General features: G+C 42.7%; 4 protein-coding genes across 4 annotated transcripts in view; all 4 read right to left on the bottom strand.

Annotated features, from left to right (window-relative positions):
* Positions 1-12,965: 12,965 nt before the first annotated feature.
* On the bottom strand, positions 12,966-19,918 carry LOC308570761 (vomeronasal type-2 receptor 116-like; the record flags this gene model as incomplete). Its single annotated transcript, XM_081165676.1, has 5 exons — positions 12,966-13,867; positions 14,452-14,578; positions 15,225-15,452; positions 18,896-19,187; positions 19,710-19,918. The coding sequence occupies 5 exons, from the start codon at positions 19,916-19,918 to the stop codon at positions 12,966-12,968; spliced, it is 1,758 nt and encodes a 585-aa protein (XP_081021802.1).
* Positions 19,919-25,711: 5,793 nt separating this feature from the next.
* Positions 25,712-31,566, bottom strand: LOC308570762 (vomeronasal type-2 receptor 116-like; the record flags this gene model as incomplete). The annotated part of the gene is made up of 4 exons (XM_081165677.1): positions 25,712-26,613; positions 27,307-27,325; positions 27,966-28,175; positions 31,405-31,566. 4 exons carry the CDS (start codon positions 31,564-31,566, stop codon positions 25,712-25,714), a joined length of 1,293 nt encoding a protein of 430 aa, XP_081021803.1.
* A 9,400-nt stretch (positions 31,567-40,966) lies between these two features.
* On the bottom strand, positions 40,967-45,712 carry LOC308570763 (vomeronasal type-2 receptor 26-like; the record flags this gene model as incomplete). The annotated part of the gene is made up of 4 exons (XM_081165678.1): positions 40,967-41,868; positions 43,192-43,402; positions 43,509-43,736; positions 45,341-45,712. 4 exons carry the CDS (start codon positions 45,710-45,712, stop codon positions 40,967-40,969), a joined length of 1,713 nt encoding a protein of 570 aa, XP_081021804.1.
* Positions 45,713-69,983: 24,271 nt separating this feature from the next.
* The window catches only part of LOC308570764 (vomeronasal type-2 receptor 26-like), a gene marked incomplete at its 5' end in the record, with an annotated part of 4,519 nt that continues 2,413 nt past the window's right edge, over positions 69,984-72,089 (bottom strand). The window contains 2 exons of the mRNA XM_081165679.1: positions 69,984-71,004; positions 71,692-71,710. Of these exons, the coding sequence (XP_081021805.1) occupies positions 70,103-71,004; positions 71,692-71,710 (921 nt within the window). The 3' untranslated portion in view covers positions 69,984-70,102. The remainder of the gene's footprint in view (positions 71,005-71,691; positions 71,711-72,089) is intronic.

Below are 72,089 nucleotides of genomic sequence, written 5' to 3' on the forward strand. Positions count from 1 at the left end.
GTGCTGTAATAACTTTGTTAATTTTGAAGGTGGTTTTGCTGCAACAGAGTGGAAACAGCTGCCCCTCTGGAAATGGCTGCACTGGTGTTACGTTGCTCACATCCTTACTGTTGGGGTTGATTGAAAGGATTATGTGGAGAGGTTGGGTGGTAAATTTCAGTGCTTACCATGACCTCCTCCTCCTCCCATCTCTTGTATCTTGATTAATAATTGTCACAGCAAATCCTTTCCATAATTCATAATATTCTGTCATTACATTACCTTACTCTATTTTCATCTTATCTTATAAAAAACCTTAAAACTTAAGACTTAAATCTTTTTACCAGCTTCTCATAACCATTACCTTTTTACCTAATTCTTTAAACATTTTTACAAGAGCCAAGTAATTTCATTTCAACATTTTTCCAACGTTCATAAAACATTTCTGATGATAAAAAAGAGAATAAAAACAATCCAATCTTCTTCCAGCGTCTCCCCCCCCCCCCCCCGGTCCCGGGATTGTCAGTCCTTTTTATCCCATTAGTCTGGCACATTAACCTGGTGATCTTATATCCGAGGTCTTCACATCTCTTCCATGTCCCTTCTGCAGCTCTTCTTCATATTTTCCTTTCACTCGTGGGAACTCCAGCTTGGTAGTGTATTTGACCCTTTTCAACAAATCAGCCCCTTTCTCATAGTCCAGACTAGACTCCATGTGGTATTTTAAGACATGATTCTAATTCCCTCCAAGATTGGAAGTCCCAACAGCTCCAAACCTCTGATGGCCCATTGCCAGACTCGGAAAGTCCAAACATCCCTGCATAGGGGGGTCAGTCCAACCCCCCATTTCCAAATCAATCCAAACTTTGTCTTTCCAAATCTGGTTTTTTCCAAGTTCATTTGTCAAATCCAAAGGCTCATTTTCCTGCTGGGCCAAAAGTCTCTCCATCTCTGGTGCCCAAGATTCTGCAACATCCTCTTCTATCATCTGCTCTGTCAGGACACACTCCTGTTTAGGTTCCTGGGTGGGCTCCATATAATTTCCCACTACCTGTTCAAATGTTCTTGCTGCATTAGTCATCAAATCCGTCTTCTGACTTAACTGATCCAATAGGGCATTTATTTTACAGAAAGCACCCAACAGTGCTTCTGATAACATTGACCTGCAAGGTCACAATTCCTTTCCCACGGTTGTAATCTGTGGCAGCTGCAAGCTCCCTAGAATTGGTTACAATTTCACAGTCGCCCTCTAGGGGGGGACTTCTGGTTGTTCTTTCTTTTAAGGACAATAGCAACAAAGTTTTTCTTTTTTTAAGATATTTTGTCAATATTAGTTCCTTTAAAATGCGAAAGGAAACAGTGGAATCACAATGTTACTCTTCTTTTAACTATCTGTCAAAAGCATTTGTATCTGGTCAATGAGCTTCAAAACGTCAATTCTGACACCCCGCTCCAGGGTCAGGATGGTGGAAAGTTACTTTACTTTAAACTCACTTCTGCAGGTTTAAACAGTCCAAAAAAGATCCCCCTTCTTCTCCTGCTACCGAAGGGGGGTTCAGTGGTTTTAAATGGTGAAAACCAATCCTTTAAAAGTATTTTTCTAAGCTCTAGTTTACGTTGTCTTTGCTTTCTTCTGACTACAAGGAAACGGAAGACTGGCTTCCTGTTTAGACCTTCCCGTTTCAGTGCCAAATTAAGGTAAATTTTTAAGTCCAATTCCTTTCTAATCGCCAGTTCTTATTTGAAGTCCAATTGTTCAATATTTGAGTACTCACGGGTGATTACTTTAGATGCCAAATTGTCCCAGGAAAAAGGCAGCGCTCTCCAGCAACGGCTGTGCTGCTTCGCTCCACGGAAATAGCAGTTGACTCACACCACCGCGCCACTTCCCCCTCTTCGCTTCGGAGCCCGTTAGTGGGTTCCTTTGCAGGTTGGAGGCGCTAAAGGTGCCCGCCGAGTCCCACGGTCACAGGCTTCATCTGCCTGTGATTTCTGAAAGGGTCCCCGCTTCGCTGCAGCGGAAAAGACCCATTTCGCGCGGAGCTGGTCCCTCCGGTTCAGAGGGAGTCCGCCATTGCCGATGGCGCCACCCCGGAAGTTCCCCTAACATTCATTAATTTTACAATATTTCTATAAATAATCTTTAAACTTTTCGCAGTCTTCTTCCACCGACTCTTCTCCCTGGTCTCGGATCTTGCCAGTCTTTTTCGCCAATTCCATCTAATCCATCAACTTCATCTGCCATTATCCAACACTTCAGTGCTTCCAAGAGACAACCATTTTCTCAGCCAGCAAAAAGCAGATGGTTCACAACAAAGTTTAGGGGTCTGGCAGGGCAGGTCCACCTCCTTCTTTAGCATCCGTCAATATCTTATGTTTTACTCGAGGCTTCCTGCCCTGCCAAACAAAACCAAAAACATCCCTCTGCCACCTCCTGAAACAATCCATCCCATCCAAAACTTGCACTATTTGGAACAAAAGCAACATCCCTGGCAACACAGCAACCCTCATCCCCACCACAACAGCTCGGCCCAACAATAGCAACTTCAGATTTGTCCATATTTCCCAACCCCCCTTCTCTTCAATCCAACGTCCTTCACAGTTACCCTTAAATAAATTCACATTTTTGGCGGTCATACTGACCCCCAAAAGCCTCTCTTTCTCAACCAATGGGGCATGTTCCACAGGGGGGGAAGCACTGGGACAACCGATCTCAGTGATCACGGGTAGGAGGAGGAGTTACGCTAAGACCAGACCATGTCATTACAGAGGAGGCAGGTTTAGTCGTTGTCTGAGGACTATCCCTGCCTCCGGGTCTGGTCCTGACCGGATGGATACTAGAATCAGCAAGGGATACCCACATGACCTGAAGGTGCTGCTGTGCAATGCCAGGTCAATGATTCATAAGACCACTGCCATCCATGACTTGATCATGGATGGAGGATTTGACCTGGCATGTGTAACAGAGACTTGGTTGGATGAAGCAGATGGGCCTGTCCTTGCCGCTGCTTGTCCACCAGGTTTCTCTTACGCACAGCAACCCAGGTCACGTGGGCGGGGAGGGGGGGTTGCAGTGATTTTTAGGAAGTCATTAGTTTGCACCAGGCGTCCTATTGGGAAGACCCAGTTTTCTGAGTGCATGTTCTGGAAGTTGGGCAATAGGGGCAGTACAGGATTCCTTTTGGTGTACTGACCTCCCCGCTGCACCAAGGATTCCCTGCCCGAGCTGCTTCAGGTCGTGGCGGATGTTCTCCTGGAGACACCTAGCTTGGTCGTCCTAGGGGATTTTAACATCCATGCCGACACGACCTTACAAGGGGCCGCTCGGGACTTCGTGGAAAGCATGGCCTCCATGGGGCTGTCCCTGAATAAGTCTGGCCCAACCCATAGCTGTGGACATGCCTTGGACCTGGTGTTTACCTCTATGGATGTTGGTGATCTGACACTAAGTAAAAGCAAAACGAAAGAAGTGCCATGGTCAGATCACTTCCTGGTGCAACTGGACTTCTCTGCGACCCATCCCCTCTGCAGGGAGGTGGGGCCAATTCGGATGGTCCGCCCCCGCCACTTAATGGATCCAAATGGTTTCCAGAGAGTGGTAGGTGATGCTTTATCCCATGTTGATGGCCTTTCAGCTGATTCCCTGGTGGCCCGCTGGAATGTGGAGTTAACCAGGGCTATTGACTGTTTGGCTCCGAAGCGCCCTCTCCGATTGCACGGAGCCCGGACAGCCCCGTGGTTTTCCACGGATCTGAGGGCAATGAAACAATCGTTGAGACGGCTAGAGCGCCGGTGGCGGATAACTCATTCCGAATCTGACCGGACACAGGTTAGAGCTCAACGTCGAGCCTACCAAGTGGCGATAGCGACGGCGAAGAAGAATTTCTTCACCGCCTCTATTGCATCTGCAGAAAACAGCAGCAGGAGACTTTTTCAGCTGGTTCACAATTTAGCGGAACCACCTGCAACATCGGGGCCCAGTACGGGCCACATGTTCTCCTGCAATGATTTTGCAAAGTTTTTTGCAGATAAAATCGCTCAGATTCGGGAAGAAGTAGACTCCACCGTGGGAGCAGGACCGGGGCGGGAGAGTGCTAGAGTTCTGTCTAGTCAAGTTGTGTGGGATCAATTCCAATCTGTTACCTACGAGGATGTGGACAGGCTGCTTGGACGAGTGAAACCAACCACCTGTCTCCAGGATCCTTGCCCATCCTGGCTTATAAAAGCTAGCCGGGAAGGACTGGGCGATGGGCTTCGTGGGGTGGTGAATGCTTCCCTCCATGAGGGAGCCTTCCCAGACCCGCTGAAAGAGGCGGTTATTAAACCGCTTCTTAAAAAAACATCTTTAGATGAGGCCACGATGGCCAACTATCGCCCAGTCTCAAATCTTCCATTCTTGGGCAAGGTGATTGAGCGAGTGGTTGCTGAACAACTCCAAGCACGCCTGGAGGAAACGGACCATTTGGATCCCTTCCAATCGGGATTCAGGCCTCATCATGGGACTGAAACTGCCTTGGTCGCACTGGTTGATGATGTCCAGCGGGCTAGGGACAAAGGTGAGAGCTGTTTCCTAGTTCTGCTGGATCTCTCAGCGGCGTTCGATACCATCGACCATAGCATCCTTCTGGACCGTCTTGAGGGGCTGGGAGGTGGGGGCACTGTTATACAGTGGTTCCGCTCCTTCCTCCTGGGCCGTGTTCAGAAAGTGGTGGTGGGGGATGAGTGTTCAGACCCCTGGGCTCTCACTTGTGGGGTGCCCCAGGGTTCTGTCCTCTCCCCCATGCTTTTCAACATCTACATGCGGCCGCTGGGAGAGATCATCAGGAGGTTTGGGCTGGGTGTTCATCAGTATGCGGATGATACCCAGCTCTACCTCTCTTTTAAATCAGAACCAGTGAAGGCGGTGAAGGTCCTGTGTGAGTGTCTGGAGGCGGTTGGAGGATGGATGGCGGCTAACAGATTGAGGTTGAATCCTGACAAGACAGAAGTACTGTTTTTGGGGGACAGGAGGTGGGCAGGTGTGGAGGATTCCCTGGTCCTGAATGGGGTAACTGTGCCCCTGAAGGACCAGGTGCGCAGCCTGGGAGTCATTTTGGACTCACAGCTGTCCATGGAGGCACAGGTCAAATCTGTGTCCAGGGCAGCTGTTTACCAGCTCCATCTGGTACGTAGGCTGAGACCCTATCTGCCTGCGGACTGTCTCGCCGGAGTGGTGCATGCTCTGGTTATCTCCCGCTTGGACTACTGCAATGCACTCTACGTGGGGCTACCTTTGAAGGTGACTCAGAAACTACAACTAATCCAGAATGCAGCAGCTAGACTGGTGACTGGGAGCGGCCGCCAAGACCATATAACACCGGTCTTGAAAGACCTGCATTGGCTCCCAGTACGTTTCCGAGCACAATTCAAAGTGTTGGTGCTGACCTTTAAAGCCCTAAACGGCCTCGGTCCAGTATACCTGAAGGAGCGTCTCCACCCCCATCATTCTGCCCGGACGCTGAGGTCCAGCGCCGAGGGCCTTCTGGCGGTTCCCTCATTGCGAGAAGCAAAGCTACAGGGAACCAGGCAGAGGGCCTTTTCGGTAGTGGCGCCTGCCCTGTGGAACGCCCTTCCAGCAGATGTCAAAGCGATAAACAACTACCTGACATTCAGGAGACATCTTAAGGCAGCCCTGTTCAGGGAAGTTTTTAACGTGTGATATTTTATTGTATTTTTGGTTTTTATGGAAGCCGCCCAGAGTGGCTGGGGAGGCCCAGCCAGATGGGCGGGGTATAAATAATAAATTATTATTATTATTATTATTATTATTATTATTATTATTAGTCCTGTCTCCTCCTGAAGCTCTGTCAAGATTTCCTTTCCCAATTCAGGTAGGGCTCTGGTCCTCAAATTCATCTGTTTTTCTTTAAGTTCAATCATAACAGATGTCGCATCGAGTTGCCTTTGAATGGATGGGGCTCTTTCACACTCCAGTTGTATTGTTTTACATTCAGCAGCAAGGGTTTTCTCCCTGACTTCATCCACAGTTTGCCGTGTCAAGGTAAATTCCTGTATCAATCTCTGAATGGTTTTTGTGTTGGTGTTCACCTTTTGTCCCAGATTGTCTGTTTTCCTGTGAAGCTGTTCCAGCGAATCGTTTATTTTCACTAATGCGACCACTAAGGCCTCTTCTGTCGACATTTCATCTGTTTTTTTCCTTTCCATTTACCATAACACTTGGGAGATTCAAGGTCAATCTCAGAGTCTCACAGTTTTTATCTTGCAGCTGGAAGTCCCCCTAGCCCAGCTTTTATAAAGTAACCAATTTCAGAGACTTCCACTAGGGGGAAACAGTTTCTGTTTATAATAATCAACAATGTCCCCTTTAAACGCAACTCATCCAATCCAAAGTTAATTTCAGTTACTTTTTACTCCTTTTTAGAAGCAGCCGGAGACAATAGAAACAATGTATTTCTCTTCCTTTGCTAGCTGTCAAGGAATGTTCTAAGTGCTGTCAATGAACATTCCAAAACGTCAGTCCTACTGGCAGCCCGTTTCCAGGGTCAGAGCGGCAGTATTTTAACTCCCTTCACTCTCTCCTGCAGGGATACTCAGTCCACAACTTTCCCCCTCTTCTCCTGCCTCCAAGGGGGGTTTTATGCTCTTTACCGATGGAAATTTAGGCTTTTACAAAAGGCTTTCCAAGACTTCAGCCTACAGCCTCCTTGCCTCAGTCTGTTTACAAGTAGGGAAGGTGGACTTCCTGTTTTGAACCTCCCTGTTTCGATGCCAAATTAAACGTTTAAAATCTGATTCTCCCGTCTCAGCTCTACTCACGGGTAATTACTTTGGAGTCAAATTGTCCACAGGAAAAAGTCAATGCTCTCCGGCAACAGCTATGCGGCTTTGCTCCGTGGAAGAAGCAGACGATTCGAAGCACCGCGCCGCTCACCCCACGTCGCTCCAGATCCCTGAAACCGGGTTTCCCCGCGAGTAGGGGAGGTGCAAAAGGTGCCCGCCGAATCCCACGTTCACAGGTTTCTCCCGCCTGTGATTTATACGGGTCTCCACCTTCGTCGTGGCGGCCAGACCCAAATTTCCACGGAGCGGATTCCTCCCGATCAGAGGAAATCCGCCATTGCCGGAGGCACCAACCCGGAAGTCCCCTTTTTGTTGCTTTTAACCTCTCTAGCAAGCCTGAGTATATTCTGTGCTTTAGCTTTTCTGACTTTGTGTATACATGTGCTGGCTATTTGTTTGAATTCCTCTTTGGTGGTTTCCCCCCTTTTCCATTTTTTGTACACATCCTTTTTTAATCTTAATTCAGTTAAAAGTTCTTTTGATAGCCACCCTGGCTTCTTTAGGCACCTTCCATGTTTCCGTCTCATTGGTATTGCCTGAAGTTGTGCTTTTACTATCTCCGTCTTAACAAACACCCAGCCATCATGAACTCCCTTTCCTTTTAGTATTACTGTCCATGGGATCTCACCCAGCACTTCCCTAAGTTTTATGAAGTTGGCTTTCTTAAAGTCAAGAAATTGAGTCCTAGTATGCTTGGCTGCTCCTTTCCGCTGTATAGTAAACTTCAGAAGAGCATGATCACTCGCGCCTAATGATCCTTCCACTTCTACCCCACTAACCAGGTCATCAACATTGGCTAGGACCAGATCTAAAATGGCTGTTCCTCTTATTGCTTCTCCCACTTTCTGGACAATGAAGTTGTCTGCAAGGCCAGTGAGGAATCTGTTTGACCTTATGCTCTTGGCTGAGTTTGACATCCAACAAATATCCGGGTAATTGAAGTCCCCCATTACTACTATCTCCCTTCCTTTTGCATGCTTGGCCATCTGTTCCAGGAAGGCATCATCTATGTCCTCCGTTTGGCTTGGGGATCTACAGTAAACTCCCACAATGAGGTCTCTGTTATTCTTCTCTCCATTAATTTTGACCTAAATGCTCTCACTTTGGCTTTGAGGTTCTAAATCTTGGATCTCTTCACAGGTATACACATCCCTGACATATAACGCCACTCCTCCTCCTTTCTTGTCTGGTCTGTTTCTCTGAAATAGATTGTATCCCTCCATTATTACATTCCAATCGTGGGACTTATCCCACCAGGTTTCAGTGATGCCTGATGATGGTTTCCATGTTGCCCTGGGAGAAGCGGTTATCCCACAATTTCATGCCCTGGGAGAAGCGGTTATCCCACAATTTCCAAAAATTACTGCATCGCTTTGTCCTGTGATTTGGCTTCCCATAAAAAAGCAGTGTTCACCATTTTTTCCAGCCTAGGAGGTACGGTCTGAATCCAGACTGCAGATAGTGAATCCAAAAGCATCTATTGCCGCAGCTGGTAGACAAGAAGCTGGATTTGTCAATGTAATAAAATTTGTAACATCACAAAATCATAGGCAAGGAATGAACCTACAAGGTCAGCAGGATATCTAGAGTTGAGCTGACCCCATCCTTTCTCCGCTTCCAAATTTGTTAGTACTGGGGCATCCTTCACTCTCCCAACTATGTAACACTGATCAGACAGGGTTTGCCATAGCATTAACTGAATGGTGGCAGCCATTCTGGATAGCATCCATGCCTTATCAAGACATGGGGAGACTGGATTATAGGATCAATAGACTAATGGGATATCAGATGCACACAAGGCATGATGGAGAACAGCAACAACATGGAAAAGATGGATGCTCCAAGATTGGCGGCTCAGTTACTGCTCACGCCCATGTGCCTGCTCTCACTTTAATATTTTGCTCCCACTATCCTAGAATATCCTGGGGCGGTTCTTTGTGATGGGAATAACCAAGAAGTTGAAGCAGGTGTTCTTTACATAAACAATAAAGATTTATTTTTAAAACAAGGTAGTATAATATAAGTGGAGAAACTTAGGTTACTTCAATAATAATATGCTAGTTCCCTTTAATTCACTTTCAGAGGTTTGGGCTTTATAGTTCAGTCCCTTTCTAAGGCGGTACTTTCCTTCAGTTACCCACCCCTTTAACAAATCCAGATCCTGATGTACTTTCAGTAATAGTCTTAAGGGCTCACCCCCCCCCACCTTCCTTCACTGGGTTTTCGGCATCTCTTCTTTCCTCAGAAGAGTATCTCCCCTTCAGATTAGTTTGAGACCTAAGTAGACTCATCTCTTTCAGCTCCTCCTTCTCCTGTCTCATCCTCAGTCTCCCAGCAAGATTTGGTCCTTTTACTCCTGCAGGACAATACACTCAGTCCTTCACTGTACACTCGGAGTGGATGTTTTATTCCAGAACCAACTCTCCCTCCTCAACACTCTTTATATTTCAACCTGACTCCTATCCTATCTCCCTACCTAACTCCCAACCTCCCTCCTCAACTGCCTCAACTCAACCCCCCTCTTAACCACACTTTAACTCCATCTCCCTGCAAAGGTGACCCTTTTAAACTCTCCCTCCTGGAACCACAGCCAATCAGAGGCTGCCGTTCTTTAACCATTTTCTGGCAGGAGAAAAAAGTAAAAAGAAATACTTGGAACCAATGTTTCCATCACAACAGACACAACATTTTACAAGGACTGGAAGAAACACCAGGGTCAGAATAACTGCCACACACAGGAAGAGAAAGGATATAGTTTGAGTGTCTCATTTTTGTTTTATAAATCAATTAATGTGTCAACACAAATAGAAGTTATTAATATTGCAGTTGTTGTATAAGGGTTTATTATTTTGATCGGAATATAATAGAAATTAAGATGATTCTGGAATGCAGAAATAAAGGAAATTATCAAACCAGCACTTCTAGCATGTGGGGAGGGCACCTAAATTATATGATTTAGTATTTGAATAATTAGTATTAGTACTATAATTTGGTATTGTTATAATGAGGGTATTATTGGCTGGTAATTGTAAATTAATAAAAATTATTATAACAGAAATAGTGTTTTCCTCCAGATAATGTTGCATATCTCTGCTAATTTTCTTTGTTATTTTTTTATAAGATATTTATTAAAGTTTTAAAAATATTACAAAAAGATAAAAAAGAAAAAAGAAAAATACAAAATAAAAATAGTTAAAAACAATTCAATCTTTCAATAACTTATCTTTCATTTGCTTATTTCCCGGACCTCCTCATGTCTCCCTTTTCTGTATTCCAGTTCAGTTTGTTAGTTCAGCAAATCCCTCCCCTCTTTGTTTATCCTAATCTTCAATCTTAAAATATTATAACATTGGGTTTTTACCTATTAATAGTCCATTTTCTCATATTCCCTTATAACATTACAGCTATAAACCACTTAATTTCTATCCAACATCATTCTAACATTCATTAATTTTACAATATTTCTGTAGATAGTCTTTAAACTTTTTCCAGTCTTCTTCCATCGACTCTTCTCCCTGGTCTCGGATTCTGCCAGTCATTTCTGCCAGTTCCATATAGCCCATCACCTTCATCTGCCATTCTTCCAAGGTGGGTAGATCTTGTGTCTTCCAATACTTTGCGATAAGTATTCTTGCTGCTGTTGTGGCATACATAAAGACAGTTCTATCCTTCTTTGGCACCAATTGGCCGACTATGCCCAGGAGAAAGGCCTCTGGTTTCTTCAAGAAGGTATATTTAAATACCTTTTTCATTTCATTATATATCATCTCCCAGAAAACCTTAATCCTTGGGCACGTCCACCAAAGGTGAAAGAATGTACCTTCAGTCTCTTTACATTTCCAACATTTATTATCGGGCAAGTGATAGATTTTTGCAAGCTTGACTGGTGTCATGTACCACCTGTATATCATTTTCATAATATTCTCTCTTAGGGCATTACATGCCGTAAATTTCATACCTGTGGTCCACAACTGTTCCCAGTCAGCAAACATAATGTTATGTCCAACATCTTGTGCCCATTTAATCATAGCAGATTTCACCGTTTCATCCTGAGTATTCCATTTCAACAGCAAGTTAGACATCTTTGACAAAATCTTAGTTTTAGGTTCTAACAGTTCTGTTTCTAATTTTGATTTTTCCACCTGGAAGCCAATTTTCTTGCCCAAATTATAAGCCTCCATTATCTGATAATAATGAAGCCAGTCTCGCACTTTATCTTTTAATTTCTCAAAACTCTGCAATTTCAATTTGTCTCCTTCTTGTTCCAAAATTTCCCAATATTTTGGCCATTTGGCCTCCATATTGATCCAACTTTCAAAGATCCCCCCTTTAGCCAAAAAATGCAACCATTTCTGGTCCGGAGGGACCCTTCAGAATCAAAGTATCTCTCTTACAGAGTTATCTGTCAAAAAGTTGCAATCTTTTAACTGCGCAATTCACAATACGGCAATTCCATTGTCCCTTGACAGTCCATTCCCAGGCATTAAGTGATGGTCTTTGTTCCCTTTCTCTCTTCTTTTTCTGCAGGCAACAAATACTTCCCCTTCTCCCTCCACTTTCCCGCACCTCAGGGAGGGAGATCTCTTTTAATTGATGTTAAGATTTAAGTCTTTTTCAACCCGATTTTCAGGGTCTTAGCTTAGACAGTCTTCACTTTGATCTATTTACAGAAAAACGGAAGGCGGACTTCCTGCTTGCGCCTTCCTGCTTCAGTGCCAAATTAGTCCATTTTTTCCTTAAATTTCCCAATCTTCAAACTTAACCTACTCACGGGTAGTTGTTTGTTAGCCGAATTGTCACAGGAAAAATGTCAGCGCTCTCCGGCAACAGCTGCGCGGCTTCACTCCACGGAAGAAGCAGTTGACTCTTAGCACCGCGCCAGACTCCCCGTTTCGCTCTGGAACCCTTTACAGGGTTCCCTCGCAGATTGGGGGGCGCTAAGGGTGCCCGCCGAGTCCCATGGTCACAGGCTTCACCCGCCTGTGGTTTCAAAGAGGTCCCCGCTTCGCCTTAGCGGCAAGACCCGATTTCCGCGGAGCTACTCCCTCAGAGCTAGAGGGAATCCGCCATTGCCAATGGCGCCGCCTCCGGAAGTCTCTGCCACCACTCTTTCAAACTGGTTAGAAGTATAATTCAGAAAAAAAGGTTTGTCCTATTAGTTTTAGTAATATCCAATGTATTTTCCTCCAGATAATGTTGCATATCTCTGCTAATTTGTTAGTTTGTTAAAACTATTTAAAAATCAAGGGAAATGGCTTTTTTAAACTTCTTCTATTCATCAGCTGCTTTGTGGGTGAGAGATAAAGAATGCAGAGCCCTTAACTATTTCACAATGTTTTTTTGCTTCTGGTACCCTGTGTTGTCTTCAAGATGAATTTGCAGATTCCATGCAGTAATTGATAAGAGACTTTTTATTAACAATCATTCATACAGTAAATGTACAACACTGAACTACTGAAATGAACCATTTCTAAATGAAAAGGCTGAGAGTTTTGCTATTAAGATTCCATTTGCTTTAAATATACAGTAATACATGACAGGGGTGTATGGAGTGTTAGAGAGGGGTAGTAACTCTACCGGGGAACAAGTCGTGCTCCTTCTGGGATAGTTTGTCTACCTCTGATCCCCACCCCTTCACTCAGTTCTCACCTGTGGCTCCTAGAAATTGTCAGCTTGCAACAGCAGCCACATCCCACAAATCAGATTCAACTGGCTCCCTAAACCAGGTGAGGGCAGCCAATGGGCCTCAAATCCTCACTGAGTTGGGGGATTTCTCTGCATGCAAAGACGGGATATAGCAGATGAGAGCAAAAGTGGGCCCAGTGCTCACAAAGGTGGCTACTGAAGGTGCTGTAGAGGGAAATGAGGGGCAGATGGATCTCGTAAACCTTGGAAGGGAGCCCACCTAGGAGAAGGAAACTTTGAACCTAAATCTCCATTATATTACAGCATTACTCATTTGTGAAAAAGGCTTTGGGAGTAGAAGCTGAGGAAAAATCTGTACCCATTGCCTTTGGGAAACTTTGGCAGACAAAAAAGTTAAGAAGCAAACTCTACAAAGATCCAGAGTAGGGACCCGGAAATTTATACCCTCTAGCAAGTCCATGTAGGCTCAGATCCAACAGAACCACAACTTTTTCTGTCATTTATAACTTCCTTTTTGTTAGCTGTTCTCTGTTGTTCAGGTCAGGCCTCACCACAATAATGTAGCATTTAGGGGAAAAAATGCAAGCCAGTAACCCAGCACCAGAAGCAAAGATGGAGAAGATCTCCACAGCCACCATGTATTTTCCTCCGGTGCTCAGGTAGGTTGGAATGAAGGAGAGCCAAACACTGCAGAAGACCAGCATGCTGAAGGTGATGAACTTGGCTTCGTTGAAAGTGTCAGGCAACTTCCTGGCCAAGAAGGCCACTGTGAAGCTGATAGTGGCCAGGAAGCCCATGTAGCCCAAAACACAATAGAACATGGAGACTGACCCTTCATTACAAAGAAATATGATTTCTTCAGGCATTGAGTGCATGTCCACATCTGGGAATGGGGGAGAGGTTGCCAGCCAGAGGACACAGATCCCTACTTGAACAAGGGAGCAGGAAAAGACAATGGAATAAGCCAGTTCTTTGCCTACCCATTTCCTCATATTGGATCCTGGTTTGGTAGCCATGAATGCCAAAACCACCAATATGGTTTTGGCTAAGATGCTGGAGAGGGCCACAGAGAAGACAATGCCAAAAGCAGTTTGTCGGAGAAGGCAAGTCACCATATTAGGTTTTCCAATGAACAACAAAGAAGAGAGGAAACACAAGAGGAGGGAGATAAGGAGACCATAGGTGAGGCTTCTGTTGTTGGCTTTGACTATGGCTGTATCGCGATGCTTAATGAAGATGCCGAGCACTAGAATTGTGATCAGAGAGAATAAAAGTGCAAAAAAAGTTGAAACAATGGCCAAGGTTTCATCAAAGGCTAGGAAGTTTGGAATCTTAGGAATGCATAGATACTGACCGCTGTTTGGATACTGATCTGCTGGGCAACTGACACATGTTTCCATGTCTGAAAATACACAAACAGTGTGTGACAATTTGAAGTAACCAAAAGTATTCTTAAGAATTTCCTCATCACTAGTCCATTTAGCATAGTGTTTTCTACGTCAGAATGTATAAGAGCTTCAAGCCCAAATGCTTTTGTACTAGGTGTATCAAAAATAAAACGCGTGCATACATTCTGGAATTTTCTACATGGGTGACATCTTTTTTTTTATTGTCTCCCTGCTTTTTCTTAGAGCCACATAAACAATACAACAAAATGAGAAATGATTTACAGCTGAAATTCTTGGATGTTAGAAAAGTGAGTTTGATAAGACTTTCCCCCTATTGTCAAACAACCTCATTGTTAGAGGAGAAAACACCACTTTTATTCCACCCTAATTTTGTAGACGATGGAGGTAAAATATATTAGCTTCCACTTAAAAAAGAAATCTTCAAGATGTTTTAAAGATTTAAATATATTGATGTTATCTATAAACAATGAGAAGAACACATCTGTTAATTTAAGCCTTCTCTCCTGCAGCATTTTAATGGTAACTTAATTGCCAGGAGCCCAGAGGTTCTGCATTATCTTAAGATGTCATGTCTAACCTTTCTCATTTGAAATCATTCCTTCTGGACATGGATCACAATCATAGCAGCAAAACTTCTCCCCCTCCTTCTTTTTCTTCCCATAACCAGGATGGCAGTTGGCATTACATAGAGAAAGCGGTGGCACCTATGCAAAGAGATAGGAAGAGTTTAATATTATGATATTGTTTTGGGGAATTTATCAAATATCCAATATCAGGTGATTTAATAGTAAATAGGAGTACTAATAGTGTGAAATGATCCGTAGCTACACAAGTGGCACAAACTTAAGAAGATGCCTGGACTATCCAACCTTACAGCTGTGTTAGAATTTGGTGTGATTTCACCCCTGGCTTGGCCTTTTGATGGAGTCACCACTTAATGGCATTTGCTTCAAGGAGTTCACATGCTGTTCCTTTGTGGTGGCAGAAGGAATTAAAGGTAAGCCATTATAGTGGTTCTGCTCCTACCTGCAGGGTCAGTACAATAAACTAGCAATAGGAAATGATTCCATGACTTTTGGGTTTTGGGTAGTGGTTCCCCGTTAGGCCACATCCTGTCTCAGAGAGAAATGCTTTCGGTTCCTATGCCTGACCTGTTCTGGTAGGAGTTGCATTCTGTTTGAAGCAAGAGGTCTGGGAGCACTCCTTGATTCTCACTCATCACCAGTCTGAAGTGGTTTGAGGTTCTAGTGAATTTCAAAATGAATAATGTGTGAAGTGCTTTTGTTGCATCACAATTCATGGATAACCACAAATACTGGGTTTTCAGGGACTGTGCCATTATTTCCATACCTTAGTGAATCGTCTGTGCCATTTGATTCTGTCTTCATTAATGGTGAGCTCTTTGCCCGGAGGGGCCTGAGGATCCAAACTTCCCACTTTGACTCTGACATAGGAATTATTTGGGAAAGTGACCAAGTTGGTAATATCAAAGCCAGCTGCTAACTCTCCATATTCATTTAATGAAATTTCATCCCCAGCACTGTTGTTGAATGAGATTCTCTGCAGGAATGAGTGGAGCTAAGTGGAAAGAGAATTGAAGTTAAACGCTTCAGTTCACATTGGAGAGCATCCATATTCTAGTTGCACATACAAAAGGACTAGGAAATCATGAATCAGTGCTGATTCAACATTCAAGAGACTTGCATCAAGATATTATGGAGAGATGAAACCATACACCTGCTTGCTTGAGACCAGCCTTTGTCAAGATCCACGAAAGGGAAGGGATTTGAGAAGTTATGTATGAGAAGAGATGGTAGCTTATATTCTTAAAGGATAGGAATGCAGTATGAGAACATCGGAGTGGACCTTTCCATAGTTTATAGAGTGGATTTGACCATGGTTGGATGTTGGATGCAGAGGAGTGGCAGGAAGAAGCAGATGGGTAACCCCCAAGGGACACCTCAAGGAAAGGAGGCTCAGAGCCAGGGGATTGGTTTTGGGATGACAAGGAGTGGTCAGTGGGAGAAGAGGGAGCCAACTGGGAGGAAGAGCTTTCAGATACAGAAGAGGCAACAGGGTTAAGGGAGCAGGAAGAGGATGCGCCAGACTGAAATCCAGACTAAGAGGCAGAGGAGGAGAAAGGAGAAAAGCAGAGTCTAGAGACAGTGATCACACAATTCCTAGCCTCTTCTGGGAACCTACCAGTGAGGCTTCAGGCCCCAGATACCCCTGGTGGTTGGCATACAGGGAAAGATGAGGAGTTGGCGATGGGGCATTCCAGGACGTGTCCAGGTAGTGGCAGCTGCCTGATGGGCTGCTATTCTCTTTTCTCTTTGATATGAGGATCCCTGCAAAAGGCAGTGCCTGGGGGTTGGGGTCCTGGTTGTGCTCCCTTATAATTATGCGCCCGGGGCCCCCACCCTTACACCACTGGGTAACTGGACAGGTAAGAGAGACAGAAAATTGGTGAGGGATGTGGATAGAAAATGGAGGGGTTTTCAGTATGGAGAAGGTGGTTGGCACAGCTTCAGTTATGTGTAGTTTTTCCTTATGTCATCTAAAGTCTGTTTAGTAGCATTATAGGAAATATTCTAATTCCCATCTTTGATAAAATTACTAAAGGTTTATTTTTTAATTTCTTAAGTTTTATTCTTTTATTTCTTTACTGATGATTAAATGCCAACTCACATAATGTACCAATGCAGTGAATGCTTTGTAACAGAGAAGAATACCTGCCAAGGATCTGCATAGTGAGGAGAGAGTTTTCCCTTAGCATCTCTTCTGTTGCGAATGGTTCCAGCCAAGAGCATGCTACTTAAGGCATGTGCCAAAGCATAGACAGCATTATAGATACTGTAGCTGTGGCCAGTCATGCTCATTTCAAAATATGGTGCAGGAAGGCTCTCCAGCATTTCCTGTCCAGTACACACAGTTTTTGAGAGTGTGGAATTTGAAAGTGAACAACTGAATGCATCTTCCCAGAAATCTTGGATAAAACCATCTGTCTCTGTCCAATGAGGACGTATACACAAGTCTTTAAAGTTGTGAATCTCCTTGACGTGAATTGCAAAGGAGATAGCACCATGGAACATTCGTATAATAACAGTAAATTTTTGAAGGCTATATAATATGAAATCAATTTGGGTAGTTGTAATCCATACTGTTCCTTCACGTGAATTCTTTTGTGGAAATAGTAGCTGAGATAACTCCATTGTGCTTAAAGCAGCTGACAACCATATACTAAATCTACTTTCTCCATATACAAGAACTACATTGGTTCTGCTGGTTGTGAAAATTGGTAACCAGATCCTTGAGTCATGCAGTTGGTTACTGTTATAAATTAGATAGAGTTCCACTCTTTCTGTGAATGCTGAACAGATTCCATTCTTGAAAAGCATTGGCTCAATTGTCTGTAAGAAACGTTCTCCAGCTTCATTAGCTGGAGTCATGAGCCCAACCCATTTCCATCTGAAATGCAGAAGTAACCGGATAATTCCCTGATACTGAAGGTTTTCATTGGGGACCATGCGGTAAAAGGAAGGGAACTTGGTTCCATAATTTATGGCTGGTTCAAATGAACCATATGAAATCTGGAAAACAAGAAATCATCATATCCCAAAATATTTGTATATAAACACACACACACACACAGAATATATATCCCAAATGTACCAAATTACATAGAAAAACAGATATAATCTTGCTCTTGGTTTCTGTAGATATTTATTGTTATTATTATGGCATCATCCCAGCTTTATGCTTGTACACACTGATAGTCTACAAGTAGAGAGGAGCATTTATCATCGCTCATGTTAATATACTAAATGGAAGACTCAACAAAACTCCAAAGTGGAGGTGGATCATGTACTTTTGCTCTGTAACCTTTATAGCGGTTTAAGAGAGAGGTTGATTCTCTATCTATTGATATTTAATATTAATATTATGGCATCATCACAGCTTCATTCTTGTACATTTTGACTGTAACCAAGAGTAGGGGAGCATTTATCATGGCTTATGTTTATTTATTAAGTGGATGATTAAGCAAAACTCCAAGGTGGAAGTGGAGTGATAGAAATTGTTGATTATGTACTTTTGCTCTGTAACCTTTGTAATGTTTGTAGGAAGCCATTGATTCTCTATCTACTAAGTACTCTCTCAGGAAGTTTTCCTGGGAAATCCTGAAGAGCTCCATTAGATTGTACAGTGGTACCTCGGGTTAAGTACTTAATTCGTTCTGGAGGTACGTTCTTAACCTGAAACTGTTCTTAACCTGAAGCACCACTTTAGCTAATGGGGCCTCCTGCTTCTGCTGCGCCGCCTCTGCATGATTTCTGTTCTCATCCTGAAGCAAAGTTCTTAACCTGAAGCACAATTTCTGGATTAGCGGAGTCTGTAACCTGACGCGTATGTAACCTGGAGCGTATGTAACCCGAGGTACCACTGTATATGCTATTCTTCTCTGAGCACTATAAACCAAATCATACAAAATATCAGTAAAATATAAACTATTGTACCAGCACTATTTAAAACAACTAAAATGAAATGCAGCAATGCAGCAGAATAGCACAATGCTGACACCACTATATGCCAGAACAATAGCAAGAAAACAGTGTTTTCAATTAGCCTCTGAAAGTGAACAATCTTGAGTAACATCATACTTTGAGAAAGGACTATCTTAATTTTTAAGGGGAGGAACATCTTTTGTTAATGTGTTTTCAGCAATTTTTGCTTATGAATCCAGTGCCCATGTCATATATTGAGTAGCTCACAGGAAGCCAGTGCAGTGCTTTCAGGATTGATGTATATGAACCAGTCTAGGTGCCTCCTTTACAAACCTGGCAGCTTTAGAGAAACCTTCTATTACATCTATTAAACAGATACGGTCCCTTCTTACACACATTGTTGGGTATGCATATTATGCCTCTTTTACATTGTCCATTTTTCCACTCCAGATATATGAATCAGTAGATTCCTAATGCAAGGAAAGCATGACATCTCTGTTTTTCAAATCCATATTCTACCTGTGGAATCTTGAAAAGACCTAAGACGTTTGCCATGGACCAGGAGGTATCAGAGCTGAGTCCCCCAATGACTCCTATGACATTTTTCTGGATGCCACACCTGTAGTTGGGAACAAAGTGGTGTGATTTAAAGAGCAGGTCCAGAGTGTTTCGGTAGGTCATCTTTGAATCATAATAGCTATCATAGATGTGGAAGCCGAGAGAGACATTGGGCAACATCCTGGGATTCTCGTTGATCTCATCAACAGCAAAGACCAAAGCCAGGATTTGCTGGTAGAACTTTGTCAACACCCTGCAAATGAAGTGAGATTTTGTTTGATAGGGAAATTAAACAGTGCACAGAATCTAGATAGAAGAGATTCACCTGCCGGCTTATAAAGAGAGCATGAAGTCAGCGAAGTTTATTTACTTATTTGGGCAATCTAAGAATACTGTGTAATTAAAAAAGCTGTTTCTTCATATCTTCAGCAACCCGTGTTTGTTTTCATCACCTTGAAAATTTGAGTATCATCAAAAAAGTTGAGTACTATACTACTTTGCTATATGCTTTCCCTATTTTTTATGCCATCTCTTTTCTCTTTCTCCTACTCTCTTCCCTATCTCTCTTTACACAATTTGACTTGGAAAAAAAAGCTTATTGTTCATCGACAGTATGCACATTGCCTATATGCGCAGAGATTTCTAATAAAATCTCTCCAGACATTAAAAAAATAAAGTTCTAAAGCTATATTCCTATCCAATCAATCAAAGTTATTTTTAGTCAGATATAGCATATAAGGAATAATTAAAATAATATTAATTAACAGTTACTTACAGTGGGGCATCAATGAAGTCCTGGGAAGGGTGTTTCTTGAAGGATAATTTGGGGACTATGTAATAGATATGAGATGCCATTGCACCAATGACCAAGTCACCTGGCTCATACCACTCGTGTGGAACATGAACAGGATTATTTGCTTCGCATTTAGCACTTTGTCCTTGGGACACTATATTGGGGAGCAGCAGAAGCAGCAGGAGCAACATCCTGGTGTCAAATACCCTTGTGGGCATGGACTCCCCTGCTTCTCTCGACAGTATTATTCCTCTCCTCCATCTGATCTGAACAAGACAAATTGGGTGGCAGCTGATTCTGTCAATTTGGTACTTTAAGGGACGTGTATCCACCTTATTGTTAGCTTGAACATTGTCACAACAGAATGCTTGGATGCCAAATAAGATGCAGTGGTTTGATATGAAAGAGGGAAAGTGATAACTGATAAGTAACAGAGCCCTCCCTAGTTGTCTATGGAGCACAGAGGAGCTTATAATCATTTCAGGCTTGCTTGTTGATTCTTTTTTTACACTGTGGCATTTGGCGGTTCAGTCAGGTAGTTTGATTATTGTAATTTGAGTAATGATAGGGGAGAGAATCACTTGTGCAGTGTTTTTGGATTCTGTGGTGCATCAGCAGTAGGAGAACTGCCAAAATATAACTATTATTAATTTTTAAATATATATTTTTATTGATTTACCAATATGGTTCCAATAGCGACCTCAATATAACAATACCAATTTTATCTAATGAATGCAATTATGAATGCCAATTATTCAAATGTCAATTATATAATTTAATTAAACGTTTCCCCTTGCATGCTAAATTTGAAGGCTTCATTCTTCTTCATTATTTCTGTGTTCCACTATGTTAATAACTTCCATTGCATTCCATGTACATATAGCAATCTGTTAGATAACAGCTACAGTCTTCTGATTTCTATTTCTGTTGGTATATTAGGTAATTTATAAAGTTTCAATTGAGGAACTCTAAGTGTAAGCCTTATTTCTTCCTGCGTGTGACAATTCCCCCCATGATGTTTTCCCGTCCTTATATGGTGCTGGATCCTTCATTCCTGCAACTGTTGATATTTCCCATCCTGCCCTGGGAGAAGCAGTTATCCCACAGTTTCCAAAGGTCACTTCATCACTTTGTCCTGTGTTTGGCTTCCAGTAAAAAATTAGTGTTCACCATTTTTTTCCAGCCTAGGAGGAATGGTCTGAATCCAGACCACAGATGTTGAACCCAAAAGCATCTCTTACTGGAGCTGGTAGACAGGAAGCCGGATCTGTCAATGTAATTATATTTGTAACATCACAAAATCATAGGCAAGGAATGAACCTACAAGGTCAGCAGGATGGCTAGAGTTGAGCTGGTCCCATCCTTTCCCCGCTTCTTAATTTGTTAGTACTGTGGTATCCATCACCCTCCCACTTATGTAACACTGATGAGACATAGTTTGCCATCATATTAACTGAATGGTGGCAGCTATTCTGGATAGCATCCTTGCCTTACGAAGAAGTAGGGACACTGGATTATAGCATCAATAGACCAATGGGGTATCAGAGCCACACAAAGCATGATGGAGAACAGCAACAACTTGGAAAAGGTAGTTGTGACAAACTTGGCACCTCAGTTACCGCTCACGTCCATGTGTCTGCTCTCACTTAAATATATTGTCCCCACCTCATCGAACAACCTTTGAGCTGAAGGCTTAAGAACAAAACCTAACTATCCCTGAATACCTGTAGGGGATCTATATGAGGGGGATAACCACAAAGTTGGAGCAGGTGTTCTTTAAATAAAAAATAAATAAAATAAATAAAAAATAAATACCTTGGAGAAACTTAGCTTACTTCTTTAATAATAATAAGCTAGTTCACTTCAATTCGCTTTCAGAAGTTTCGGCTTTATAGTTCAGCTCCTTTCTAAGGCGGTACTTTCTTCAGTTACCCACCCCTTTAAACAAATGCAACGCCTGATGTACTTTCAGTAATAGTCTTAAGGGCTCACCACACACCCCCTTCCTTCACTGGGATTTGGGAGTCTCTTCTTTCCTCAGAAGAGTCTCTCCCCTCCAGATTGGTTTGAGACCTAAGTAGACTCATCTCTTTCAACCCCTCCTTCTCTTGTCTCACCCTCAGTCTCCCAGCAAGATTTGGTCCTTTTACTCCTGCATGACAATACACTCAGTCCTTCACTGTACACTCAGAGTGGATGTTTTATTCCAGAACCAACTCTCCCTCCTCCACCTTCTATCTCCCTAATTCCTAACCTCTCCAGCCTCCCTCCTCAACCACCTCAACTCAGCTCCCCTCTTAACCACACTCTAACTCCATCTCCCTCGAAATCCGCTCCTTTTAAACGCTCCCTCCTAGAACCACAGCCAATCAGAGGCTGCTGTTCTTTAAGCATTTGCTGGATGGAGAAAAAACTAAAAAAAAAAACTAAAAAAAAAACTTGTGGAACCAACTTTACCGTCACAATAGACACAACATTTTACAAGGACTAGAAGAAACACGACGGAAGGAATAATTGCCACACACAGGAAGAACAAGGGTGTAGTTTGAGTGCCACATTTGTAGTTCTATGAATCATTTCATGTGTCACCATGAATAGAAGTTATTCATATTGCGGGGGGCCACCAGGTGGCGCATTGGAAGATGGCCGACAATAACATCTCTCTGACCCATACGAGGTACTAAGGGGCTGCTATGGGAAGTATGCAGCCTTCCTAAACTCCCCCAGGATGTGGGGGAGCACTGTCCTGCCAGCGGTGTTCACAATGCACCCCCTGATACGAGTGATGGGGGTGCCGAACACTTGGCACAGGCCCTCGGTGAAGTCAGATCTTCCTGATGCCGATTCCAATTAGCGCGTGCTGGTTGCTACAGCTTGGAATTATAATTGGAAACATATGATTGGAAATGAAGCTGAAAGCACATACATCAAGTAAAGCTCGACTGATAAGACTGCTGATTAATGGATCTCTGCGACCAGGAGTGACGGACGGATAAGTAAATCTTCTGATGAATTACCACAAGGAGACTGTATGTTTGGAACGAAGGGGGGGGGGGGAGGAAAAAACTCTCTTTTTTCTGCATGATGTGACATTAATAACCCTTCACCCCAGATAGAAACAAGATCGTTGCGTTTTTATGAATCATAGGCAGGACTTTAAGAACTATGTGGGATGGATTATAATAGGAAAGAAGACTGGAGAACAGTGAGAAAAGAGAAATTTTTTTATGACTCAGTTAAAAAATGGCGTCTCGCCAAGACAGGCTTGCCGGAGGAAGAAGGACTGGGGGAGGAGAATCAGGATTGTTTGATTGAGAAGGAATGTTGGAATGTGAGTTTGGCCTGACAGAGCCCCCAGACTCATTTGATTTATTTGAAAAATAAAGTACAGATGGGAGATTAATTATGTGTATGGAAGCGTTGTACAGAGGCTGTCCCTGATCGATATGATTTTTGGAAGAGTACAAAATCCACATAGAATGCCAGCTTTTAACCTGCTTGTGAAAATCATCAGAGATCGCAAAGAAAGGAATTTATAATAACAACACAAAGAGAAAGGAAGACACAAGATCTACCCACTCTGGAAGAATGGCAGATGAAGGTGATAGACTACATGGGACTGGCTGAAATGACTGGCAGAATCCATGAGCAGGGGAAAGAGATGGCGGATGAAGACTGGAAGAAATTTAAAATTTATCTTAAGAAATATTGTAAAATCAATGAATGCTAAAATGTTGAGGTTTTAGAAAAAGGGGGATTACAGCTGTAAAAGATTAAGTAAAAGAAAAAAAACAAGGTGAAAATGAGATAAATTTAAGGGTGAGGATTTGCTGAAATAAATTTGGAAATTGGGATGCAGAAAGGGGAGGTATGGGGAAGTTGATGAAGTAAGGTTTAAGAAAAAAGGATTTGAAATTATACATGTTTGTTTATGTCTTTGTTTGTTTGTATTGTGGAATGTTTGTGTTCATAAAAATTGTGAAAAACTAATAATTTTTTTATTAAAAAAGGAAGTAATAAAGGACTATCCGGATCAAACTGGACAGAACTGTCTAATTAAAGCAGTAAGGTAAGTGATGCTGTTTTGGACTTGAGCGGAGCTTGATGTATGGGTACCCCCAACAAAATTTAAAATTGGCTGTATAATTTGGAATTAATGTGATATGGATAATGTGATGTAATTGGCCTGTTAATAAAAATTATTATTATTTTTTTAAAAAAGAAATTATTCATATTGCAGTTGTTGTATAAGGGATTATTATTTTGACTGGAATATAATAGAAATCAATACGATTTTGGAATGCGGAAATAAAGGAAATCTAGCATGTGGGGGGGCATCTAAATTATATGATTGGGTATTTGAGCGATTAGTATTCGTATTACAATTTGATATTGTTTTAATGACGCTATTATTGGATGGCAATTGAAAATAAATAAAAATTATTATAAAAGAAATAGCATAAATAGACTTTAAATCAACTTTAGAAACAACACATCTGTATTCTCTGAAGCCACTTGGCTTATTTGAGATACTCTCTGCCACCACTCTTTCAAACTGGTTAGAAGTATAATTCAGAAAAAAAGGTTTGTCCTATTAGTGTTAGTAATATCCAATGTATTTTCCTCCAGATAATGTTGCATATCTCTGCTAATTTGTTAGTTTGTTAAAACTATTTAAAAATCAAGAGAAATGGCTGTTTTAAACTTCTCCTTCTTCTATTCCTCAGCTGCCTTGTGGGTTAGAGATAAAGAATGCAGAGCCCTCAACCATTTCACATTGTTTTTTGTTTCTGGTACCCTGTGTTGTCTTCAAGATGAATTTGCAGATTCCATGAAGTAATTGATAAGAGACTTTTTATTAACAATCATTCATACAGTACATGTACAACACTGAACTACTGAAATTAACCATTTCTAAAATAAAAGGCTGAGAGTTTTGCTATTAAGATTCCATTTGCTTTAAATATACAGTAATACATGAAAGGGGTGTATGGAGTGTTAGGGAGGGGTAGTAACTCTAGCGGGGAACAAGTCGTGCTCCCTCTGGGGTAGTTTGTCTACCTCAGAACCGCACCCTGCACTCAGTTCTCACCTGTGGCTCCTAGAAGTTGTCAGCATGCAACAGCAGCCACATACCACGAATCAGATTCAACTGGCTCCCTAAATAGTAATAATAATAATAATAATAATAATAATAATAATAATAATAATAATAAACTTTTATTTATATCCCGCCCTCCCCAGCCAAGGCCGGAATCAGGGCGGCTAACATTCTAAAATCATTTCATTAAAAAATCAGATGGATGGCAAGCATTCGGCTAGAGTTCTGTGAAGATTGCCAAAGGAGGGAGTGAGGCTGTGCCCTGGCCAAAGGCTAGGCAGAACAGCTCTGTCTTGCAGGCCCTGCGGAAAGATGTCATGTCCCGCAGGGCCCTAATCTCTTGTGGCAGACTGGAGCCACAGCCAAAAAAGCCCTGGCTCTGGTTGAGGCCAGCCTAACCTCTCTGTGGCCTGGGACCTCCAAGATGTTTTTTGTTTGAAGATCGTAAGTTCCTCTGTGGGACATAACAGGTGAGGGCAGCCAATGGGCCTCAAATCCTCAGTGAGTTATGGAATTTCTCTGCATGCAAAGACAGGATATAGCAGATGAGAGCAAAAGTGGGCCCAGTGCTCAAAAAGGTGGCTACAGCAGGAGCTGTAGAGGGAAATGAGGGGCAGATGGGTCTCATAAACCTAGGAAGGGAGCCCATCTAGGATAAGGAAACTTTGAACTTAAATCTCCACTGCTTTACAGCATTAGTCATTTGTGAAAAAGGTTTAGGGAGTAGAACCTGAGGAAAAATCTGTACCCGTTGCCTTTGAAACATCTTTGGCAGGTTAAGAAGCAAACTCTACACAGATCCAGAGCAGGGACTCAGAAAGTGATACCAGCCAGGATGTCCATGTATTCTAAGACCCAACAGAACCACAAATTCCACTGTCATTTATACCTTTCTTTGTGTTAGCTGCTCTCTGTTGTTCAGGTCAGGCCTCACCACAATAATGTAGCATTTAGGGGTGAAAATGCAAGCCAGTAACCCAGCACCAGAAGCAAAGATGGAGAAGATCTCCACAGCCACCATGTATTTTCCTCTGGTGCTCAGGTAGGTTGGAATGAAGGAGAGCCAAACACTGCAGAAGACCAGCATGCTGAAGGTGATGAACTTGGCTTCATTGAAAGTGTCAGGCAACTTTCTGGCTAGGAAGGCCACCATGAAGCTGATAGTGGCCAGGAAGCCCATGTAGCCCAAAACACAATAGAACATGGAGACTGACCCTTCATTACATAGAAATATGATTTCTTCAGGCATTGAGTGTATGTCCACATCTGGGAATGGGGGAGAGGTTGCCAGCCATAGGATACAGATTCCTACTTGGACAATGGAGCAGGAAAAGACAATGGAATAAGCCAATTCTTTGCCTACCCATTTCCGCATACTGGATCCTGGTTTGGTAGCCATGAATGCCAAAACCACCAATATGGTTTTGGCTAAGATGCTGGAGAGGGCCACAGAGAAGACAATGCCAAAAGCAGTTTGTCGGAGAAGGCAAGTCACCATATTAGGTCTTCCAATAAACAACAAAGAAGAGAGGAAACACAAGAGGAGGGAGATAAGGAGACCATAGGTGAGGCTTCGGTTGTTGGCTTTGACTATAGCTGTATCGCGATGCTTAATGAAGATGCCAAGCACCAAAATTGTGATCAGAGAGAATAGAAGCACAGAGGAAGTTGAAACAATGGCCAAGGTTTCATCAAAGGCTAGGAAGTTTGGAATCTTAGGAATGCATAGATCCTGGCCGCTGTTTGGATACTGATCTGCTGGGCAACTGACACATGTTTCCATGTCTGAAAATACAGAAGTAATGTGTGGGAATTTAAAGTAACCAAAAGTATTCTTAAGAATTTCACATCACTAGTCCATTTAGCATAGTGTTTTCTACGTCAGAATGTATAAGAGCTTCAAGTCCAAATGCTTTTATAATAGGTGTATCAAAAATAAAACTTGTGGATCAATACTGGAATTTTCTACATGGGTATCATTTTTTTTTCTTTATTGTCTCCCTGCTTTTTCTTAGAGCCACATAGACAGTACAACAAAATGAGAAATGCATTACAGCTGAAATCTTTGGATCTCAGAAAAGAAAGTTTGATAATAATTTCACCCTATTGTCAAACAACCTGATTCTTAGAGGAGAAAACACCACTTCTATTCCACCCTAATTTTGTAGAAGTTGGAGGTAAAATATATTAGCTTCCACTTAAAAAAGAAATCTTCAAGATGTTTTAAAGATTAAAATATATTGATGTTATCTATAAACAATGAGAAGAACACATCTGTTAATGTAAGCCTTTTCTCCTGCAGCAGTTTAATGTCAACTAAATTCCCAGGAGCCCAGAGGTTCTGCATTATCTTAAGATGTCATCTCTAACCTTTCTCATTTGAAATCATTCCTTCTGGACATGGATCACAATCATAGCAGCAAAACTTCTCCCCCTCCTTCTTTTTCTTCCCGTAACCAGGATGGCAGTTGGCATTACATAGAGAAAGCGGTGGCACCTATGCAAAGAGATAGGAAGAGTTTAATATTATGATATTGTTTGGGGGAATTTATCAAATATCCAATATCAGGTGATTTAATAGTAAATAGGAGTACTAATAGTGTGAAATGATCCGTAGCTACACAAGTGGCACAAACTTAAGAAGATTCCTGGACCACCCAACCTTACAGCTGTGTAAGAATTCGGTTTGATTTCACCCCTGGCTTGGCCTTTTGATGGAGTCACCACTTAATGGCATTTGCTTCAAGGAGTTCACATGCTGTTCCTTTGTGGTGGCACAAGAAATTAAAAGGTAAGCCATTATAGTGGTTCTGTGTCTACCTGCAGGTTCATTACAAGCAACCAGGACTAGGAAATCATTCCATGACTTTTGGGTTGTGGTTTCCTGTTAGGCCACATCCTGTCTCAGAGAGAAATTCTTTAGGTTCCTACGCCTGCCCTATTCTGGGAGGAGTTGCATTCCGTTTGAAGCAAGAGGTCTGGGAGCACTCCTCGATTCTCCCTCATCACTAGTCTGAAGTGGTTTAAGGTGCTAGTTACTTTCAAAATGAATAATGCACGAGGTGATTTTGTTACATCCCATTTTGTGGATAACCACAAAGTCTGGGTTTTTAGGGACTGTGCCATTATTTCCATACCTTAGTGAATCGTCTGTTCCATTTGATTCTGTCTTCATTAATCGTGAGCTCTTTCCCTGGAGGGGCCTGAGGATCCAAACTTCCCACTTTGACTCTGACATAGGAATTATTTGGGAAAGTGACCAAGTTGGTAATATCAAAGCCAGCTGCTAACTCTCCATATTCATTTAATGTAATTTCATCTCCAGCACTGTTGTTGAATGAGATTCTCTGCAGGAATGAGTGGAGCTAAGTGGAAGGAGCATTGAAGTCAAACACTTCAGTTCACAACAAAGAGCATCCATATTTTAGTTGCACATACAGGAGGAGTAGGAAATCGTGAATCAGTGCCAATTCAACATTCAACAGACTTGCATCAAGATATTTTGGAGAGAAGAGGCCATAGACCTGCTTGCTTGACACCAGCCTTTGTCTGTATCCAAGAAAGGGAAGGAAATTGAGAAGTCATGTATGAGAAGAGATGGGAGCTTATGTCCTCAAACGATAGGAATGCAAGATGAGAACCTTGGAATGGACCTTTCCATAGTTTATAGAGTGGATTTGAGCATGGTTGGATGTTGGATGCAGAGGAGTGATAGGGAGCAGCTGCTGGGGAATCCCAAAGGGACACCCCAAGGAAAGGAGGCTCACAGCCAGGGGATTGGTGGTGGGACGACAAAGCATGGTCAGTGGGAGAAGAGGGAGCAGACTGGAAGAAAGAGGTGTCAGAAACAGAAGAGGCAACAGGGTTAACGGAGCAGGAAGAGGATGCGTCAGACTGAAATCCAGACTTAAAGGCAGAAAAGGGTCTAGAGACAGTGATCACACAGTTGCTAGCCTCTTCTGGGGACCTACCAGTGAGGCTGCAGAACCTCCCTGGTGGTGGGCATACAGGGAAAGATGAGGAGTTGGCGATGGGGCCTTCCAAGATGTGCCCAGGTAGTGGCAGCTCCCTGATGGGCTGCTCTTCTTTTTTCTCTTGGATATGAGGATCCCTGCAAAAGCCAATGCCTGGGGTTGGGATCCTGGTTGTGCTCCCTCAGAATAATGCTCCCAGGGCCAATGGGCCCCCAACCTTACACCACTGGGTAACTGGACAGGTAAGAGAGACAGAGAGAACTGGGGAGGGATTTGGATGGAAAATGGAGGGGTTTTATAATATGGAGAAGGTGGATGGCACAGCTTCAGTTACGTGTAGTTTTTGGTAGTCTCTTGATTCTGAAAGCCTGTGTCATCTAAACTCTGTTTAGTATCATTATAGGAAATACTCTAATTCCCATCTTTCATACATTAAATTTACTTAAGGTTTATTTTTAATTTCTTAAGTTTTATTCTTTTATTTCTTTACTGATGATTAAATGCCAACTCACATAATGTACCAATGCAGTGAATGCTTTGTAACAGATAACAATACCTGCCAAGGATCAGCATACTGAGGAGAGAGTTTTCCCTTATCACCTCTTCTGTTGCGGATGACTCCAGCCAAGTGCATGCTATTTAAGGCATGTGCCAAAGCACAAACAGCATTATAAATACTGTAGCTGGGGCCAGTCATGCTCATTTCAAAATATGGTGCAGGAAGGCTCTCCAGCATTTCCTGTCCAGTACACACAGTTTTTGAGAGAGTGGAATTTGAAAGTGAACAACTGAATGCATCTTCCCAGAAATCTTGGATAAAACCATCTGCCTCTGTCCAATGAGGACGTATACTCTGAAGAAAATCTTTAAAGTTGTGAATCTCCTTGGAGTGAATTACAAAGGATATAGCACCATGGAGCATTCGTATATTTACAGTAAATTTTTGAAGGCTATATAATATGAAATCAATTTGGGTAGTTGTAATCCATACTTTTCCTTCACGTGACTTCTTTTGAGGAAACAGTAGCTGAGTAAACTCCATTGAGCTTAAAGCAGTTAACAACCATATACTAAATCTACTTCCTCCATGTAGAAGAATTGCATTAGCTTTGCTTGTTGTGAAACTTGGTGACAAAACCTTTATGTCCACCATTTCTAGTAAGTTACTGTTATAATGTATATTGGGTTTAACTCTTTCTGTGAATGCTGAACAGATTCCATTCTTGAAAAGCATTGGCTCAATTGTCTGTAAGAAACGTTCCCCAGCTTCATTAGCTGGAGTGATGAGCCCAACCCATTTCCATCTGAAATGCAGAAGTAACTGGATAATTCCCTGATACTGAAGGTCTTCATTGGGGACCATGCGGTAAAAGGAAGGGAACTTGGTTCCATAATTTATGGCTGGTTCAAATGAACCATATGAAATCTGGAAAAAGCAAAAGCCAAACGTTTCCAAGTGGAAACAAGAAATCATGATATCCCAAAATATTTGATATTTGTATATAAACACCCCCGCACACACACACTGAATATATATCCCAAATGTACCAAATTACATAGAAAAACAGATATAATCTTGCTCATGGTTTCTACAGATATTTATTGTTATTATTATGGCATCATCCCAGCTTTATACTTGTACACACTGATAGTCTACAAGTAGAGAGGAGCATTTATCATCGCTCATGTTAATATACTAAATGGAAGACTCAACAAAACTCCAAAGTGGAGGTGGATCATGTACTTTTGCTCTGTAACCTTTATAGCAGTTTAAGAGAGAGGTTGATTCTCTATCTATTGATATTTAATATTAATATTATGGCATCATCACAGCTTCATTCTTGTACATTTTGACTGTTACCAAGAGTAGGGGAGCATTTATCATGGCTCATGTTTATTTATTAAGTGGATGATTAAGCAAAACTCCAAGGTGGAAGTGGAGTGATAGAAATTGTTGATTATGTACTTTTGCTCTGTAACCTTTGTAATATTTGTAGGGAGCCGTTGATTCTCTGTATACTAAGTACTCTCTCAGGAAGTTTTCCTGGGAAATCCTGAAGAGCTCCATTAGATTGTACAGTGGTACCTCGGGTTAAGTACTTAATTCGTTCTGGAGGCAGAATAGCACAATGCTGACACCACTCTATAACGCTGTGAAGTGAGAAATGCCAGAACAATAAGAAGAAAACAGTGTTTTCAATTAGCCTCTGAAAATGAACAATGTTGAGTAACAGCATACTTTGGGAAAGCACTATCTTGATTTTTAAGGGGAGGAACATTTTTAGTTAATGTGTTCTCAGCTATTTTTGCCTATGAAGCCAATGTCAATATCATATATTCAGTAGCTCACAGGCAGCCAGGGCAGTGCATTCAGGATTGTTGTATATGAACCAGTCTAGGTTTCTGCTTTACAAACCTGGCAGCTTTACAGAAATCTTCTATTATATCTATTCAACACAAATTGCCCTTCTTACACACATTGTTGGATATGCATATTATGGCCCTTTTACTTTGTCCATTTTTCCACTCCAGATATATGAATCAGTAGATTCCTAATGCAAGGAAAGCATGACATCTCTGTTTTTCAAAATCCATATTCTACCTGTGGAATCTTGAAAAGACCTAAGACGTTTGCCATGCACCAGGAGGTATCAGAGCTAAGTCCTCCAATGACTCCTATGACATTTTTCTGGATGCCACACCTGTAGTTGGGAACAAAGTGACGTGATTTAAAGATAAGGTCCAGAGTGTTTCGGTAGGTCATCTTTGAATCATAATAGCTATCATAGATGTGGAAGCCGAGAGAGACATTGGGCAACATGCTGGGATTCTCGTTGATTCCATCAACAGCAAACACCAAGGCCAGGATTTGCTGGTAGAACTTTGTCAACACCCTGCAAATGAAGTGAGGTTTTGTTTGATGGGAAAATTAAACAGTGCACAGAATCTAGATAGAAGAGATTCACCTGCCTGCATATAAAGAGAGGATAAAGCCAGCAAAGTTTATTTACTTATCTGGGCAATCTAAGAATACTGTGTAATTAAAAAAGCTGTTTCTTCATATCTTCATATCTTCAGCAACCCGTGTGTTTTTTTGCCACCTTGAAAATTTGGGTATCATCAAAAAAGTTAAGTACCATACTACTTGGCTATATGCTTTCCTATTTTTTATGCCATCACTTTTCTGTTTCTCTTTAAACAATTAGACTCAAAAAAACTTATTGTTCATTGACAATATGCAGATAGTCTATATGTACAGAGATTTCTAATAATACCTCTCCACATATTAAAAAATAAAGTTCTAAAGCAATCCCCCCTTCAAATCAATGAAAGTTATTTTCTGTCTGATTTAGCATATAAGGAATAATTAAAATAATATTAATTACCAGTTACTTACAGTGGGGCATCAATGAAGTCCTGGGAAGGGTGTTTCTTGAAGGAAACCTTGCGGACTATGTAAAAGATATGAGATGCCATTGCACCAATGACCAGGTCACCTGGCTCATGCCACTCGTGTGGAACATGAACAGGATGATTTGTTGCACATTTAGCACTTTGTCCTTGGGACACTATATTGGGGAGCAGCAGAAGCAGCAGGAGGAACATCCTGATGGCAAATACCCTTGTCTGCATGGACTCCCCTGCTTCTCTCGACAGTATTATTCCTCTCCTCCACCTGATATGAACAAGACAAATTGGGTGGCAGCTGATTCTGTCAATTTGGTACTTTAAGGGCCATGTATCCACCTTATTGTTAGCTTGAACACTGTCACAACAGAATGCCTTGGATGCCAAACAAGATGCAGTGGTTTGATATGAAAAAGGGAAACTGATAAGTGATAAGTAACAGAGCCCTGCCTAGTTGTCTATGGAGCACAGAGGAGCTTATAATCATTTCAGGCTTGCTTGTTGATTCTTTTTTTCCACTCCGGCCTTTGGAGGTTCAGTCAGGTGGATTGATTATTGTAATTTGAGTAATGATAGGGGAGAGAATCAGTTGTGCAGTGTTTTTGGATTCTGTGGCGCATCAGCAGTAGGGGAAATGTCAAAATATTACTATTATTATTTTTTAAATATATATTTTTATTGATTTTTCAATATTGTTCCCATTGCGACCTCATTATAACAATACCAATTTTATCTAATTAATGCATTTATGAATGCCAATTATTCAAATGTCAAACGATATGATTTAATGAAACTGGCTCCCATGCATGCTAGATTTGATGGCTTCATTCTTCTTCCTTAATTCTGTATTCCACTATATTAATAATTTCCATTGCATTCCATGCCCATATGATAATCTCTTATATAACGGCTACAGTCTTATGATTTCTATTTGTGTTGGTATATTAGGTAATTTATAAAGTTTCAAGTGAGGAACTCTAAGTGTAATCCTTATTCTTTCCTTCCCCCTACCCTGATAGGGTGACAGCAGTGACCTGTGGAAGACAGGAAGAATCTGTTACGGAAAAGGAGCAATGCGGCAGCGAGCTGCAGCTGGCTGGAAAGCGAAACATGGTGGGAATGTTTGGGACTGTACCGTGAGAACAAAGGGGCAGTCTATTCACTGTGCTGAGCACCGGATGTTAGCTCAGAGTGTCATTTGACCTGTACAGGAAGTACAGGAGATGGAGTTTGTCTCTCTGCTGTTGGTGTCTGAAGAGAGCAGACACGTTTCTCTGTAATGCTGCAAATACAGAAATAAAGGCATGTAAATACATTTCTGTATATCTCTTTCCCCTCCCTGGGGGAGGCAGGGAGCAGGGAAGAGTGGTGTGTTCTTCTCACGCTTGAGGAGGATCGCCGATCGTGACCTAGCCTGTGTCCTGCCGGGAAATGCAGACAGGGAGGTCAACAAGGAGATCAAGCCGGGTGCCTGGAGAGTGGCCAGTTCCTCTGATAAGGCTTGAAATCCGACAGAATTCTCATACTGTCTGGCAGCATTAACTTAAACGCCACAGGATTGACCTGTTGGATGACCTCAAAGGGACCCACTCTCCTGGGCTTGAGCTTTTTGCACCCACCCCTCCAGGGCAACCCCTGTCTGGACAACCACACCCTATCCCCCACCCGGATGACCTCCCCTGGTCTTTGATGCCTGTCTGCTTCCCTCTTGTACACCTCTTTGGCCCTCTCAAAGTTCAACTGAAGCTGTTGGTGAATGGCCTCCATCTCTTCCGCAAACTGTTCAGCGGCCGGCACACTCGATGACTCTTCTCCCCTCCCCGGAAAGGCCCTGGTGTGACACCCGTGATTGGCAAAGAAAGGAGTCATCCCTGTGGACACGTTCTCGGCGTTGTTGTACGCAAATTCTGCTAGTGCTAATTTGTCCGCCCAGTCGTTCTGTCTCTGACTGACATAACACCGCAAATACTGTTGCAAAATGGCATTTGCTCTCTCCGCTTGCCCGTTGGTTTCGGGGTGCCTTGCTGTCATGAAGCTCACTTCTACTTGCAGCAAACCCATGAGCTTGCGCCAAAATCGTAAGGTGAACTGCGTCCCCCAGTCAGAAATTACATTAGAAGGAACCCCATGCAACCAAAACACATGCTCTACGAACAGCTTGGCTGTCTCCTCCGCCGTCACTGCATGGGAACATGCCACAAAGTGACACATCTTGGTTAGTAGATCCACCACTACCATGACTGATGTTTTACCTCTGGTCACAGGTAGGTCAGTTATAAAATCTACAGACACCACTTTCCATGGCTTCCCTGGTGTGGGCAAAGGTTATAGTAACCCTGCCGGAGCAGCCCTCTCCCCTTTGGCCCTCTGACAGGTGTCACAACCTCTCACGTATTCCGGCACGTCCTCCCTCAACTTGGGCCACCAAAAGTCCCTTGTAACCAACAACATGGTCTTGTATTGCCCAAAATGTCCAGCAGTGGGGTTGTCGTAGAGCTGCTTGAGGATCTTGGCCCTTAGGGATTCACCTGGGACATACAGTGTCCCCCGATAGAACAAAAGCCCCCCTTTCTCCTCAAAACCTCCCTCACCTCCCCCGTTTTCCTTAAGTTTGTTCAGCTTCCGCTGAGCAAAAGCATCGTTTCTGATCAGTTGACCAGTTCATTGTCCTCCACCAGTGAACCCCCACAAGTCCACCTGTTCTCCGGGAACATGAGCCTGGCTACAGGAAGTCCCTCTTCCACCCAGTGATAGCGCATCCGCCCTCACGTTCTGCTCTCCTGGAACGTACTGAATCCTAAAGTTGAAGTTGGCAAAAAACTCCACCCAGCATATTTGCCTTTGGCACAACACAGGCGCCGTCCGCCAGTACTCCAGGTTCTTATGAACCGTGCACACCTGTATCTGATGTTTCGCACCAATCAGGAAGTGTCTCCACTGTTTAAAAGCTGCAAAAATAGCAAGCAATTCTTTGTCGTAAATACTGTAGTTTAGCTCTGACTTTTTCAGTTTCCTGGAGAAAAAGGCGCACTGTCTCCAATCCCCCCTACCATCTTGCTGCATCAGGACCGCTCTGATGGCCCGGTCTGACGCATCAGTTTTCACTCGCAGTGGCAGGTCAGGGTTGACGTGCAATAACTGCTCCTCCGAGGCAAAAACCTTCTTCAGTTTCTCAAATCCCTCTTGCGCCGCCTCAGTCCACCTTCTTCCTACTAAGGCAGTCAGTTATGGGTGTCGTCAAACGTGCAAAGTTCTTGATGAACTTCCTGTAGAAGTTGCTGAACCCCAGGAACCACAGAACATCCTTCCTGGTCTTGGGGCTTTTCCATTCCACCACGGCTTTCACCTTCTCAGGATCCATTGCTAGACCCTTATCCGACAGCCGGTAGCCCAAGAACTCAACCTCCCTCATGTGGAACTGGCAATTTTCCAGCTTTACCCACAGGCGATGCTCCTTTAGCTTCCCCAGAACCTCATGCAGTCCTCCACATGCTGCTTTTCGTTCTCGGAGTATACCAGAATGTCATCCAAAAAACAAACGCAGTTACGGTACAGTAGCGGTCCCAGCATGTGGTGCATGAACGCCTGAAAGCATGGGCTTCCGCTTTGTAAGCCGAAGGGCATAACGAGATATTCAAATGCCCCAAGGGGGTTAAAATGGTGGTTTTCCATTCGTCTCCCTCTCACACCCTAATGAGATTGTGTGCCCCCCGAGGTCTAGCTTAGTAAAAATTTTCCCTTTCCGCACTCTTGCCAAAACGTTGTCGATTCTTGGCATGGGGAAGGCCAGGGGTTCCATCAAGGATTTCAAAATTCTAAAGTCAACTACAAGTCTCTTTTCTTTCGTTGCCTTCTTGTCCACAAAGAACACAGGGCTGCCACCCACTGCCTTGGACTCCCTGATGAACCCCCTTTTCAAGTTTTTGTCAATAAACTCCTTCAACTCCTGTATCTCTTGGTTGGACATCGAGTACAGCTTACCCACCGGTAGCTTGGCCCCCAGGACCAAGTTAATCTGGCAATCATATGGCCGGTGAGGTGGTAATGTGTCGGCCTCTCTCTCACTGAACACCTCCTCCAAGTCCCTGTATTGTGGAGGGATTTTGCCTTTCTTCCCCAGGCACATTGTCGCCACCTGGGCCTTCTTTTCCCAAGGTTCTCCTCCTCCCAGGCAGTTCTCCAAACAGTGAGTCGACCCGAAAGACAGGGATCGCTGGTGCCAAGAAACCACCGGGTCATGCAAGGCCAACCAACTCATTCCCAGAATAATGGGCTACGTGAAGGTGGCTACGTGAAAGGTGGCTACGTGAAAAGCGATGGTCTTGGAGTGCATGGAAACCCGCATTCACATGGGAGGAGTCAGTCTGATGCATGACTTCCCCTCCCAAAAGTTCCCTTCCATCAATCATGGTAACTTGCAGAGGAAAATCAAGGGGCAGGAGATGCAGCTGGTGCTGTGCAGCAAAGTCCCTGCTGAAGAAGTTAGCACTGGCCCCCGAATCCACTAAGGCGTGGACCTCCATTGTGTGGCCATTTGGGAGCTCCTGCAGCACCCTAACCACTATGCCTGCTTTGGTGTGGCCTGGTCGGGGCTCTTCGCTGCTCCTCCTGCCTGGTTGCTGCCCCAGTTTCCCACCAGCCAGGCTTTCCCGTTTCCCTGCATCTGGGGCACTTCTTCTTCTCCCTGTGGAGTGGCCCCCACCATTCCCTGCCAGTTACTACATTCAGGACACACTCTGGCAAAGTTGCCTGGTTTCTGGCACAGAAAACACTTATAGGCAGCCTGCCAGTCCTTTCCCTCCTTTTTGCCCTGTGGCTGGACTTTTGAATGCTCCCATGCGCGGGCTGAGTCGATTTCCATGGGCTCTGGCTGACTCCGACCTTGAGTAGCCCCTGCCAGCATCTCAGAAATGCGATTGCCATGGAAACCCTCCCCTCTGTTCTCCTGCCTCTCCGGGCTTCCTGTCTGATTCCAACAGCTAAGGCAGCCTTGGTTAACGAGCCCATATCTTTGGGCCAGGGGCCTCTTGAAAGCTCATCTTTCACGTCTGAATTCAGCCCTGTCTTAAAAAGGGCCTGCACTAGTTAAGAACTCAAATCCCAGCCCAGCTTGTGGACCAGCATGGCAAATTGAGACCAGTAACTGCGGACAGTCAGTTTCCCTTGCCTCAAAGCCAGTAGTTGCTGCTGAGTCATATCAACTTGGCTCTCATTTGTAAACATGGCATCCATCGCCTCATAAATCTTCCCCAAGTACCGGAGTGCATCGTTACCGGTGGCAATTAGGGGCCTCACCCATTCCCTAGCCATCCCAGATAGATGACTGATTACAAATGCCACTCTCTACTGATCCAGTTACAGATAGGTAGCCGTGTTGGTCTGCCATAGTCAAAATAAAAAAATTCCTTCCAGTAGCACCTTAAAGACCAACTAAGTTAGTTCTTGGTATGAGCTTTCGTGTGCATGCACACATCTTCAGATAGACTGAAACTGAAGTTGCCAGACCCTTCTATATAGTGAGAAGGTGGGGAGGGGTATTACTCAGAAGGGTGGTGGGAATGGGAGATTGGCAGATAGCTGAGATGAGCCTGTTGACGACTCTTAACGACTGTAATAGGTCTTACAGGAAAAGGCAAGGGGTGAGAAGGTGAGAAATGGCTTAGTCATGTATAATGAGATAAGAATCCAATGTCTTTGTTCAGACCAGGTCTCTCCATGGTTTCATTACCAAACTTAAAACCATGGAGAGACCTGGTCTGAACAAAAATTTCAGTCTTAAAGCTCAAATATTCCTGAGGGTCCCCATCGAACCTACCGACCAATGAAGGCATTTTCCTTCCCAGCAGGTCACCCCTTGGTTCCTTATTTTGTGAACGACTCTCCTCCAGACTAATTCGCAGCTCCTGCACGTGCTCTTCCAATTGCAAATGACATTGCTTCAACTCAGCAAATTCTTTCCTTGCTGCCTCTTCCATCGCTGTTATCTGTCCTTTCTTGCTAGCACCTGGCATATGAGTTTCGGCAAGCTGTCAAGATGATTGGTGTGTGCTAGAAGAGATAAGAGCCCGGGACTCCAGCCAGCTTTACAAGATTTATTAAGTCCATTATACTATTTACAATCCGGAGCTCTTAAAAGCATGCCCTTCTCAGTTGGTGTCAGTTGCCGAAACTGCCCCCTCCCTTCGTCCTCTCCAGCATAACAACTTCCTGAAGCCTCCCCTTTTCCTTCCTCCCTTACGTAAAGAGCGAAGCCCTGGAAGTTGTTTCTCCCTCCCTGATTCATTGCTTCCTAATAGCACCTCCTCATCTTCCCTCTCTGACGAGGTGCAGCTGCTCATTATCGGAGGCTGCTCTCTATATTTCCCCAGTGTTTCCCCTTTCTCAGCCCCCAGTTCCCTGACAATGTGCCTGCTTCACTTTAATATATTGCCCCCAACACACTGAACAACCTTTGACCGGAAGGCTTAAAAACAAAACCTAACTATCCCAGCTTATCCTGTGGACGATCTTTGTGAGGGGATAACCAAAAAGTTGGAGTTTCAAGCAGCTGTTCTTTAAATAAGCAATAAAGATTTATTTTTAAAAACAAGGTAGTATAATAAAAGTGGAGAATCATAGGTTACTTCAATAAGAATACGCTAGTTCACTTCAATTCGCCTTCAGAGGTTTCGGCTTTATAGTTCGGTTCCTTTCTAAGGTGGTACTTTCCTTCAGCTACGCGCCCCTTTCACAAATGCAGCTCCTGCGGTGCTTTCAGTAAGAGTCTTAAGGGCTCACCACCTCCCCACTTCCTTCACTGGGATTTGGGAGTCTCTTCTTTCCTCAGAAGAGTCTCTCCCCTCCAGATTAGTTGGAGACCTAAGTAGACTCATCTCTTTCAGCTCCTCCTTCTCCTGTCTCACCCTCAGTCTCTCAGCAAGATCCGGTCCTATTACTTCTGCAGGACATTACACTCAGTCCTTCACTGTACACTCAGAGTGGATGTTTTATTCCAGAACCAACTCTCCCTCCTCCACAATCTTTATATTTCAACCTGACTCCTATCCTATCTCCCTACCTAACTCCCAACCTCCCACCTCAACTACCTCAACTCAGCTCCCCTCTTAACCACAGTCTAACTCTATCTCCCTCGAAATCCGTTCCTTTTAAACTCTCCCTCCTGGAAACAAGGCCAATCAGAGGCTGCCGCTCTTTAATCATTTGCTGGCAGGAGAAAAAAAGTAAAAAGAAATACTTGGGGAACCAACTTTTCCGTCACAACAGACACAACATTTTACAAGGAGTGGAAGAAAAACCACGGACAGAATAACCGCCACAGACAGGAAGAACAAGGATGTAGTTTGAGTGCCACATTTGTAGTTCTATGAATCATTTAATGTGTCAACATGAATAGAAGGTTTTAATATTGCAGTTGTTGTATAAGGGATTATTATTTTGACCGGAATATAATAGAAATTAATAAAGGAAATGATCTAGCATGTGGGGGGGGGGCAACTAAATTCTATGATTCAGTATTTGAGTGCTTAGTATTAGTATTACAATTTGATATTGTTTTAGTGATCCTATTCTTGGATAGTAATTGAAAATTATAGCAGAAATAGACTTTAGAATCAACTTTACAAACAACACATCTGTATTCTCTGAAGCCATTTGGCTTACTTGATATATTCTCTGCCACCACTCTTTCAAACTGGTTAGAAGTATAATTCAGGAAAAAAAGGTTTGTCCTACTAGTGTTAGTAATATCCAATGTGTTTTCCTACAAATATTGTTGCATATCTCTGCTCCTTTTCTTTCTTAAAACTATTTTTTTAAAAAAGGGAAATGACTGTTTTAAACTTCTCCTTCTTCTATTCCTCAGCTGCCTTGTAGGTTAGAGATAAAGAATGCAGAGCCCTCAACCATTTCACATTGTTTTTTTGTTTCTGGTACTCTTTTTTTATCTTCAAGATGAATTTGCAGATTCCATGAAGAAATTGATAAGAGACTTTTGATTAACAATCATTCATACGGTACATGTACAACGTTGATCAACTGAACTTAACCATTTCTAAATGAAAAGGCTGAGAGTTTTGCTATTAAGATTCCATTTGCTTTAAATATACAGTAATACATGACAGGGGTGTATGGAGTGTTAGCGAGGGGTAGTAACTCTACTGGGGAACAAGTCGTGCTCCTTCTGGGGTAGTTTGTCTACCTCAGATCCCCACCCCTTCACTCAGTTCTCACCTGTGGCTCCTAGAAGTTGTCAGCTTGCAACAGCAGCCACATCCCACAAATCAGATTCAACTGGCTCCCTAAACCAGGTGAGGGCAGCCAATGGGCCTCAAATCCTCAGTGAGTTAGGGAATTTCTCTGCATGCAAAGACAGGATATAGCAGATGAGAACAAAAGTGGGCCCAATGCTCAAAAAGGTGGCTACTGCAGGAGCTGTAGAGGGAAACGAGGGGCAGATGGGTCTTGTAAACCTAGGAGCCCACCTAGGAGAAGGAAACTTTGAACATAAACCTCCACTGCTTTACAGCATTAGTCATTTGTGAAAAAGGCTTTGGGACTAGAACCTGAGGAAAAATCTGTACCCATTGCCTTTGGAACATCTTTGGGAAGTTAAGAAGCAAACTCTACAAACATCTTTGGCAGACAAAACAGTTAAGGAGCAAACTCTACACAGATCCAGAGCAGTGACCTGGAAAGTGATACCCGCCACCAAGTCCATGTATTCTAAGACCCAACAGAGCCACAAATTCCACTGTCATTTATACCTTTCTCTGTGTTAGCTGCTCTCTGTTGTTCAGGTCAGGCCTCACCACAATAATGTAGCATTTAGGGGTGAAAATGCAAGCCAGTAACCCAGCACCAGAAGCAAAGATGGAGAAGATCTCCACAGCCACCATGTATTTTCCTCCGGTGCTCAGGTAGGTTGGAATGAAGGAGAGCCAAACACTGCAGAAGACCAGCATGCTGAAGGTGATGAACTTGGCTTCGTTGAAAGTGTCAGGCAACTTCCTGGCTAGGAAGGCCACCGTGAAGCTGATAGTGGCCAGGAATCCCATGTAGCCCAAAACACAATAGAACATGGAGACTGACCCTTCATTACATAGAAATATGATTTCTTCAGGCATTGAGTGCATGTCCACATCTGGGAATGGGGGAGAGGTTGCCAGCCAGAGGACACAGATTCCTACTTGAACAATGGAGCAGGAAAAGACAATGGAATAAGCCAGTTCTTTGCCTACCCATTTCCTCATATTGGATCCTGGTTTGGTAGCCATGAATGCCAAAACCACCAATATGGTTTTGGCTAAGATGCTGGAGAGGGCCACAGAGAAGACAATGCCAAAAGCAGTTTGTCGGAGAAGGCAAGTCACCATATTAGGTTTTCCAATAAACAACAAAGAAGAGAGGAAACACAAGAGGAGGGAGATAAGGAGACCATAGGTGAGGCTTTGGTTGTTGGCTTTGACTATGGCTGTATTGCGATGCTTAATGAAGATGCTGAGCACCAGAATTGTGATGAGAGAGAATAGAAGCACAGAGGAAGTTGAAACAATAGCCAAGGTTTCATCAAAGGCTAGGAAGTTTGGAATCTTAGGAATGCATAGATCCTGGCCGCTGTTTGGATACTGATCTGCTGGGCAACTGACACATGTTTCCATGTCTGAAAATACAAAAACAATGTGTGACAATTTGAAGTAACCAAAAATATTCTTAAGAATTCCACATCACTAGTCCATTTAGCATAGTGTTTTCTACGTCAGAATGTATAAGAGCTTCAAGTCCAAATGAAGAAGAAGAAGAAGAGTTTGGATTTGATATCCCGCCTTTCACTCCCCTTCAGGAGTCTCAAAGCGGCTAACAATCTCCTTTCCCTTCCTCCCCCACAACAAACACTCTGTGAGGTGAGTGGGGCTGAGAGACTTCAAAGAAGTGTGACTGGCCCAAGGTCACCCAGCAGCTGCATGTGGAGGAGCGGAGACGCGAACCCAGTTCACCAGATTACGTGACTACCGCTCTTAACCACTACACCACACTGGGTGTATCAAAAATAAAAGTTGTGTATCAATTCTGGAATTTTCTACATGGGTAACATCTTTTTTTCCTTTATTGTCTCCCTGCTTTTTCTTAGAGCCACATAAGCAGTACAACAAAATGAGAAATGCATTACTGCTGAAATCTTTGGATCTCAGAAAATCGAGTTTAATGAGACTTTCACCCCCTTGGCAAACAACCTAATTCTTAGAGGAGAAAACACCACTTCTATTCCACCCTAATTTTGTAGAAGTTAGAGGGAAAACATATTAGCTTCCACTTAAAAAAAGAAATCTTCAAGATGTTTTAAATATTTAAATATATTGGTGTTATCTATAAACAATGAGATGAACACATCTGTTAATTTAAGCCTTCTCTCCTGCAGCAGTTTAATGTCAACAAAATTGCCAGGAGCCCAGAGGTTCTGCAGTATCTTAAGATGTCATCTCTAACCTTTCTCATTTGAAATCATTCCTTCTGGACATGGATCACAATCATAGCAGCAAAACTTCTCCCCCTCCTTCTTTTTCTTCCCGTAACCAGGATGGCAGTTGGCATTACATACAGAAAGCGGTGGCACCTATGCAAAGAGATAGGAAGAGTTTAATATTATGATACTGTTTTGAGGAATTTATCAAATTTCCAATATCAGGTGATTTAATAGTAAATAGGAGGACTAATAGCATGAAATGATCCGTAAGTACACAAGTGGCACATACATTGTGGTAAAAAGCTGCTGTTCTAAGCATCATACAAACTTAAGAAGATGTCAGTATTCATGCCTGGACTATCCAACCTTGCAGCTGTCTTAGAATTCGGTTTGATTTCACCCCTGGCTTGGCCTTTTGATGGAGTCACCACTTAATTGCATTTGCTTCAAGGAGTTAACATGGTGTTCCTTCGTGTGGCACAAGGAATTAAAGTTAAGCCATTATAGTGGTTCTGCGCCTACCTGCAGGTTCATTACAAGCAACTAGGACTAGGAAATCATTCCATGACTTTTGGGTTGTGGTTTCCTGTTCGGCCACATCCTGTCTCAGAGAGAAATGCTTTGGGTTCCTATGCCTGACCTCTTCTGGGAGGAGTTGCATTCCGTTTGAAACTAGAGGTCTGGGAGCACTCCTCGATTCTAACTCATCACTAGTCTGAAGTGGTTTCAGGTTCTAGTGAATTTAAAAATGAATAATGTATGAAGTGCTTTTGTTACATCCCATTTTGTGGATAACCACAAATTCTGGGTTTTCAGGGACTGTGCCTTTATTTCCATACCTTAGTGAAGCGTCTGTTCCATTTGATTCTGTCTTCATTAATGGTGAGCTCTTTCCCTGGAGGGGCCTGAGGATCCAACCTGCCCACTTTGACTCTGACATAGGAATTATTTGGGAAAGTGACCAAGTTGGTAATATCAAAGCCAGCTGCTAACTCTCCATATTCATTTAATGAAATTTCATCCCCAGCACTGTTGTTGAATGAGATTCTCTGCAGGAATGAGTGGAGCTAAGTGGAAAGAGAATCAAAGTTAAACACTTCAGTTCACAACAAAGAGCATCCATATTTTAGTTGCACATACAGAAGGAGTAGGGAATCATGAACCAGTGCCAATTCAACATTCAACAGACTTGCATAAAGATATTATGGAGAGATGAGACGATTCACCTGCTGGCTTGAGACCAGCCTTTGTCTGTATCCAAGAAAGGGAAGGAATTTGAGAAGTCATGCAAGAGAAGAGATGGGAGCTCATGTTCTCAAAGGATAGGAATGCAACATGAGAATATGGGACTGGACCTTTCCATAGTTTATAGAGTGGATTTGATCATGGTTGGATGTTGGATTCAGAGAAGTGATAGGGAGCAGCAGCTGGAGAACCCTCAAGGGACACCCCAAGGAAAGGAGGCTCAGAGCCAGGGGATTGGTGGTGGGATGACAAGGAGTGGTCAGTGGGAGAAGAGGGAGCCGGCTGGGAGGAAGAGGTGTCAGATGCAGAAGGGGCAACAGGGTTAAGGGAGCAGGAAGAGGATGTGCCAGACTGAAATCCAGAAGAGGAGGAGGCAGAAAAGCAGGGTCTAGAGACAGTGATCACACAATTGCTAGCCTCTTCTGGGGACCTACCAGTGAGGCTTCAGCGCCCAGAAAACCCTGGTGGTTGACAGACAGGGAAAGATCAGGAGTTGGGGACGAGGCCTTCCAGGAGGTGCCCAGGTAGTGGCAGCTCCCTGATGGGCTGCTCTTCTGTTTTCTCTTGGATATGAAGATCCCTGCAATAGCCAGTGCCTGGGGTTGGGGTCCTGGTTGTGCTCCCTTAGAATTATGCACCTGGGGCCATGCACCCCAGGCCCCCAACCTTACACCACTGGGTAACTGGACAGGTAAGAGAGACAGAGAGAACTGGGGAGGGATATTTGGAGAAAACGGAGGGGTTTGCAGCGTGAAGGAGTTAGTTGTTGGTAGTCTGTTGCATCTGAAAGTTTGTATCATTTAAAGTCTGTTTAGTATCATTATAGGAAATATTCTAATTCCCATCTTTCAAACAATAAATTTACTTAACGTTTATTTTTAATTTCTTAAGTTTTATTCTTTTATTTCTTTACTGATAATTAAATGCTATCTCACATAATGTATCAATGAAGTGAATGCTTTGTAACAGAGAACATTACCTGCCAAGGTTCTACATATTGAGGAGAGAGTCTTCCCCCATCATCTCTCCTTTCGCGGATGACTGCAGCCAAGTGCATTCTATTTAAGGCATGTGCCAAAGCATAGACAGCATTATAGATACTGTAGCTGTGGCCAGTCATGCTCATTTCAAAAAATGGTGCAGGAAGGCTTTCCAGCATCTCCTCTCCAGTACACATGTGATCGTTGGATGTTGAGAGAGTGGCATTTGGAAGTGAACAACTGAATGCATCTTCCCAGAAATCTTGGATAAAACCATCTGTCTCTGTCCAATGAGGATATACACTCCGAAGAAAGTCTTTAAAGTTGTGAATCTCCTTGGAGTGAATTGCAATGGATATAGCACCATGGAGCATTCGTATATTAACATTAATTTTTTTTTGAACGCTATATAATATGAAATCCATTTGGGTAGTTGTAATCCATACTTTTCCTTCATGTGATTTCTTTTTAGGAAATAGTAGCTGAGTTAACTCCATTATGATTAAAGCACTTGACAACCATATACTAAATCTACTTCCTCCATGTAGAAGAATTGCATTAGCTTTGCTTGTTGTGAAACTTGGTGACAAAACCTTTATGTTCACCATTTCTAGCAAGTTACTGTTATAATGTATATTGAGTTCCACTCTTTCTGTGAATGCTGAACAGATTCCATTCTTGAAAAGCATTGGCTCAATTGTCTGTAAGAAACGTTCCCCAGCTTCATTAGCTGAAGTGATGAGCCCAACCCATTTCCATCTGAAATGCAGAAGTAACTGGATAATTCCCTGATACTGAAGGTCTTCATTGGGGACCATGCGGTAAAAGGAAGGGAACTTGGCTCCATAATTTATGGCTGGTTCAAATGAACCATATGAAATCTGGAAAAAGCAAAAGCCAAATGTTTCCAAGTGGAAAGAAGAAATCATGATATCCAAAAAACATTTGTATATAAACACGTGCACGCACACACACTAAAATATTGAATATATATTGAATCTATATCCCAGGTTTACCAAGTTTAGGGACAGCACCAATCCCAGCTTACATAGGAAAACACAGATAACCTTGCTCAATGTTTTCTTTTGATATTTATTATTATTATGGCATCGTCACAGCTTCATTCTTGTACATATTGATTGTATCGAAGAATAGGGGAGCATTTGGGGAAGGAGCTTCCGGTGAGCTGCGATGGAGGATTCCTGAAAGCCATCACTGCCGTACGTTCTGGAATCAGAGGCTGAGAAGGGAGTAATCAGCCTCCCTACATTCCCCAGGCTGGGGAGTGGCAGCTCATCCACAGATTGCCCAACACCTGGCCCCAAATTCAGAAGGAAGGGGGGCGCTGGGGGTGGCTGGATGGAAAGCCTGGATCGTTTCTTGGTAACTCTCCTAAATCGCCTCCATTTAGCAGCAAGCTTCCAGTTCTTAAGATGAAAAATTGGATTTACGTTTTGAACATGATCTGAGCGAAGGGGAAGAAACTACTCTTCTAATTAATTCATCCACTGAGGTGTTAAAAAGTATTTGAATGGAAAAAGGATAAACATCTATGTAGACTTGGTATGCTGGAACTGAAAGTGTGTGTGTGGGGGAGTGAGCCTCCTTTGTTATAATATTTTGTTTTGCTATGCTATATGGCAAAATCCTCCTCTGAAAGAATCAACTGCCTGATTATTTATAGCAAGTGAGACTGGGGAGGTGGTGTATTTGGTGATATAATATGAGTCTAATAGTCATTAGGAGACCTGGGTGGCACTGTGGGTTAAAACACAGAGCCTAGGACTTGCTGATCAGAAGGTCGGCGGTTCGAATCCCCACAACGGTCCCGTTGCTCGGTCCCAGTTCCTGCCAACCTAGCAGTTTGAAAGCACGTCAAAAGTGCAAGTAGATAAATAGGTACCGCTCTGGTGGGAAGGTAAACGGTGTTTCTGTGCTCTGCTCTGGTTCGCCAGAAGCGGCTTAGTCATGCTGGCCACATGACCCAGAATCTGTACGCCGGCTCCCTCAGACAATAAAGCGAGATGAGCACCGCAACCCCAGAGTCGGTCGCGACTGGACCTAACGGTCAGGGGTCCCTTTACCTTTACAATAATAGTTAGTCATTAATTTTGTGGAAATAACAATTATTCAAAAGTGGAAAACCAAGTTCAAAGTATTCGGCTGCAGATATATTTGGAAGAGGATAAAGACTTTCCCAACTTTGATTTGGAGAATGACTGGAGAGACACCAAAAAAACTTAGGAAATTTGCATAGAATTGGAATCGGAATGATGCAGCTCCAATTAAACTAGCGGCCATGACCCGAGGTAGATCAGCTTGTCAAATTAAATGTGGTGCCTTAGGGGGATAGGTGCCTTTTAATATCTTACTTAATATTTGCATTCCCAGTTTTATATGGCAAAACCTTCCCTGGACAGGTTAACCATTTGAAGAACAGCTGGTCTTAAAGCATTGGGCAGATGCCTTGCTTTGATTTTATCTGGACTGACTTGGCTGCTGACCAAGGTGAGAAGATTTTTGGACTGGCTTGGCGGAAACATCATTTTGTGAAGAGACATCGTGAACATACAGAGGGAACTCGGGATGTAAATTCCACACAGAATATATTGTTTTGTTTTATCTCGCTTGTTCAGAGGCTGTGAAATGTAATGAGGATTAACATCGAAATGATTTATGGGAACTATTGTGAAAATTATGAAAGCAGCAGACATATGAGATGATCAGAACCACCCCCGACCTCAGAACATGGGAAGATACCTCCAATTTTTTTATATAATTTGGCATAATATTTGGACTGTTTGATTGTTGAATAATATGTATAATTTGGAATATTTAATATCATTGGATAGGATTGTTAAAGTGGAAAATTTAATAAATATTTTTTTTTAAAAAAAAGAATAGGGGAGCATTTATCATGGCTGATGTTAATATACTAAGTGGATGATTAAGCAAAACTCCAAGGTGTAAGTGGAGTGATAGAAATTGTTGATTATGTACTTATGATTTGTAACCTTTGTAATGATTCTAGGGAGCGGTTGATTCTCTATCTACTAAGAACTCTCTCAGGAAGATTTCCTGGGAAATCCTGAAGATCTCCATTAGATTGTGAATACTATTCATCTCTGAGCACAATAAACCAAATCATATAAAATATCAGTAAAATACTGTACCAGCACTATTTAAAACAACTAAAATGAAATACTACAATGTAGCAGAATAGCACAATGCTGACACCACTATATAACGCTCTGAAGTGACAGACAACAAATGCCAGAACAATAGCAAGAAAACAGTGTTTCCTATTAGCCTCTGAAAATGAACAATGTTGATTAACACCATACTTTGGGAAAGGACTGTCTTGCTTTTTAAAGGGAGGAACATTTTTAGTTAATGTGTTCTCAGTTATCTTTGCCTATGAAGCCAATGTCAATGTCATATATTCAGTAGCTCACAGGAAGCCAGTTCAGTTCATTCAGGATTGATGTATATGAACCAGTCTAGGTGCCTTCTTTACAAACCTGGCAGCTTTACAGAAATCTTCTATTATATCTATTCAACACAAATTGCCCTTCTTACACACATTGTTGGATATGCATATTATGGCCCTTTTACTTTGTCTATTTCCCCTCTCCATATTTATGAATCAGTAGATTCCTAATGCAAGGAAAACATGAAATCTCTGTTTTTCAAAATCCATATTCTACCTGTGGAATCTTGAAAAGACCTAAGACGTTTGCCATGCACCAGGAGGTATCAGAGCTGAGTCCCCCAATGACTCCTATGACATTTTTCTGGATGCCACACCTGTAGTTGGGAACAAAGTGATGTGATTTAAAGATCAGGTCCAGAGTGTTTCGGTAGGTCATCTTTGAATCATAATAGCTATCATAGATGTGGAAGCCGAGAGAGACATTGGGCAACATCCTGGGATTCTCATTGATCTCATCAACAGCAAAGACCAAGGCCAGGATTTGCTGGTAGAACTTTGTCAACACCCTGCAAATGAAGTGAGATTTTGTTTAATGGGAAAATTAAACAGTGCACAGAATCTAGATAGAAGAGATTCACCTGCCTGCATATAAGGAGAGGATGAAGCCAGCAAATTTATTTACTTATTTGGGCAATCTAAGAATACCGTGTAATTTTAAAAGCTGTTGCATATTTCTTCATCTCTTCAGCAACCTGTGTTTGTATTTGCCACCTTGAAAATTTAGGTATCATCAAAAACTTCAGTACCATACTACTTTGCTATATACTTTTCCTATTTTTATGCCATCTCTTTTCTCTTTCTCCTACTCTCTTTTCTATCTGTCTTTACACAATTAGACTCAAAAATGCTTATTGTTCATTGACAGTATGCACATAGCCTATACGTACAGAGATTTCTAATAAAATGTCTCCACACATTTAAAAAATAAAGTTCTATAGCAATCAATCAAAGTTATTTTCTGTCAGATATAGCATATAAGGAATAATTAAAATAATATTAATTAACAGTTACTTACATTGGGGCATCAATGAAGTCCTGGGAAGGGTGTTTCTTGAAGGATAATTTGGGGACTATGTAATAGATATGAGATGCCATTGCACCAATGACCAGGTCACCTGGCTCATACCACTCGTGTGGAACATGAACAGGATTATTTGTTGTGCATTTAGCACTTTGTCCTTGGGACACTATATTGGGGAGCAGCAGAAGCAGCAGGAGGAACATCCTGATGGCAAATACCATTGTGTGCATGGACTCCCCTGCTTCTCTCGACAGTATTATTCCTCTCCTCCACCTGATATGAACAAGACAAATTGGGTGGCAGCTGACTCTGTCAATTTGGCACTTTAAAGGACATGTATCCACCTTATTGTTAACTTGAACATTGTCACAACAGAATGCCTTGGATACCAAATAAGATGCAGTGGTTTGATATGAAAGAGGGAAACTGATAACTGATAAGTAACAGAGCCCTGCCTAGTTGTCTATGGAGCACAGAGGAGCTTATAATCATTTCAGGCTTGCTTGTTGATTCTTTTTTTACACCGTGGCATTTGGCGGTTCAGTCAAGTAGTTTGATTATTGTAATTTGAGTAATGATAGGGGAGAGAATCACTTGTGCAGTGTTTTTGGATTCTATGGCGCATCAGCAGTAGGGGAACTGCCAATATTGTTCCAATAGCGACCTCAATATAACAATACCAATTTTATCTAATTAATGCAATTATGAATGCCAATTATTCAAATGTCAATTATATAATTTAATTAAACGTTTCCCCTTGCATGCTAAATTTGAAGGCTTCATTCTTCTTCATTATTTCTGTGTTCCACTATGTTAATAACTTCCATTGCATTCCATGTACATATAGCAACCTGTTAGATAACAGCTACAGTCTTCTGATTTCTAATTCTGTTGGTATATTAGGTAATTTATAAAGTTTCAATTTAGGAACTGTGAGTTTAATCCTTATTTCTTCCTGAGTGTGACATTTTCCCCCCATGATGTTTTCCCGTCCATATATGGTTCTGGATCCTTCATTCCTGCAACTGTTGATATTTCCCATCATGTCCTGGGAGAAGCGGCTATCCCACTTCATCACTTTGTCCTGTGTTTGGCTTCCAGTAAAAAAGCAGTGTTCACCATTTTTTTCCAGCCTAGGAGGAATGGTCTGAATCCAGACCACAGATGTTGAACCCAAAAGCATCTATTACTGCAGCTGGTAGACAGGAAGCCGGATCTGTCAATGTAATTATATTTGTAACATCACAAAATCATAGGCAAGGAATGAACCTACAAGGTCAGCAGGATGGCTAGAGTTGAGCTGGTCCCATCCTTTCCCCGCTTCTTAATTTGTTAGTACTGTGGTATCCATCACCCTCCCAACTATGTAACACTGATGAGACATAGTTTGCCATCATATTAACTGAATGGTGGCAGCTATTCTGGATAGCATCCTTGCCTTACGAAGAAGTGGGGACACTGGATTATAGCATCAATAGACCAATGGGGTATCAGAGCCACACAAAGCATGATGGAGAACAGCAACAACTTGGAAAAGGTAGTTGTGACAAACTTGGCACCTCAGTTACCGCTCACGTCCATGTGTCTGCTCTCACTTAAATATATTGTCCCCACCTCATCGAACAACCTTTGAGCTGAAGGCTTAAGAACAAAACCTAACTATCCCTGAATACCTGTAGGGGATCTATATGAGGGGGATAACCACAAAGTTGGAGCAGGTGTTCTTTAAATAAAAAATAAATAAAATAAATAAAAAATAAATACCTTGGAGAAACTTAGCTTAATTCTTTAATAATAATAAGCTAGTTCACTTCAATTCGCTTTCAGAAGTTTCGGCTTTATAGTTCAGCTCCTTTCTAAGGCGGTACTTTCTTCAGTTACCCACCCCTTTAAACAAATGCAACGCCTGATGTACTTTCAGTAATAGTCTTAAGGGCTCACCACACACCCCCTTCCTTCACTGGGATTTGGGAGTCTCTTCTTTCCTCAGAAGAGTCTCTCCCCTCCAGATTGGTTTGAGACCTAAGTAGACTCATCTCTTTCAACCCCTCCTTCTCTTGTCTCACCCTCAGTCTCCCAGCAAGATTTGGTCCTTTTACTCCTGCATGACAATACACTCAGTCCTTCACTGTACACTCAGAGTGGATGTTTTATTCCAGAACCAACTCTCCCTCCTCCACCTTCTATCTCCCTAATTCCTAACCTCTCCAGCCTCCCTCCTCAACCACCTCAACTCAGCTCCCCTCTTAACCACACTCTAACTCCATCTCCCTCGAAATCCGCTCCTTTTAAACGCTCCCTCCTAGAACCACAGCCAATCAGAGGCTGCTGTTCTTTAAGCATTTGCTGGATGGAGAAAAAAACTAAAAAAAAAAAACTAAAAAAAAAACTTGTGGAACCAACTTTACCGTCACAATAGACACAACATTTTACAAGGACTAGAAGAAACACGACGGAAGGAATAATTGCCACACACAGGAAGAACAAGGGTGTAGTTTGAGTGCCACATTTGTAGTTCTATGAATCATTTCATGTGTCAACATGAATAGAAGTTATTCATATTGCGGGGGGCCACCAGGTGGCGCATTGGAAGATGGCCGACAATAACATCTCTCTGACCCATACGAGGTACTAAGGGGCTGCTATGGGAAGTATGCAGCCTTCCTAAACTCCCCCAGGATGTGGGGGAGCACTGTCCTGCCAGCGGTGTTCACAATGCACCCCCTGATACGAGTGATGGGGGTGCCGAACACTTGGCACAGGCCCTCGGTGAAGTCAGATCTTCCTGATGCCGATTCCAATTAGCGCGTGCTGGTTGCTACAGCTTGGAATTATAATTGGAAACATATGATTGGAAATGAAGCTGAAAGCACATACATCAAGTAAAGCTCGACTGATAAGACTGCTGATTAATGGATCTCTGCGACCAGGAGTGACGGACGGATAAGTAAATCTTCTGATGAATTACCACAAGGAGACTGTATGTTTGGAACGAAGGGGGGGGGGGAGGAAAAAACTCTCTTTTTTCTGCATGATGTGACATTAATAACCCTTCACCCCAGATAGAAACAAGATCGTTGCGTTTTTATGAATCATAGGCAGGACTTTAAGAACTATGTGGGATGGATTATAATAGGAAAGAAGACTGGAGAACAGTGAGAAAAGAGGAAAAAATTATGACGCAGTTAAAAAATGGCTTCTCGCCAAGACAGGCTTGCCGGAGGAAGAAGGACTGGGGGAGGAGAATCAGGATTGTTTGATTGAGAAGGAATGTTGGAATGTGAGTTTGGCCTGACAGAGCCCCCAGACTCATTTGATTTATTTGAAAAATAAAGTACAGATGGGAGATTAATTATGTGTATGGAAGCGTTGTACAGAGGCTGTCCCTGATCGATATGATTTTTGGAAGAGTACAAAATCCACATAGAATGCCAGCTTTTAACCTGCTTGTGAAAATCATCAGAGATCGCAAAGAAAGGAATTTATAATAACAACACAAAGAGAAAGGAAGACACAAGATCTACCCACTCTGGAAGAATGGCAGATGAAGGTGATAGACTACATGGGACTGGCTGAAATGACTGGCAGAATCCATGAGCAGGGGAAAGAGATGGCGGATGAAGACTGGAAGAAATTTAAAATTTATCTTAAGAAATATTGTAAAATCAATGAATGCTAAAATGTTGAGGTTTTAGAAAAAGGGGGATTACAGCTGTAAAAGATTAAGTAAAAGAAAAAAAACAAGGTGAAAATGAGATAAATTTAAGGGTGAGGATTTGCTGAAATAAATTTGGAAATTGGGATGCAGAAAGGGGAGGTATGGGGAAGTCGATGAAGTAAGGTTTAAGAAAAAAGGATTTGAAATTATACATGTTTGTTTATGTCTTTGTTTGTTTGTATTGTGGAATGTTTGTGTTCATAAAAATTGTGAAAAACTAATAATTTTTTTATTAAAAAAGGAAGTAATAAAGGACTATCCGGATCAAACTGGACAGAACTGTCTAATTAAAGCAGTAAGGTAAGTGATGCTGTTTTGGACTTGAGCGGAGCTTGATGTATGGGTACCCCCAACAAAATTTAAAATTGGCTGTATAATTTGGAATTAATGTGATATGGATAATGTGATGTAATTGGCCTGTTAATAAAAATTATTATTTTTTTTTTAAAAAAGAAATTATTCATATTGCAGTTGTTGTATAAGGGATTATTATTTTGACTGGAATATAATAGAAATTAATACGATTTTGGAATGCGGAAATAAAGGAAATCTAGCATGTGGGGGGGCATCTAAATTATATGATTGGGTATTTGAGCGATTAGTATTCGTATTACAATTTGATATTGTTTTAATGACGCTATTATTGGATGGTAATTGAAAATAAATAAAAATTATTATAAAAGAAATAGCATAAATAGACTTTAAATCAACTTTAGAAACAACACATCTGTATTCTCTGAAGCCACTTGGCTTATTTGAGATACTCTCTGCCACCACTCTTTCAAACTGGTTAGAAGTATAATTCAGAAAAAAGGTTTGTCCTATTAGTGTTAGTAATATCCAATGTATTTTCCTCCAGATAATGTTGCATATCTCTGCTAATTTGTTAGTTTGTTAAAACTATTTAAAAATCAAGGGAAATGGCTGTTTTAAACTTCTCCTTCTTCTATTCCTCAGCTGCCTTGTGGGTTAGAGATAAAGAATGCAGAGCCCTCAACCATTTCACATTGTTTTTTGTTTCTGGTACCCTGTGTTGTCTTCAAGATGAATTTGCAGATTCCATGAAGTAATTGATAAGAGACTTTTTATTAACAATCATTCATACAGTACATGTACAACACTGAACTACTGAAATTAACCATTTCTAAAATAAAAGGCTGAGAGTTTTGCTATTAAGATTCCATTTGCTTTAAATATACAGTAATACATGAAAGGGGTGTATGGAGTGTTAGGGAGGGGTAGTAACTCTAGCGGGGAACAAGTCGTGCTCCCTCTGGGTAGTTTGTCTACCTCAGATCCGCACCCTGCACTCAGTTCTCACCTGTGGCTCCTAGAAGTTGTCAGCATGCAACAGCAGCCACATACCACGAATCAGATTCAACTGGCTCCCTAAATAGTAATAATAATAATGATGATGATGATAATAATAATAATAATAATAATAATAATAATAATAATAATAATAAACTTTTATTTATATCCCGCCCTCCCCAGCCAAGGCCGGAATCAGGGCGGCTAACATTCTAAAATCATTTCATTAAAAAATCAGATGGATGGCAACCATTCGGCTAGAGTTCTGTGAAGATTGCCAAAGGAGGGAGTGAGGCTGTGCCCTGGCCAAAGGCTAGGCAGAACAGCTCTGTCTTGCAGGCCCTGCGGAAAGATGTCATGTCCCGCAGGGCCCTAATCTCTTATGGCAGACTGGAGCCACAGCCAAAAAAGCCCTGGCTCTGGTTGAGGCCAGCCTAACCTCTCTGTGGCCTGGGACCTCCAAGATGTTTTTTGTTTGAAGATCGTAAGTTCCTCTGTGGGACATAACAGGTGAGGGCAGCCAATGGGCCTCAAATCTTCAGTGAATTGGGGAATTTCTCTGCATGCAAAGACAGGATATAGCAGATGAGAGCAAAAGGGGGCCCAGTGCTCAAAAAGGTGGCTACAGCAGGAGCTGTAGAGGGAAATGAGGGGCAGATGGGTCTCATAAACCTAGGAAGGGAGCCCATCTAGGATAAGGAAACATGAAACTTAAATCTCCACTGCTTTGCAGCATTAGTCATTTGTGAAAAAGGTTTAGGGAGTAGAACCTGAGGAAAAATCTGTACCCGTTGCCTTTGGAACATCTTTGGCAAGTTAAGAAGCAAACTCTACACAGATCCAGAGCAGGGACTCAGAAAGTGATACCAGCCAGGATGTCCATGTATTCTAAGACCCAACAGAACCACAAATTCCACTGTCATTTATACCTTTCTTTGGGTTAGCTGCTCTTTGTTGTTCAGGTCTGGCCTCACCACAATTATGTAGCATTTAGGGGAAAAAATGCAAGCCAGTAACCCAGCACCAGAAGCAAAGATGGAGAAGATCTCCACAGCCACCATGTATTTTCCTCTGGTGCTCAGGTAGGTTGGAATGAAGGAGAGCCAAACACTGCAGAAGACCAGCATGCTGAAGGTGATGAATTTGGCTTCATTGAAAGTGTCATGCAACTTCCTGGCTAGGAAGGCCACCATGAAGCTGATAGTGGCCAGGAAGCCCATGTAGCCCAAAACACAATAGAACATGGAGACTGACCCTTCATTACAAAGAAATATGATTTCTTCAGGCATTGAGTGCATCTCCACATCTGGGAATGGGGGAGAGGTTGCCAGCCAGAGGACACAGATTCCTACTTGGACAATGGAGCAGGAAAAGACAGTGGAAAAAGCCAGTTCTTTGCCTACCCATTTCCTCATATTGGATCCTGGTTTGGTAGCCATGAATGCCAAAACCACCAATATGGTTTTGGCTAAGATGCTGGAGAGGGCCACAGAGAAGACAATGCCAAAAGCAGTTTGTCGGAGGAGGCAAGTCGCCATATTAGGTCTTCCAATAAACAACAAAGAAGAGAGGAAACACAAGAGGAGGGAGATAAGAAGACCATAGGTGAGGCTTCGGTTGTTGGCTTTGACTATGGCTGTATTGCGATGCTTAATGAAGATGCCAAGCACCCAAATTGTGATCAGAGAGAATAGAAGCACAGAGGAAGTTGAAACAATGGCCAAGGTTTCATCAAAGGCTAGGAAGTTTGGAATCTTAGGAATGCATAGATCCTGGCCGCTGTTTGGATACTGATCTGCTGGGCAACTGACACATGTTTCCATGTCTGAAAATACAGAAGTAATGTGTGACAATTTGAAGTAACCAAAAATATTCTTAAGAATTCCACATCACTAGTCCATTTAGCATAGTGTTTTCTACGTCAGAATGTATAAGAGCTTCAAGTCCAAATGCTTTTATAATAGCTGTATCAAAAATAAAACTTGTGGATCAATACTGGATTTTCTACATGGGTAACATCTTTTTTTCCTTTATTGTCTCCCTGCTTTTTCTTAGAGCCACATAAACAGTACAACAAAATGAGAAATGCATTACAGCTGAAATCTTTGGATCTCAGAAAAGCGAGTTTGATAATAGTTTCACACTATTGTCAAACAACCTGATACTTAGAGGAGAAAACACCACTTCTATTCCACCCCAATTTTGTAGAAGTTGGAGGTAAAATATATTAGCTTCCACTTAAAAAAGAAATCTTCAAGATGTTTTAAAGATTAAAATATATTGATGTTATCTATAAACAATGAGAAGAACACATCTGTTAATTTAAGCCTTCTCTCCTGCAACAGTTTAATGTCAACAAAATTGCCAGGAGCCCAGAGGTTCTACATTATCTTAAGATTCCATCTCCAACCTTTCTCATTTGAAATCATTCCTTCTGGACATGGATCACAATCATAGCAGCAAAACTTCTCCCCCTCCTTCTTTTTCTTCCCGTAACCAGGATGGCAGTTGGCATTACATAGAGAAAGCGGTGGCACCTATGCAAAGAGATAGGGAGAGTTTAATATTATTATATTGTTTTGGGGAATTTATCAAATATCCAATATCAGGTGATTTAATAGTAAATAGGAGTACTAATAGTGTGAAATGATTCGTAGCTACACAAGTGGCACAAACTTAAGAAGATGCCTGGACTATCCAACCTTACAGCTGTGTAAGAATTTGGTGTGATTTCACCCCTGGCTTGGCCTTTTGATGGAGTCACCACTTAATGGCATTTGCTTCAAGGAGTTCACATGCTGTTCCTTTGTGGTGGCACAAGGAATTAAAAGGTAAGCCATTATAGTGATTCTGCGCCTACCTGCAGGTTCATTACAAGCAACTAGGACTAGGAAATCATTCCATGACTTTTGGGTTGTGGTTTCCTGTTAGGCCACATCCTGTCTCAGAGAGAAATGCTTTGGGTTCCTATGCCTGACCTGTTCTGGGAGGAGTTGCATTCCGTTTGAAGCAAGAGGTCTGGGAGCACTCCTCAATTCTAACTCATCACTAGTCTGAAGTGGTTTCAGGTTCTAGTGAATTTCAAAATGAATAATGTATGAAGTGCTTTTGTTACATCCCATTTTGTGGATAACCGCAAATTCTGGGTTTTCAGGGACTGTGCCATTATTTCCATACCTTAGTGAAGCGTCTGTTCCATTTGATTCTGTCTTCATTAATCGTGAGCTCTTTCCCTGGAGGGGCCTGAGGATCCAAACTTCCCACTTTGACCCTGACATAGGAATTATTTGGGAAAGTGACCAAGTTGGTAATATCAAAGCCAGCTGCTAACTCTCCATATTCATTTAATGCAATTTCATCCCCAGCACTGTTGTTGAATGAGATTCTCTGCAGGAATGAGTGGAGCTAAGTGGAAAGAGAATCAAAGTTAAACACTTCAGTTCACAACAAAGAGCATCCATATTTTAGTTGCCCGTACAGGAGGTGTAGGGAATCATGAATCAGTGCCAATTCAACATTCAACATACTTGCATAAAGATATAATGGAGAGAAGAGACCATAGCCTTTGTCTGTATCCAAGAAAGGGAAGGAAATTGAGAAGTCATGTAAGAGAAGAGATGGGAGCTTATGTCCTCAAACGATAGGAATGCAACATGAGAACCTTGGACTGGACCTTTCCATAGTTTATAGAGTGGATTTGAGCATGGTTGGATGTTGGATGCAGAGGAGTGGCAGGAAGCAGCTGCTGGGGAACCCCAAAGGGACACCCCAAGGAAAGGAGGCTCAGAGCCAGGGGATTGGTGGTGGGATGACAAGGAGTGGTCAGTGGGAGAAGAGGGAGCAGAGTGGAGGAAAGAGGTGTCAGAAACAGAAGAGGCAACAGGGTTAACGGAGCAGGAAGAGGATGCATCAGACTGAAATCCAGACTTAAAGGCAGAAAAGGGTCTAGAGACAGTGATCACACAGTTGCTAGCCTCTTCTGGGGACCTACCAGTGAGGCTGCAGAACCTCCCTGGTGGTGGGCATACAGGGAAAGATGAGGAGTTGGGGAGGAGGCCTTCCAAGATGTGCCCAGGTAGTGGCAGCTCCCTGATGGGCTGCTCTTCTTTTTTCTCTTGGATATGAGGATCCCTGCAAAAGCCAAGGACAAGGAGTGGTCAGTGGCAGAAGAGGGAGCAGACTGGGATGAAGAGGTGTCAGAAGCAGAAAAGGCAACAGGGTTAAGGGAGCAGGAAGAGGCTGTGGCAGACTGAAATCCAGACTCAGAGGCAGAAGAGGAGACGGGATAAAAGCAGGGTCTAAGAGACAGTTGCCATTGTCTTCTGGGTACCTACCAGTGACGCCAGCAACCCACAGTGATTGGCAGGCAGGGAAAGATGAGGAGTTGGCGATGGGGCCTTCCAAGACGTGCCCAGGCAGTGGCAGCTCCCTGATGGGCTGCTCTTCTGTTTTCTCTTTGATATGAAGATCCCTGCAATAGCCAGTGCCTGGGATTGGGGTCCTGGTTGTGCTCCCTCAGAATTATGTTCCCGGGGCCATGGGCCCCAGGCCCCCAACCTTACACCACTGGGTAACTGGACAGGTAAGAGAGAATGAGAGAATTGGGGAGGGATATGGGGAGGAAACGGAGGGATTTGCAGTGTGAAGGAGGTAGTTGGCACAGCTACATTTACGTGTAATTTTTGGTAGTTGCTTCTGAAAGCCTGTGTCACCTAAAGTCTGTTTAGTATCAATATAGGAAATACTCTAATTCCCATCTTTCATACAGTAAATTTACTTAAGGTTTATTTTTAATTTCTTAAGGTTTATGCTTTTATTTCTTTACTGATGATTAAATGCCAACTCACATAATGTACCAATGAAGTGAATGCTTTGTAACAGAGAACAATACCTGCCAAGGATCTGCATACTGGGGAGAGAGTTTTCCCTTAGCACCTCTTCTGTTGTGGATGATTCCAGCCAAGTGCATGCTATTTAAGGCATGTGCCAAAGCATAGACACCATTGTAGATACTGTAGCTGTGGCCAGTCATGCTCATTTCAAAAAATGGTGCAGGAAGGCTCTCCAGCATCTCCTCTCCAGTACACATGTGATCGTTGGATGTTGAGAGAGTGGCATTTGGAAGTGAACAGCTGAATGCATCTTCCCAGAAATCTTGGATAAAACCATCTGTGTCTGTCCAATGAGGACGTATACTCCGAAGAAAGTCTTTAAAGTTGTGAATCTCCTTGGAGTGAATTGCAAAGGATATAGTACCATGGAGCATTCGTATATTTACAGTAAATTTTTGAAGGCTATATAATATGAAATCAATTTGGGTAGTTGTAATCCATACGTTTCCTTCACGTGACTTCTTTTGAGGAAATAGTAGCTGAGTAAACTCCATTGTGCTTAAAGCAGTTAACAACCATATACTAAATCTACTTTCTCCATATAGAAGAATTGCATTAGCTTTGCTGGTTGTGAATGCTGGTAATAAAATCTTTATGCCCTCCAATTCTAGTAAGTTACTGTTATAGTGTATATTGGGTTTAACGCTTTCTGTGAATGCCGAACAGATTCCATTCTTGAAAAGCATTGGCTCAATGTTCTGCAAGAAACGTTCTCCAGCTTCATTAGCTGGAGTCATGAGCCCAACCCATTTCCATCTGAAATGCAGAAGTAACCGGATAATTCCCTGATACTGAAGGTCTTCATTGGGGACCATGCGGTAAAAGGAAGGGAACTTGGTTCCATAATTTATGGCTGGTTCAAATGAACCATATGAAATCTGGAAAAAGCAAAAGCCAAACGTTTCCAAGTGGAAACAAGAAATCATGATATCCCCAAATATTTGATATTTGTATATAAACACCCACCCACCCACCCACACTGAATATATATCCCAAATGTACCAAATTACATAGAAAAACAGATATAATCTTGCTCATGGTTTCTACAGATATTTATTGTTGTTATTATGGCATCATAATATGGCATTATACTTGTACACACTGATTGTCCCCAAGTAGAGAGGAGCATTTATCATCGCTCATGTTAATATACTAAATGGAAGACTCAACAAAACTCCAAAGTGGAGGTGGATCATGTACGTTTGCTCTGTAACCTTTATAGCGGTTTAAGAGAGAGGTTGATTCTCTATCTATTGATATTTATTATTAATGTTATGGCATCATCACAGCTTCATTCTTGTACATTTTGACTGTAACCAAGAGTAGGGGAGCATTTATCATGGCTCATGTTTATTTATTAAGTGGATGATTAAGCAAAACTCCAAGGTGGAAGTGGAGTGATAGAAATTGTTGATTATGTACTTTTGCTCTGTAACCTTTGTAATATTTGTAGGGAGCCGTTGATTCTCTGTATACTAAGTACTCTCTCAGGAAGTTTTCCTGGGAAATCCTGAAGAGCTCCATTAGATTGTACAGTGGTACCTCGGCTTAAGTACTTAATTCGTTCTGGAGGCAGAATAGCACAATGCTGACACCACTCTATAACGCTGTGAAGTGAGAAATGCCAGAACAATAAGAAGAAAACAGTGTTTTCAATTAGCCTCTGAAAGTGAACAATGTTGAGTAACAGCATACTTTGGGAAAGCACTATCTTGATTTTTAAGGGGAGGAACATTTTTAGTTAATGTGTTCTCAGCTATTTTTGCCTATGAAGCCAATGTCAATATCATATATTCAGTAGCTCACAGGCAGCCAGGGCAGTGCATTCAGGATTGATGTATATGAACCAGTCTAGGTTTCTCCTTTACAAACCTGGCAGCTTTACAGAAATCTTCTATTATATCTATTCAACACAAATTGCCCTTCTTACACACATTGTTGGATATGCATATTATGGCCCTTTTACTTTGTCCAATTTTCCACTCCAGATATATGAATCAGTAGATTCCTAATGCAAGGGAAGCATGACATCTTTGTTTTTCAAAATCCATATTCTACCTGTGGAATCTTGAAAAGACCTAAGACGTTTGCCATGCACCAGGAGGTATCAGAGCTGAGTCCCCCAATGACTCCTATGACATTTTTCTGGATGCCACACCTGTAGTTGGGAACAAAGTGACGTGATTTAAAGAGCAGGTCCAGAGTGTTTCGGTAGGTCATCTTTGAATCATAATAGCTATCATAGATGTGGAAGCCAAGAGAGACATTGGGCAACATGCTGGGATTCTCGTTGATCTCATCAACAGCAAACACCAAGGCCAGGATTTGCTGGTAGAACTTTGTCAACACCCTGCAAATGAAGTGAGATTTTGTTTGACGGGAAAATTAAACAGTGCACAGAATCTAGATAGAAGAGATTCACCTGCCTGCATATAAAGAGAGGATAAAGCCAGCAAAGTTTATTTACTTATCTGGGCAATCTAAGAATACTGTGTAATTAAAAAAGCTGTTTCTTCATATCTTCATATATTCAGCAACCCGTGTTTGTTTTTGCCACCTTGAAAATTTGGGTATCATAAAAAAAGTTAAGTACCATACTACTTAGCTATATGCTTTCCTATAATTTATGCCATCACTTTTCTGTTTCTCTTTAAACAATTAGACTCAAAAAAACTTATTGTTCATTGACAATATGCAGATAGTCTATATGTACAGAGATTTCTAATAAAACCTCTCCACATATTAAAAAATAAAGTTCTAAAGCAATCCCCCCTTCAAATCAATCAAAGTTATTTTATGTCAGATATAAGGAATAATTATAATAATATTAATTACCAGTTACTTACAGTGGGGCATCAATGAAGTCCTGGGAAGGGTGTTTCTTGAAGGAAGCCTTGCGGACTATGTAATAAATATGAGATGCCATTGCACCAATGACCAGGTCTCCTGGCTCATACCACTCGTGTGGAACATGAACAGGATTATTTGTTGCGCATTTAGCACTTTGTCCTTGGGACACTATATTGGGGAGCAGCAGAAGCAGCATTAGCAACATCCTGATGGCAAATTCCCTTGTGGGCATGGACTCCCCTGCTTCTCTTTACAGTATTATTCCTCTCCTCCACCTGACCTGAACAAGACAAATTGGGTGGCAGTTGACTCTGTCAATTTGGTACTTTAAGGGACATATATCCACCTTATTGTTAGCTTGAACACTGTCACAACAGAATGCCTTGGATGCCAAACAAGATGCAGTGGTTTGATATGAAAAAGGGAAACTGATAAGTGATAAATAACAGAGCTCTGTCTAGTTGTTTATGGAGCACAGAGGAGCTTATAATCATTTCAGGCTTGCTTGTTGATTCTTTTTTTCCACTCCGGCCTTTGGAGGTTCAGTCAGGTGGATTGATTATTGTAATTTGAGTAATGATAGGGGAGAGAATCAGTTGCGCAGTGTTTTTGGATTCTATGGCACTTCAGCAGTAGGGGAAATGTCAAAATATTACTATTATTATTTTTCAAATATATATTTTTATTGATTTTTCAATATTGTTCCCATTGCGACCTCATTATAACAATACCAATTTTATCTAATTAATGCATTTATGAATGCCAATTATTCAAATGTCAAACAATATGATTTAATGAAACTGGCTCCCATGCATGCTAGATTTGATGGCTTCATTCTTCTTCATTAATTCTGTATTCCACTATATCAATAATTTCCATTGCATTCCATGCCCATATAATAATCTCTTATATAACGGCTACAGTCTTATGATTTCTATTTGTGTTGGTATATTAGGTAATTTATAAACTTTCAAGTGAGGAACTCTAAGTGTAATCCTTATTCTTTCCTTCCCCCTACCCTGATGGTTGCTCCCTTCCCGATAGGGTGACAGCAGTGACCTGTGGAAGACAGGATGAATCCTCATACTGTCCGGCAGCATTAACTTAAACGCCACGGGATTAACCTGTTGGATGACCTCAAAGGGACCCACTCTCCTGGGCTTGAGCTTTTTGCACCCACCCCTCCAGGGCAACCCCTGTCTGGACAACCACACCCTATCCCCCACCCAGATGACCTCCCCTGGTCTTCGATGCCTGTCTGCTTCCCTCTTGTACACCTCTTTGGCCCTCTCCAAGTTCAACTGAAGCTGTTGGTGAATGGCCTCCATCTCTTCCGCAAACTGTTCAGCGGCCGGCACACTCGATGACTCTTCTCCCCTCCCCGGAAAGGTCCTGGGGTGACACCCGTGATTGGCAAAGAAAGGAGTCATCCCTGTGGACACGTTCTCAGCGTTGTTGTACGCAAATTCTGCTAGTGCTAATTTGTCTGCCCAGTCATTCTGTCTCTGACTGACGTAACACTGCAAATACTGTTGCAAAATGGCATTTGCTCTCTCCGCTTGCCCGTTGGTTTCGGGGTGCCTTGCTGTCATGAAGCTCACTTCTACTTGCTGCAAACCCATGAGCTTGCGCCAAAATCGTGAGGTGAACTGCGTCCCCCAGTCAGAAATTACCTTAGAAGGAATCCCATGCAACTGAAACACATGCTCTACGAACAGCTTGGCTGTCTCCTCCGCCGTCACTGCATGGGAACATGCCACAAAGTGACACATCTTGGTTAGTAGATCCAACACTACTGGTGTTTTACCTCTGGACACAGGTAGGTCAGTTATAAAATCTACAGACACCACTTTCCATGGCTTCCCTGGTGTGGGCAAAGGTTATGGTAACCCTGCCGGAGCAGCCCTCTCCCCTTTGGCCCTCTGACAGGTGTCACAACCTCTCACGTATTCCTGCACGTCCTCCCTCACCTTGGGCCACCAAAAGTCCCTTGTAACCAACAACATGGTCTTGTATTGCCCAAAATGTCCCGCAGTGGGGTTGTCGTAGAGCTGCTTGAGGATCTTGGCCCTTAGGGATTCACCTGGGACATGCAGTGTCCCCCGATAGAACAAAAGCCCCCCTTTCTCCTCAAAACCTCCCTCACCTCCCCCGTTTTCCTTAGGTTTGTTCAGCTTCCGCTGAGCAAAAGCATAGTTTCTGATCAGTTGACCAGTTCATTGTCCTCCACCAGTGACCCCCCACAAGTCCACCTGTTCTCCGGGAACATGAGCCTGGCTACAGGAGGTCCCTCTTCCACCCAGTACTCTGGTTTGCGTGATAGCGCATCTGCCCTCATGTTCTGCTCTCCTGGAACGTACTGAATCCTAAAGTTGAAGTTGGCAAAAAACTCCACCCAGCATATTTGCCTTTGGCACAACACATGCGCCGTCCGCCAGTACTCCAGGTTCTTATGAACCGTGCACACCTGTATCTGATGTTTCGCACCAATCAGGAAGTGTCTCCACTGTTTAAAAGCTGCAAAAATAGCAAGCAATTCTTTGTCGTAAATACTGTAGTTTAGCTCCGACTTTTTCAGTTTCCTGGAGAAAAAAGCGCACAGTCTCCAATCCCCCCTACCATCTTGCTGCATCTGATGGCCCGGTCTGACGCATCAGTTTCCACTCGCAGCGGCAGGTCAGGGTTGACGTGCAATAACTGCTCCTCCAAGGCAAAAACCTTCTTCAGTTTCTCAAATCCCTCTTGCGCCGCCTCAGTCCACCTTCTTCCTACTAAGGCAGTCAGTTATGGGCGCCGTCAAACGTGCAAAGTTCTTGATGAACTTCCTTTAGAAGTTGCTGAACCCCAGGAACCACAGAACATCCTTCCTGGTCTTGGGGCTTTTCCATTCCACCACGGCTTTCACCTTCTCAGGATCCATTGCTAGACCCTTATCCGACAGCCGGTAGCCCAAGAACTCAACCTCCCTCGTGTGGAACTGGCAATTTTCCAGCTTTACCCACAGGCGATGCTCCTTTAGCTTCCCCAGAACCTCATGCAGTCCTCCACATGCTGCTTTTCGTTCTCGGAGTATACCAGAATGTCATCCAAAAAACAAATGCAGTTACGGTACAGTAGCGGTCCCAGCATGTGGTGCATGAACGCCCGAAAGCATGGGCTTCCGCTTTGTAAGCCGAAGGGCATAACGAGATATTCAAATGCCCCAAGGGGGTTAAAATGGTGGTTTTCCATTCGTCTCCCTCTCGCACCCTAATGAGATTGTGTGCCCCCCGAGGTCTAGCTTAGTAAAAATTTTCCCTTTCCGCACTCTTGCCAAAACGTTGTCGATTCTTGGCATGGGGAAGGCCAGGGGTTCCATCAAGGAGTTCAAAATTCTAAAGTCAACTACAAGTCTCTTTTCTTTCGTTGCCTTCTTGTCCACAAAGAACACAGGGCTGCCACCCACTGCCTTGGACTCCCTGATGAACCCCCTTTTCAAGTTTTTGTCAATAAACTCCTTCAACTCCTGTATCTCTTGGTCGGACATCGAGTACAGCTTACCCACCAGTAGCTTGGCCCCCAGGACCAAGTTAATCTGGCAATCATATGGCCGGTGAGGCGGTAACGTGTCGGCCTCTCTCTCACTGAACACTTCCTCCAAGTCCCTGTATTGTGGAGGGATTTTGCCTTTCTTCCCCAGGCACATTGTCGCCACCTGGGCCTTCTTTTCCCAAGGTTCTCCTCCTCCCAGGCAGTTCTCCAAACAGTGAGTCGACCCGAAAGACAGGGATCGCTGGTGCCAAGAAACCACCGGGTCATGCAAGGCCAACCAACTCATTCCCAGAATAATGGGCTACGTGAAGGTGGCTACATGAAAGGTGGCTACGTGAAAAGCGATGGTCTTGGAATGCATGGAAACCCGCATTCACATGGGAGGAGTCTGTCTGATGCATGACTTCCCCTCCCAAAAGTTCCCTTCCATCAATCGTGGTAACTTGCAGAGGAAAATCAAGGGGCAGGAGATGCAGCTGGTGCTGTGCAGCAAAGTCCCTGCTGAAGAAGTTAGCACTGGCCCCCGAATCCACTAAGGCGTGGACCTCCATTGTGTGGCCATTTGGGAGCTCCTGCAGCACCCTAACCACTATGCCTGCTTTGGTGTGGCCTGGTCGGGGCTCTTCGCTACTCCTCCTGCCTGGTTGCTGCCCCGGGTTCCCACCAGCCAGGCTTTCCCGTTTCCCTGCATCTGGGGCACTTCTTCTTCTCCCTGTGGAGTGGCCCCCACCATTCCCTCCAGTTACTACATTCAGGACACACTCTGGCAAAGTTGCCTGGTTTCTGGCACAGAAAACACTTATAGGCAGCCTGCCAGTCCTTTCCCTCCTTTTTGCCCTGTGGCTGGACTTTTGAATGCTCCCATGCGTGGGCTGAGTCGATTTCCATGGGCTGTGGCTGACTCCGACCTTGAGTAGCCCCTGCCAGCATCTCAGGAATGCGATTGCCATGGAAACACTCCCCTCTGTTCTCCTGCCTCTCCAGGCTTCCTGTCTGATTCCAACAGCTAAGGCAGCCTTGGTTAACGAGCCCATATCTTTGGGCCAGGGGCCTCTTGAAAGCTCATCTTTCACGTCTGAATTCAGCCCTGCCTTAAAAAGGGCCTGCACTGGTTAAGAACTCAAATCCCAGCCCAGCTTGTGGACCAGCATGGCAAATTGAGACCAGTAACTGCGAACAGTCAGTTTCCCTTGCCTCAAAGCCAGTAGTTGCTGCTGAGTCATATCAACTTGGCTCTCATTTGTAAACATGGCATCTATCGCCTCATAAATCTTCCCCAAGTACTGGAGTGCATCGTTACCGGTGGCAATTAGGGGCCTCACCCATTCCCTAGCCATCCCAGATAGATGACTGATTACAAATGCCACTCTCTACTGATCGTTAGCAAATTCACTCCCCTGGAGCTCCAATGCATATTTCATTTCAGTCTTAAAGCTCAAATATTCCTGAGGGTCCCCATCAAACCTACCGACTAATGAAGGCATTTTCCTTCCCAGCAGGTCACCCCTTGGTTCCTTATTTTGCGAACGACTCTCCTCCAGACTAATTCGCAGCTCCTGCGCGTGCTCTTCCAATTGCAAATGACATTACTTCAACTCAGCAAATTCTTTCTTTGCTGCCTCTTCCATCGCTGTTATCTGTCCTTTCTTGCTAGCACCCGGCATATGAGTTTCGGCAAGCTGTCAAGATGATTGGTGTGTGCTAGAAGAGATAAGAGCCTGGGACTCCAGCCAGCTTTACAAGATTTATTAAGTCCATTATACTATTTACAATCCGGAGCTCTTAAAAGCATGCCCTTCTCAGTTGGTGTCAGTTGCCGAAACTGCCCCCTCCCTTCGTCCTCTCCAGCATAACAACTTCCTGAAGCCTCCCCTTTTCCTTCCTCCCTTACGTGAAGAGCGAAGCCCCGGAAGTTGTTTCTCCCTCCCTGATTCATTGCTTCCTAATAGCACCTCCTCATCTTCCCTCTCTGACGAGGTGCAGCTGCTCATTATCGGAGGCTGCTCTCTATATTTCCCCAGTGTTTTCCCTTTCTCAGCCCCCAGTTCCCTGACAATGTGCCTGCTTCACTTTAATATATTGCCCCCAACACACTGAACAACCTTTGACCGGAAGGCTTAAAAACAAAACCTAACTATCCCAGCTTGTCCTGTGGACGATCTTTGTGAGGGGATAACCAAAAAGTTGGAGTTTCAAGCAGCTGTTCTTTAAATAAACAATAAAGATTTATTTTTAAAAACAAGGTAGTATAATAAAAGTGGAGAATCATAGGTTACTTCAATAAGAATACGCTAGTTCACTTCAATTTGCTTTCAGAGATTTCGGCTTTATAGTTCGGTTCCTTTCTAAGGTGGTACTTTCCTTCAGTTATGCGCCCCTTTCACAAATGCTGCTCCTGAGGTGCTTTCAGTAAGAGTCTTAAGGGCTCACCACCTTCCCACTTCCTTCACTGGGATTTGGGAGTCTCTTCTTTCCTCAGAAGAGTCTCTCCCCTCCAGATTAGTTGGAGACCTAAGTAGACTCATCTCTTTCAGCTCCTCCTTCTCCTGTCTCACCCTCAGTCTCCCAGCAAGATCCGGTCCTATTACTCCTGCAGGACATTACACTCAGTCCTTCACTGTACACTCAGAGTGGATGTTTTATTCCAGAACCAACTCTCCCTCCTCCACAATCTTTATATTTCAACCTGACTCCTATCCTATCTCCCTACCTAACTCCCAACCTCCCACCTCAACTACCTCAACTCAGATCCCCTCTTAACCACAGTCTAACTCTATCTCCCTCGAAATCCGTTCCTTTTAAACTCTCCCTCCTGGAAACAAGGCCAATCAGAGGCTGCCGCTCTTTAATCATTTGCTGGCAAGAGAAAAAAAGTAAAAAGAAATACTTTGGGGAACCAACTTTTCCGTCACAACAGACACAACATTTTACAAGGAGTGGAAGAAACACTACGGACAGAATAACTGCCACAGACAGGAAGAACAAGGATGTAGTTTGAGTGCCACATTTGTAGTTCTATGAATCATTTAATGTGTCAACATGAATAGAAGTTATTAATATTGCAGTTGTTGTATAAGGGATTATTATTTTGACCGGAATATAATAGAAATTAATAGGATTTTGGAATACAGAAATAAAGGAAATCATCTAGCATGTGGGGGGGGGGGCACCTAAATTATATGATTCAGTATTTGAGTGCTTAGTATTACAATTTGATATTGTTTTAATGATGCTATTCTTGGATAGTAATTGAAAATTAGAACAGAAATAGACTTTAGAATCAACTTTACAAACAACACATCCGTATTCTCTGAAGCCATTTGGCTTACTTGAGATATTCTCTGCCACCACTCTTTCAAACTGGTAAGAAGTATAATTCAGGAAAAAAGGTTTGTCCTACTAGTGTTAGTAATATCCAATGTGTTTTCCTACAAATATTGTTGCATATCTCTGCTCCTTTTCTTTCTTAAAACTATTTAAAAAAACAAGGGAAATGGCTGTTTTAAACTTCTCCTTCATCTATTCCTCAGCTGCCTTGTGTGTTAGAGAGAAAGAATGCAGAGCCCTCAACCATTTCACATTGTTTTTTGTTTCTAGTACTCTTTTTTTGTCTTCAAGATGAATTTGCAGATTCCATGAAGTAATTGATAAGAGACTTTTTATTAACAATCATTCATACAGTACATGTACAACGTTGATCAACTGAACTTAACCATTTCTAAATGAAAAGGCTGAGAGTTTTGCTATTAAGATTCCATTTGCTTTAAATATACAGTAATACATGACAGGGGTGTATGGAGTGTTGGGGGGGTAGTAACTCTACCGGGGAAGAAGTCGTGCTCCTTCTGGGGTAGTTTGTCTACCTCAGATCCCCACCCTGCCCTCAGTTCTCACCTGTGGCTCCTAGAAGTTGTCAGCATGCACCAGCAGCCACATCCCACAAATCAGATTCAACTGGCTCGCTAAACCAGGTGAGGGCAGCCAATGGGCCTCAAATCCTCAGTGAGTTAGGGAATTTCTCTGCATGCAAAGACAGGATATAGCAGATGAGAGCAAAAGTGGGCCCAGTGCTCAGAAAGGTGGCTACTGCAGGAGCTGTAGAGGGAAATGAGGGGCAGATGGGTCTCGTAAACCTAGGAAGGAAGCCCACATATGAGAAGGAAACATTGAACTTAAACCTCCACTGCTTTGCAGCATTAGTCATTTGTGAAAAAGGCTTTGGGAGTAGAATCTGAGGAAAAATCTGTACCCATTGCCTTTGGGACATCTTTGGCAGACAAAACAGTTAAGGAGCAAACTCTACACAGATCCAGAGCAGTGACCTGGAAAGTGATACCCGCCACCAAGTCCATGTATTTTAGGACCCAACAGAGCCACAAATTCCACTGTCATTTATACCTTTCTTTGTGTTAGCTGCTCTTTGTTGTTCAGGTCAGGCCTCACCACAATAATGTAGCATTTAGGGGTGAAAATGCAAGCCAGTAACCCAGCACCAGAAGCAAAGATGGAGAAGATCTCCACAGCCACCATGTATTTTCCTCTGGTGCTCAGGTAGGTTGGAATGAAGGAGAGCCAAACACTGCAGAAGACCAGCATGCTGAAGGTGATGAACTTGGCTTCGTTGAAAGTGTCCGGCAACTTCCTGGCTAGGAAGGCCACCGTGAAGCTGATAGTGGCCAGGAAGCCCATGTAGCCCAAAACACAATAGAACATGGAGACTGACCCTTCATTACAAAGAAATATGATTTCTTCAGGCATTGAGTGCATGTCCACATCTGGGAATGGGGGAGAGGTTGCCAGCCAGAGGACACAGATTCCTATTTGAACAATGGAGCATGAAAAGACAATGGAATAAGCCAGTTCTTTGCCTACCCATTTCCTCATATTGGATCCTGGTTTGGTAGCCATGAATGCCAAAACCACCAATATGGTTTTGGCTAAGATGCTGGAGAGGGCCACAGAGAAGACAATGCCAAAAGCAGTTTGTCGGAGAAGGCAAGTCACCATATTAGGTTTTCCAATAAACAACAAAGAAGAGAGGAAACACAAGAGGAGGGAGATAAGGAGACCATAGGTGAGGCTTCGGTTGTTGGCTTTGACTATGGCTGTATTGCGATGCTTAATGAAGATGCCGAGCACTAAAATTGTGATCAGAGAGAATAAAAGTGCAGAGGAAGTTGAAATAATGGTCAGGGTTTCATCAAAGGCTAGGAAGTTTGGAATCTTAGGAATGCATAGATCCTGGCCACTGTTTGGATACTGATCTGCTGGGCAACTGACACATGTTTCCATGTCTGAAAATACAGAAGTAATGTGTGGGAATTTAAAGTAACCAAAAGTATTCTTAAGAATTCCACATCACTAGTCCATTTAGCATAGTGTTTTCTACGTCAGAATGTATACGAGCTTCAAGCCCAAATGCTTTTGTACTAGGTGTATCAAAAAAAAAACGTGTATCTATTCTGGAAATTTCCACATGTGTGACATCTGTTTTTACTGTCCCCCTGCTTTTTCTTAGAGCCACATAAACAGTACAACAAAATGAGAAATGCATTACTGCTGAAATCTTTGGATCTCAGAAAATCGAGTTTAATGAGACTTTCACCCCCTTGGCAAACAACCTAATTCTTAGAGGAGAAAACACCACTTCTATTCCACCCTAATTTTGTAGAAGTTAGAGGAAAAACATATTAGCTTCCACTTAAAAAAGAAATCTTCAAGATGTTTTAAAGATTTAAATATATTGGTGTTATCTATAAACAATGAGATGAACACATCTGTTAATTTAAGCCTTCTCTCCTGCAGCAGTTTAATGTCAACAAAATTGCCAGGAGCCCAGAGGTTCTGCATTATCTTCAGATGTCATCTCTAACCTTTCTCATTTGAAATCATTCCTTCTGGACATGGATCACAATCATAGCAGCAAAACTTCTCCCCCTCCTTCTTTTTCTTCCCATAACCAGGATGGCAGTTGGCATTACATAGAGAAAGCGGTGGCACCTATGCAAAGAGATAGGAAGAGTTTAATATTATGATATTGTTTTGAGGAATTTATCAAATTTCCAATATCAGGTGATTTAATAGTAAATAGGAGGACTAATAGCATGAAATGATCCGTAGGTACACAAGTGGCACATACATTGTGGTAAAAAGCTGCTGTTCTAAGCATCATACAAACTAAAGAAGATATCAGTATTCATGCCTGGACCATCCAACCTTACAGCTGTGTTAGAATTCGGTGTGATTTCACCCCTGGCTTAGCCTTTTGATGGAGTCACCACTTACTGGCATTTGCTTCAAGGAGTTCACATGCTGTTCCTTTGTGGTGGCACAAGGAATTAAAAGGTAAGCCATTATAGTGGTTCTGCTCCTGCCTGCT

This window comes from Podarcis bocagei (assembly GCF_964188305.1).
Source record: "Podarcis bocagei genome assembly, chromosome: 13".
NCBI lineage: Eukaryota > Metazoa > Chordata > Lepidosauria > Squamata > Lacertidae > Podarcis > Podarcis bocagei.